This window comes from Girardinichthys multiradiatus, chromosome 2, assembly GCF_021462225.1.
Source record: "Girardinichthys multiradiatus isolate DD_20200921_A chromosome 2, DD_fGirMul_XY1, whole genome shotgun sequence".
In the NCBI taxonomy this organism is placed as follows: domain Eukaryota; kingdom Metazoa; phylum Chordata; class Actinopteri; order Cyprinodontiformes; family Goodeidae; genus Girardinichthys; species Girardinichthys multiradiatus.
Genome location: NC_061795.1, coordinates 3,075,632 through 3,147,720, shown reverse-complemented (window position 1 = coordinate 3,147,720; position 72,089 = coordinate 3,075,632). Strand labels below are relative to the sequence as shown.

The 72,089-nt window shown below is 40.0% G+C and overlaps 2 protein-coding genes across 2 annotated transcripts; one reads left to right on the top strand and one right to left on the bottom strand.

The window, feature by feature from the left end:
- Window positions 1–35,535: 35,535 nt before the first annotated feature.
- Window positions 35,536–42,941, bottom strand: nts (neurotensin). Its single transcript, XM_047349882.1, has 4 exons — window positions 42,666–42,941; window positions 41,181–41,242; window positions 37,948–38,151; window positions 35,536–35,963 (listed from the first exon to the last, which is right to left on the bottom strand). The coding sequence occupies exons 1-4, from the start codon at window positions 42,724–42,726 to the stop codon at window positions 35,820–35,822; spliced, it is 471 nt and encodes a 156-aa protein (XP_047205838.1). The 5' UTR covers window positions 42,727–42,941; the 3' UTR covers window positions 35,536–35,819.
- A 2,960-nt stretch (window positions 42,942–45,901) lies between these two features.
- Window positions 45,902–63,565, top strand: rassf9 (Ras association domain family member 9). The gene is made up of 2 exons (XM_047381531.1): window positions 45,902–46,058; window positions 59,436–63,565. Exons 1-2 carry the CDS (start codon window positions 46,012–46,014, stop codon window positions 60,694–60,696), a joined length of 1,308 nt encoding a protein of 435 aa, XP_047237487.1. The 5' UTR covers window positions 45,902–46,011; the 3' UTR covers window positions 60,697–63,565.
- The last annotated feature ends 8,524 nt before the right edge of the window (window positions 63,566–72,089 follow it).

The window sequence follows — 72,089 nt, the reverse complement described above, 5'->3', positions numbered from 1 at the left end:
TTCTAATTGCCATCCCTTTCTTTGTGAGTCTTTTCAGACTGAATTGCAAGTTAACCATTTATTTAGAACTTTTGTTTTGGGTCATTGTGCCAGAATTATCCAATGTAACCCTACTCCAAGTTTCTCTGCAGGCTGCCTGAGAATTCTGCTGTGGTCTTCTATTTTTATAATGCCATTTACTTTTTTTAAGTTGCGTATCCTTCTGAATGAAAAACACCTCCAAAGTATTATGTTCCCACTATCATACTTGGCTGTGAGAATGGTGTTCTTGGGTTTGAATTCTTGTTCTTTATTACACCAAGCAATTCAATCTTTGTTTAATCTGACTGCTAAAAAGAAGATCAGTCTTCAGTCTACTCAATCTCCAGATGAGATCTTGAAAAAGGCCAAGCAGGCTTTGATTACCTTACCTGGAGAAGAGGCTTCCTTCTTAGTCTACATCCATGCAATCGAGCAGTGTGCAGTGTCTGTTGGAAGGTTAATTTTGAGATGTTGCTTATGGCCCACATTCTTCTGGCTGTGTCAAGATTTGGGGGTGTTTGGGTCTTTGTTTGGGTTCTAATTATTCTTACTTCCAGTTTACGTTTTGGATCTTGTTTCTGTTTATTATTTTCCTGGCTATGCTTTAGTTTCTTGTGTTCTAGTTCACGTTCTGTACGTTATGTTTTCCCGATTAGTTTGTAACCTTGAATTTCTGTTTTGCTCCAGCCACGTTGTGTTCTCTCCAGTCTGTTTGCAATTAGCTTCATTTGGTCCACCTGTACCATGTTAATCAGTTTTGTTTTTCACCTGTGCCATGCTCCATTTATACACCTTCATTCTGTTCTTTCCTTGCGGAAACATTTCGGATCAGTTCCCTCTGTCACCTGCTCACGTTTGCCTGCCTCCACCTGAGAGTGAGTTTTTGTTCCGATCAAAATAAAACCTTTTACTCACAATTAAGGTGTCTAGCCGGCAGCATTCTGGGGTCTGGACTTTTTACTTTCTACCAGGTCAGCTGATAATTTCCACAATTTGGACCATTGGGTAGATTTTGAGCAATACTTCCTACTCTGATCAATCGAACCTAAAGCCGTTTAGATATGGAATAGTTTCCAGTGGCAGTTTTTGCCTGAATAGGGCACTCCTCCTTCTGCTGCCCCTTCACCAAATGAGTTTCTGGGGCGGGACAAAATGCATTGCAGTACAGTAAAAAACACTTTACCCAACCTATCTGTCCTCAGAAGCAAGCAGGGGTCACCTTCTCAACATATGGGCATGCCAACTCCCCAGTGTACATGGGAGAGGGAGAAAATATTTTGGCTTGATGAAACCAGACTTAAACATTTGGACGTCCAAAATGTATGTTTGGAACAAAGCAACACCTCACTTTACTGAAAGAACACTATATCCACAGTGAAACATGGTGTTGGCACCATGTATTGTTATTTCAATTCAATTCAGTTCTATTTATATAGTGCCAATTCACAACACATATCATCTCAAGGCACTTTACAAAGTCAATTCAATTGAATCGTACAGATTTTAAGTCAGGGACATACATTCCAATTAATCCTAACTATTACTTATACTAATACTTTAGTTTATTATTCAAATTGGTGAAGAATGTTTCTGACCAAGGAAACCCAGCAGATTGCATCACGTCAATGACTTGCAGCATTCACTCCACCTGGATGAGCATGTAGAGACAGTGGAAAGTCACTTGTATTGACTTTTCAGCAGTCCCTCATACTGAGCATGCATGTAGCGACAGTGGAGAGGAAAAACTCCCTTGTAACAGGAAGAAACCTCCAGTAGAACCAGGCTCAGTGTGAGCGGCCATCAGCCATGACTGACTGGGGGTTTGAGAGAACAGAGCAGAGACACAAAAAGAACACAGAAGCACTGATCCAGGAGTACTTTCTATAGGAAAGAAAAGTGAAACATTAATGGTTATAGCTCCTTTAGTGGCATAATCTAAGAGAGAAAGACAACTAAGCAGATGAACTCTGAGCCAGTTTTCAAGTCAAGAGGATGAAAGAGAGCACATACAGTTAGTCACAGTAGAAGCTCAGCCAGTAGCTATATCTAGGAGAAACAGCGTTAAACACTGAAAGACAGGGCCAAATGGATCATTTGTATAAGGAGAGCATTAAGTTGTTGGCAGCAGCTCAACCAATGTCCCCCTCCAGGAAGGTGCCACAGCTAAACACAGAGCCAGGTCAAATGTAGCTTCTAGGAAGAGAAAAAAACAGCGAGACAACATAGAGTTAAAAGCTGAAACAACAATAAATGATGCAAAATTGGAAAGTAGTATGAGAAGGTAGCAGAGAGTGAAAGTTGTCATTATATAGAATTAATAGTTCCAAATACCAATAATATTTACTCTACAACCTTCAGGTGTCTGCTAAGAAGCTGAAAAAGTCCAAGCAGGTGTTAAAATCACAAAAGAATTACTTCATGTTTGGAAAATGGAGTTTAAACAAAAATTCAGAATGAAAGACTCACCCTCGCCATCTCCACCGTCCAATGACTTCCCTGTGCGTCTCCCGGCCTTCCCATCAGCATCCTGTCCACCTGATTCATCATCCAATCACCTTCCGACGCCTGGTTTTTAAAGGACCTTTGGCTGTGTTCATCCTCGCTTGTCAGCTGAGCTCATTCCTCCTCCACCCCACGTCCACCATCTTCCTTCACATCTACTCCTGTCTTCCTCGCTCCCTTGCCGCCAATCCACCACCAGTGTCGGATCGGGGGGAAGACATCTCTAAATCTACGCCTTACAAATGTTCATCCTAGCTCATATCATTCACAGCATTCATGTCTTCCTCCCAGGTCCAAGTGCCATAGATATAATTATGTAATTTCACATCAATCAAACTTTTCTTATTGCCAACCCTCTCTTTGTGAGTCTTTTCAGTTTGAAATTAAAGTTCAGAATGATCTAGCCAGAGCCAGGGCCCACTAAAGAGGGCTGTAAACAAGAGATGTCCTCACAATCTGATAGTTTTAACTTTAGCAAGATAGTTTTTGCAAATATTGTTTAAAGATGTGGGATGCTGACAGTCTTCCTCCAAAGAAGACTAAATCTTAAATTTGACTCAAAAGCTGCTTCATCAAAGTATTAGTTTGAGCATGGACATACTGCTGAAAACAGATTTGTTTACATTTCATTTGAAATAAACAGGATAAAGTTACACTGAAGGTGGAAAACGTTTTGGAATGATTTATCAGGGTTTCATATTTTACATTTATAAAAAAAATAAACTAGCATTTTAATAGGGGTGTGTAGTTGCTGCAGCAGTGAAGCGCAACCACTGACTGCAGTGTGATGCAGACAACTTCAGAGATTCCTTTTATTTTCTTGCAGTGTTGAACACTATGTGTCTCTTTACCATATCCCTGTGGCATTTCCAGGATCTTCCTAAGGAAGCAGGATAAAGGAATGGAGCTACAAGAAGAGTTGAAGCTGTCTTTAGTCTCCTGTAGTGAATAGCCCCTACAGCGAATGAGTTTAATAGCTCCCAATTGTTTTGCTTCACAAAGGTATGACCCCTTCATTTCCTCCCGAGTCTTTTCCACCACCGTCCCGTCTGTGTCTCACTGCTGCCAGCAGGCAAAATTCGCCACTGGGAGAAGCGCTCCTACTTTTGCTCCATCTTTTCTTCCTCAATCCCCTAAAAGCCCTCACTTTCATATTTGTAATGCTTTTATCCAACTGGGAGCAGTGGAAGAAGTAATCAAAATAATTACCTAAGTCTCATTTCGTTTAACCGGAGACTTGTCTGTTTTCATGTGAGTCTTCAACCAGACAGAAGCAGGTTGCGTCTCGGGGACATTTTGTGGAACATCACACAGGCAGCAGCTGTCAAAACACGGGTGAAGCTGGAAAGCGCAGCGTTTGCCAGCAGGTTTATCACTTGGATTCTTAGATGAAAAATATGCAGCCACTTACCGAAACAAAAGCTTAAGAGACAAGGAATTATTTATTTTAATGTAGCATGGAGTTATTTTCACACATCAGGAGCTTTTACAGCAACATATACTCTGCCAACATTTTCTCTGGGTCGGGTTTGATATTGAGCTTCTTTAGCATATTATAACCACAAACGTCAATATATTGTAATGGTGTTTTATGCAGTAAACCAATAATCACATACTTGTAAAGTGGTAAGAAAATGAGTGGTTTTCAGGTTTTTGCAAATATAAATCTAAAAAGTTTGGCATGCATTTCTATTCAGCCCTCCAGAGCCAAGCTACAGTTCCCTGAGTCATTGAGATATGTCTCTGGCATCCTTGCACATCTACAGACTGACACTTTTGCCCATTTTATGTTGCAAATAATCTCAACCTCTGTCAAACTGGATGGACAGTGTCTGTGAAGAGCAGTTTGCATGTCTTACGTCAGATTCTGAATTTGATTTAGGTCTAGACTTTGATTGGGCCACTCTACAATTAAAATATGGCTTGCTTTAACTTTCATTTTAAATAAAGTTTATTTATATTGCACCACCTCACAACAAATCTTATCTGAAGGCAGTATATAAGAAAACTAATTTATTTTTTTTCCATTTATACTGAAATGTACAATACATAAGCTACATATAAGTACAAAACAATCTTACGGACTTTGTAGATTGATGACACATTGTCTGATTAGATTTTAAACGTAATACAAGTCAGTCTAATTTCAATTTTAGTGCCAATTAGTCAAATGTATTCTACATGTAAGCCCAGAATTATTCAGAACCCTGCAGATTTAAATGTAAAATTGGTTTAATTCAATTGAAAAGTTAATTTGTGACAAGAAATGTGACATGGTTATCTCACAAGATTTTAAAACAATGTAAAAGCAATATGTATTTAGATAAATCTGAGTTTTTACAGTTTCTTAAAAAAATGGCATGTCGAAAATGATGTAAATCCTCCATGATCAGTAGAAAAATCTTTATTGGCATTAGAGTATTCAAAAAAATTTTTATGATTGATGATCATCTTTTTGCATGTTTCCAATGGTAGTGTAAATTCTTTGAGGTTAGTAGGCCCTCTGTGTCATCACTCTAACCTTTAGTTCCCTCCAAAGAATCTCTATCACATCCAAGTTGGGACTCTGAGCCACACCAAAGCATTTATGTTACATCCAGTCAGATGAAAGATTTTGGTAAAATTAATAGATTACTTTAAACCTAAATATGCGAAGGGTGTGAATATTTCTGGGATTAGTTCCATTCTGTAGGTCAAAAAGTCAAAATATGCTCACATCTGACCAGAGCATCTTCTTCCACGTTTCCTGGATCTCTTAGACGGCTGAGGGGGGAAAGGAAAAGCAGGAAATCTTATGGTTTTCTTTTACTACTTCTTGCCACCTTTCCATAAAGACCAAATGTGTGGAGTGCACAACTAACAGTTCTGCCAACAGATTCTGTCACCTAAACGGTGGATCTGTGCAGCTCCTCCAGAGTTACCACAGGTCTTCTGGCTGCTTCTCCGAGCTTTCTTTAAAGGCCTGTCAATTTATGTGTTTGCATTTGTGTCATACCTTTTTCCAGATTTGGGTGGTAGACTGAACAGAGATATATATTTAAATCTTAGGATATTCTGTGTTTCTTGGTCTTTGTGATGCTGTTTGTTCACCAATGTTCCTTTCAGCTGCATTTAAACTGTGATTAAATTAAACAAATGTGTACTGTGTTTACTAAAAAGACTTCTGAAAGTAACTGGCTTATCTGCACAATATTTAGGATAGCCAAAATAAAGGAGTCTGAATACAAATGGTTGTTGGACTTTTCAGGTTTTCATTTGCAAAAAAATCTAAATATATATACGTTCTATTTTCTTCACAGTTTTGCTCTATTTTTTGTTTGTGTATTCCATAAAATCCCCCAGAAATTGGAGAAATAATGTGCATAGATGGAAGGAGTATGAATATGTTGCAAGTCACTGCAGCTGTCCATCCTTTTTGGATTTCTTTTGAAAAATCTGTTTTCAGTTATTGTTTACCTCACCTGTGTTGTGTTTATTTCCCGTTTACTCTTTGTTCAGCTCTTTATTTGTGTAATCAGACTCTTGGCATAATAATAGGGCTTTGACAAAATGAGCTCAACAGAAGATAGCCCGGCCCGCTCCAGTGCTAACCATGGATATCTGTCCCCCGCAGTGACTCTCACAGTGTCAGGCACATTGTCCAAAATTGTAAAAGCTTTAATTAAAGATTAATGTCAGTGTTTCTCACACACGGCACTTAGATAACTCATCTCCCAGAACGCCTTTCTGATAAAACCACCAAGGCTGGATTCCAGATTTTTTCTGTTTTCAGTACAAAAGCACTCAGCTCTGCGACCAAGATGACATGTTCAGCTTGTGGGATGAGGCTCAGTCATAATCACGTTTAAGAAAAGTGACACAATCAGGCATTGGAAGGCCCTTTGCAACAACTCCCCGTCCCACCGCCCCTAACAACAATTACTGATGCTTGTTCTGCTTTCCGCAGCCTGTGTGCTGTGTCGGGGCATGCCACACAGTGCAGCGATCAGCCTGTGTAAATGAGCCTTGTATTAGAAGCCTCCCAAAGCCAAAGAGACAGAGATGAGTGGCATGTATTTACAGGCACAGTCATTCAGTTCTGCGAACAGATGCATGCGCCTGCAAACACATGTTTTAGCAATTTCCACTAGATATAGATGAGTTCTGTCCGTCCAGCGTCAATGGACTGCCACAGCACTGTTGCGGTGTTTAAAAAGAGATCCTTCCTCCATCATCTCAGTTCAATTCAATTCAGTTCAAAAATACTTTATTAATCCCAAAGGGAAATTAAATGTTGTTGTAGCTCATTATGAAGGTTTCTTCAAAGAGCCGTTGTAGATGCTGATGGCTGTGGGCAGGAAGGATCTCCTGTAGCGCTCCGTCTTACAGCAGATCTGAAGAAGCCTCTGACTGAAGACACTCTGTTGTTGTAGGACAGTCTCATGAAGAGGATGCTCAGGGTTCTCTATAATGTTCTTCATTTTATGAAGAATCCGTCTTTCCACAATGATCTCCAGAGGTTCCAGAGGAGTCCCCAGAACAGAGCCAGCCTTCCTTATCAGCTTGTTGAGCTTTTTTAAGTGCCTTGTTCTGATGCTGCTTCCCCAGCAGATGATGGCAGAAGAGATCAGACTCTCCACAACAGACTTATAGAAGATATGCAGCATCTTGCTGCAAACACCAAAGGACCTAAGCTTCCTCAAGAAGTACAGTCTGCTCTGTCCCTTCTTGTAGATGGCTTCACAGTTGCATCTCCACTCTAGTCTGTTGTCTTGGTGAAGACCGAGGTATTTATACTCCTCCACCACCTCCACCTCTTCTCCCATGATGGAAATATTGTTCGACCTCTTCCTGTTTCTCTTAAAATCTACAATCTTCTCCTTTGTATTAGTCACGTTCAAAACGAGATGATTGTTTCCACACCATGCCACAAAGCGGTCCACCACCTTCCTGTACTCAGCTTCTTGTCCATCTCTGATCCACCCCACGACTGCAGAATCATCCGAGTATTTCTGCAGATGACAGGAGTCTGTCTTGTACTGGAGGTCTGAGGTGTACAGAGTGAAAAGGAATGGTGACAGTACAGTCCCCTGTGGTGCTCTTGTGCTGCTGACTACCTGGTTAGACTCACAACCCTTCAGTCTCACAAACTCTGGTCTGTTTGTCAGGTAGTCTTTGATCCAGGAGATTGTTGAGGCCTCCACCTGAGTCTTCTGGAGTTTCTGACAAAGCAAATCAGGTTGGATTGTATTAAATGCACTGGAGAAATCAAAGAACATGATCCTCACAGTGCTGCTGGCTTTGTCCAGATGACAGTGGGTTTGTTGAAGCAGGTGTATGATGGCATCTTCAACTCCAACTCCACAGACCTTCATGTCATTGAGGACTGATGGGTGAGTTTTCTTTGGTACCGGAACAAGACAGGAGGTCTTCCACAACACCGGAACCTTCTTCTGGGCCAGGCTAAGGTTGAAGTGGTGCTGCAGAATCCCACAGAGCTGCTCTGCACAGACCTTCAAGACTCTATGGCTGACACCATCTGGACCTGCAGCCTTATTCCAGTTCAGTCTTTCCAATTGTCTCTTCACCTTACTTCTTGAGACACACAGGTGGAAGGGGGTGTGGCAAAGGAAGCATCAGCATCTTCTGATATGGTTGTGTTCGTTTATCACATAAAATCCTAATAAAATCCACTGAAGTTTGGGCTCTAATGGGACAAATAGTAAAAATGTTTAGTAGTTAATTACAGGAGTTTGCCCTCTAGGGTGGTGACTTAAAGTATGTGTCAGATATGGTTGAAGGCAAACATGTAGAAGCAGAAGGGTCTAGGGCTGAGGTGGAAGATAAAACATTTGAGGTGTTACTGGACAGCTGTGGGTCAAAGGAGAGTGGGATGTCTGTTTGGCTGTGACCTGGAGAGGAGGATGCTGAGCTTGTTTCTGAACTGAACCTATTGAAGAATGTGTTCAGTTCATTGGTTCTGTCCAGACCTCCATCGGTCTGATCATCCTTCTGCTTGAAGCCTGTGATCTTCTTCATCCCTGACCACACATCTCTGATATTGTTTTGCTGGAGCTTGCTCTCCAGCTTCTTCTTGTACACCTCCTTGCTGTCTCTTATCTTGACTTTAAGTTGCTTCTGTATACCCCTAAATAATTCTCTGTCTCCCTCTCTGAAGGCTCTTTTTTTCTTGTTGAGCAGGTCCTTCAGGTCACTGGTGATCCAAGGTTTGTTGTTGGGGAAGCATCTCACGGTTCTGGTGGGGATGATGTTATCCACACAGAAGTTTATATAGTCGGTTACACACTCAATCATGGCATTGATGTCCTCTCCATGTGGGTGGCAAAGTGCGTCCCAGTCTGTGGCCTCAAAGCAACATTGCAGAGCTTCTTCAGCTTCCTGTGACCATTTTCTCACAGTCCTCTTTATTACAGGTTGTCTCTGAACAAGGGGCTTATATTTCGAGCAGAGAAAAACAAGATTGTGATCTGATTTGCTAGAGGAGGTCTTGCTGTAGAGATGTATGAGTCCTTGACATTTGGATAAAAGAAATTCAACGTTTTGTTTTCTCTGGTAGAGCAGCTGACAAACTGTTGAAACGTTGGAAGTGTAGCAGAGAGTGAAGCATGGTTAAAATCACCAGAAATTGCCACAAAAGCATTGGGGTTTTGTGTCTGTAGCTTAGCAACAACTGAGCTGATGGCATTACATGCAGTGTCGGCAACAGCTAAAGGTGGAACATATACTGTTGCCAAAATAACACTGGTGAACTCTCTGGGTAAATAATATGGACAAAACCTTACTGCCAACAGTTCAATATCTGGACTGCAGAGATGACACTTCACAGTAACATGTCCTGGATTACACCATCTGTTCACAAATACTGCCAGTCCACCTCCTTTACATTTGCCGCTCCTCTTTAAATCTCTGTCTGCTCAAGGTTGTTTCTCTGTGGCAGACAGAGGTGGGTATCTTCCTGTTGACAATAGATATATAAAGGCTTGTGGATATCCTAACGAAGGATCCTTTGATGGTGTGAATCCACAAAATGCTTCTTTTTTCTGCAGCTTCACTGTGGTATTTTCTAAATAACTCTTCATATAACAAATCTTAAAGAGCCTCGCACAGATGAAAAGAAGAAAGTCCAACAACATCCAGCAAGCTGTGCAATCCAGGGGATAAAACATACAAGGATGTTTATACAGAATAGAAGCTCCAAAGCAGATGGGATTGGATTATTTCCTTATTCACTCAAAGTCAGACTGAGTCACCACCTCAGCAAAGGCCAACTTTAAATCCAAGACTTCAGAATTAATGTTAGTTTAGCCTTTAATTTGGTTGCCTTTTTGTCACAATTTCTTTTAAAATTATTTACATTCCTTGAACTTTTACTCGCACTGGAACAGCAAACCTCAAGAGATGCTGTTTTTTTTTTTTTTTTGACAGACCAACACAAAGTCTTGTATAATTGTTTTATTGATTGAAAATGATGAATTTATTTATTTTACAAATAAAAATCGGAAAAGTGTGATATACATTTGGATTCAGCTTCCCTGTGTTCCTCTGTCTTGATGATGCTGTTTGTTTTTCATTACTGTTCTCTGACAAACTTCAGACATACCACACTTTTCAAATTTTAATTAAAAACTATTGAAAACTGAATTATTTTCCATCCCCATCACAATTCAGCACTACTTTGTATTCGTTTATCACATAAAATCCTAATAAAATTCAGTGAAGTTTGGGCTTTAATGGGACAAATAGTAAAAAAGTTTAGTAGTTAATTACAGGAGTTTGCCCTCTAGGGTTGGTACTTAAAGTATTTGTCAGATAATTATAATGCTAAGCCTCGTATAGATTGCATTTCCTCGGGCAGAGAATGACTGTCAAAGTCTATAGATGAACATTGTGCTTGCTGTGGGAGTAACAAAGCTTGACAAGATGCTTTGCTGTTTGAAAGGAACAGACGAGGTGGCGTCAATGAGGTCCATCGCTTTCCTTTATGCCTTAGAGCACATTATTGCTGTTTCAACATTGGCAATCACTGAGCAAATAAACGGTAGGCTTTCTTTAATTAACTCAACAGAAAGCACAAAGAGAAGTTATTGAAAGCTGTTCCTGATTGACAAAGGCATTGTTATTCTTATATCTAAAGCTTGGTGACTATTCCAGTGGGACAAACGTTGGCACCACAACCTTAAAACTCCAATTCTGCTTTTTGACTTTTGGTTCATGTTCCTTTGAACTGATATTTTCTTCAGAAAATAGAAGGTACAACATATCCAGAAAATTCTCTGGTTATCTGACTCAACTACGCTCTATGATTAAAATTCTCTCACATTTCTTCTGTGACACTGCCTATCAACTTGTAAATTAGGTTTTTATCATTGGGCTCTCAGTCACGGTAAGAAGTAAGTACATTCACTTTCTGTTCTAGACTTGGCCATTATAAAAAATCTTCTGGTCTTTATTAGGTTCATTCAAATCAGTTAAACAGTCTCCACCATTTAACCCTTCTAACTTCTAAAGGATTTAAAAGGGAAAGAAGCAGTAACTGATGATCAGCAAGCCTGGCCGCTTCCATTAAACCAGGAGTTTTGGTTTTCTGCTCTGGTCTGTGTATTAAAACAAAAACAGTAGAGAAGACATCAGCAAGGGCCTTAGAGAAGCAACTGTTTGTGTCCATCAGTCTGGAAAGGTTTATAAAACAATTCAGAAACAGTTGTCTGTAAGCCTTAATGAACAGGAGCAGTATAATACAGAGTTACCAAAATTCCTCCACAGCAATGTGACAGACTTGTAAAATCAGGTGGTCTAAAGGCTCTTTTCTCTTGCTCTCGGTGGAAGACACTCATTTTATCTCCCTCCCTCCCTGCTGATCCCTGCTTCTGCTTTCGTCTGTATTTTTCTCAGAGCCTCGCTTTGCATATCCTCCAAACTTGTAAATTATGGATTTGGTCAGCTGGACCCTCAACGTAATTGGTCAAATTTTTTTCTTTTCAACGGGAAGACAGGGTAAAGGAGACCCTCTTCTCCAGGCGGGACATTCTTCTCTGGAAACACAATGGATTCTTGTCAGCAGTGGAAGATTGTGTGCCTGACTACAATGTTGGTCACGGACGTAGAAAATGTGTACATATTTGATGACAGGATTTCTGCTTTTTGGAGTTGGTGGTTACCTGGCTTATCGAGTGATTCGCAAAACGTGGGCGGCTGTTCAAAGCATTCCAAAGCTGCCTGCGATGTTGGATGGAGTCTGTAGGGCGATCAACACTCAGACTGAAATGTGAAGAGAGCAGAATCGCAAGCTGGACACGATTCTTGAACAGAATCGCAGCCTGGCAGCGGTTCGACTCAGAGGTTAAAGGATATAATCTTGTCAAAGGTTGTAGGCTCCAGATCTGCGGAAAGTACCAGACATTTGGCTATTTGGATTCGCAATTGAAACATACCAGTAAAACTCTTAAGGTAGTTGGAAATTCACAACTGCCTGAACCACATTTATTGTTTTTCTAAATCTGGCGCCCCAATGTGGCCTTGGCAACTTCTGCTAACTGGCTATCGATAAAATATCTCCTGGATGTTATATAAACACGAAGCTCTTCCCCAGCACTCCCCTACCAGCTGTGTGCTGATAGGACTATGCGGCCGATTGATAAAACTTCCACCTCTCTTCTCAAGGACAATGGTGCTTCTATCAGTGTTGACAGTCTAATTCTTGCAAACACACTCAGACTTATATATATTCGCATCCTCAAGATTCCACCGTACCCTTGCTGAATCTTTACTTATGTGTGTGTTGCTTACCCCTGCTGAGGTTTTTTGTACTGTTTCAGACTATTCTGCTAAAAATAGAGTCTGAAATATGATTTTTTTTCCTCCTCCTATCTTACTTTACCTAAATGTGTGATTTCATGACTTTTCATAGATTTTACCAGCAAAAACCAAACATTATTAGTAACTTGGACTTTAGCTGCTCTTACACCAATGACCCAGCTTTCTTAATTAGATTACTTAGTTCAACTTCAGCACCAGTAAAAGCAATATATTATTAGCACCTGAAAATGTGGATTAAAGCTGTTTTGTACCAGTGACTCAGCTTCACTAGTTATTATTCAGTGGAATGATGAGACTTCTTAGCACAAGATGCTTTCCCCTACATAGAGGACTTAATGATATAATTACCTCTTTAGAAAGATTGGTTTAGAACCAGCTCTTACCAGTAAAACCCAAAGGATTATTAATGTTATCTGTATCATTGTAATATTGACCAGAGATTTTTAGATTTCTCAGAAGGATTCATAGGTTTTTAGATTTCTTAGCATTTGATTTGTTTTTCTGTGTTCTTTGTGATTGTATTGTAATTATGTACAGCGCTTTGAGTGTCTCGTTACTGAAAAGCGCTATATAAATAAACTTACCTTACCTACCTTACCTAAAGGTGATTTTACAAGGGGATAAAGCATAGGATGGACTCTGTTTTTCCAACACAGTGTTGTGCCCCCAGTCATTGATAAAAAAAAGATGGATGAAACATGGACTGAACTGTACAACAAAGTAGCTGGTAGAACCCTCTCTGCATCTTTAAATCACGCTAACAACTTCTAGCTCATCCCAGGAAGGAGGTGTCACAACTGAAATCCCACTTTATTGGCAACATGTGCCAACAAAGTGTTGGCAACATGTCAGCTTCACTGAGATCCTGGCCAGAGGGGCAGCAGCTCTCTATGAGATATACCACCAGAGACAGTGGAGAGGAGAAAGAGCAGGCGCGATGATGAAGCTCCAACAGCCAGGGCCACGCACACTTTTGCCTTCAAGCCATCTGGCAAATGTGCGTTCCCTGGCCAACAAGATGAACGAACTGCTTCTTCCCACCTGTAAAAACTCAGACCTCTGCAGATCTGCCGCCCTCTGCTTTACCGAAACCTGGCTGAAAGAGGACACCCCGGATTGTCCACATTTGATACCAGGCTTTCAGCTGTTTAGAGCGAAATTTAACACAGACTGATTGGGGGAAAAGTGAGCAGGCAGAATCTGATTTAATATAAATGAAGGTTGGTGCAGAGATACCAAAGTGTTGAAGAAGACATGTATTACTGACCCGGAGTCATTCTCATAAACTGTAAACTGTTTTATAGTTCTCCTCATTTGTACTGGTTGGTGCTTACATACCACCTCATGGCTTTACTTCAGCGGCTGAAAAACAACTGGCTGAGCTGATAACAGATGTGGGAAAAAATACATGCAGACTCCCCCATCATTGTTTTTGGGAATTTTAAGAGTGCAAACTTCTCCATTGAACGTCCCAAACACAGACAGCACATTAAGTGTCTCACCAGGGATGAAAACACTCTGGACCACTGCTATAAAACTTTAAAGGATGCATATCATGCTGTCACCATGGCTGCTTTGGGACTTTCTGACCACTCTCTGGTCCATCTCATCCCAACCTGCTTCCAAACCTGTGGTACAGACTGTTAAGAAGTGGACTGATGAGTCACAGATGATGTTATAGGCCTGCTTTGAATGCACATATTGAACTGTTTTTAAAACTTCAGCCACTGATTTAAACCAACTCACTGAGGTGGTAACATTATACATTAATTTCTGTGTGCAAACCAAGACTTTCTGCACACACAACAATAAACCTTGCTTCACTTCTCATCTAAGGTAGCTGTGCAGGGATGAGGAAGAGGTTCACAGCAGAGGGGATCGGGCCCTGTAGAAACAGGCCAGGAACAAACTAACCAAGGAGATCAACGCAGTGAAGAGAAGCAAGAAGTTAAATAAAAGTTTTTAACATGGAGATGCTTCTGCTGTTTGGAATGGTTTGAAAAACCTGACTGCCTACAGGAGACCCTTCCCCAACCCTTAGCAGAATCCTCACCCTGGCAAATCAGTTGAATGGCTTCTACTGCAGGTATGAAAAGCAGCAGTTTACACCTCAACCCAACTCCGTCACATCCCATTCCGACAAAAATGCTTGCCATACACCAACCACCCACCCCCCCCCCCCCCCCCCCCCCCCCCCCCTATCGTTAGACCCCCTGCCTACACTAAAGATCTCAAAGGAAGATGTTAATAGGCTCTTCCAGTGCCTGAAAACAAAGAAGGCCTCAGGACCTGGTAATGTCTCTCCATCATGCCTGAGAGCCTGCACTAGCCAGCTAACCCCCATCTTCACTGAGATCTTCAGCAAGTCACTGGAGCTATGTGAGGTTCCCTCCAGCTTTAAACGCTCCACCATCATCCCAGTACCCAAGAAACCCCCCCATCACAGGGGTTAATGACTACAGGCCTGTCGCACTGATGTCTGTGGTAATGAAATCATTTGAACGACTGGTGTTGAAGCAGCTGAATAACATCACTGGCCCCCTACTGGACCCCTGCAGGTTGCTTACCGGGCAAACAGATCGGCAGATGATGCAGTCAACCTGGGACTCCACTTCCTCCTGCAACACCTCGACCACCCAGGGATGTATGACAGGATCCTATTTGTTCACATCTTCCATCAGAAGCTCACCCAGCTCAAAGTCCCGGCCTCCACCTGTCAGTGGATCACCAACTTCCTGAAGGACTGGCACGAGCAGGTGAGGCTGGGGAGCATCTTCTCCCGCAGAACAACCATCAGCCTTCAGGTCGGCACTACAGAGTGTTGTCAGCCGCCACAGAGACAATTTCTTCCCACGGGCTGTTTCTCTGATGAACACTGACAGTCAGAGTTCCAGAACAACACAATGTATACTTGGACTGATCCACATTATCTTCTCTTGTAAAGTCACTTGTGTATATATGTACTTTTAAAATAAAATATATTTTTTTATTTCCATTTATTATGTTCAAAATAAAAAGAAAAAGACTGAGAGCAAACTGTACCAGAGTCAAATTCCTGGTTTGTGTGCACGAACTTGGCAATAAAGCTGATTCTTATTCCGATTCTGATGTCCTCCTCTTCCACATGACTCTCAACTGAGAGCTGGTCAGGATGAAGCAACGCGTGTGAATGTCTTTTTGCTGGCAATGAGGACTAACTCATCAAACCTGGATCCAGAGTGACTATAATTTGACAGTCGAATACCCTCTGATTGAAAGACACAACAAAGTTAAGTATGATCTGCTGCTCAAATAATGAAGTGTTCATACTGTTCAGCTAATGTAAACGTACCTTTCAGTCTTGAGGCTAGTTATTTGTTCTGCGTCTAGAAAATAATGTTTCCTTAAATTTTATTTTACTAAATGTGATAGCTAATTAAACACCATTAAGAATAATTTATTCAGAAAGGTTGTTGATTCTCATTCCAGATAATATATCCATAAATATAATTTTACTAAATAAAGAACAATTACAAAATGTTGAGAGTTAATTACCCAAAAGCCCCCCAGGGATGTGTTCTCTCCCCACTCCTCTTCTCTCTGTACACAAATGACTGCACCTCAGTAGATCATTCTGTGAAACACCTGAAATTTGCAGTGTACAAGTGTGACAAGGGAACTGATCCGACCTCACAATTGACTGGTCCACTGGTCCACTGGTGTGGTCAGAAGCACCTGACAGTGGAGATGACAGTGGACTTCAAGAAAACACCCCCCACTCTGCTGCTTCTCCTCACCATCCTTAACAAAACTGTCTATTGTGGATCACTTCCAATTCCACCCTTTTTCGTGGCCTGAGATTGTCCTCACACATAGACATTCTTTGGAAGAAGGCCCAACGGACACTGTACTTCCTGCAGCGACTCAAAAGGTACAACCTTCAACAAGAGCTGCTGGTCACCTTCTACTTTTTCAGCTTGGCTTCTTTATATCCATCACTGTGTGGTTTGGCTTATTCACAAAACAGGACAGGTCCAAACTACAATGAACAATTAGGTCTGCAGAGAGGATCATCTGGGCTGACCTTCCCTAAATCTAGGACTTGTACAGGTTTAGGGTCAGATAAAGGGAAGCCAAAATCTTTGCAGACTCCATAGATCCTGGACACAAATTGTTTCCTACAGGTTGGTGCCATAGGGCTTTATTTTACAAAGAACAGCTGCCACAGAGACAGTTTCTTTTCCCAGGCAATGGTCAGAGTGCCCAGATCAATAGATATATTTGCACTAATTCAACTTTGTCTTCCTCTTTTGTAAAAACACTGTATGTATACATATTTACAAAAAGATATATTACTATTTCCCATATTATATATTTATATTTTCGTTGTCCGATGTGCTAACCCCTCCTTCCTACTTCCCCATGTCTAAAGGGATTGCTCAATCCAACTCTCCATCCAACAGGTCCAGACTTCCCTAAACCTGAAGATCTTACTAAGCAGGTTTACTGAAAGTTCTGTTTAAGTTGGTGTCGGGAAAAGACTCGCCTAACCTCTAATAGCCTGCATCTAGAAGTCTTGCCCTTCTTCAACTGGTGGTCTGGACGACTGAGTAGCCCACCGCAGTCATTCACACTTCAACAGTCACTTTTGTTAACGGCTGCTCATTCCCTGATTTACAACTGGCTCTTGGTTTATGGGCTAGGTTAATTTTAGTGGCTCAGCACGAGCCCCAAGGGCGCTGTTTTAACAAACTTGGCTAAGGCAACCTATAAAACCTCCTAAAATATCTTGGAACCAGGCAACAAGACTTTTTACCACCAACAAAAAACAAAAAAGAAGGTGACTTACATAATTGAATGTCCACGATTTAACCAGAATTCTATCTGCTTTCTTTAATTAGTAATGCTTTTGCAGGGGTCAGTAACAGCTTAAATTCGGCAACACAAAATAATTTTTATAATAGAAATGAATCAATCAACTCAACCTGTCTTACCCTGATGCTAAAACTAAAGAGTTTGGAGAGGCTTTGAAGACGGAGGTTCATCCATGCACCCGATGAGGATGTTTCTTCTGGTAACGAGTGATTTCTTGAAGGGAATACGACTTAATCTTCAGTTTTCTTCCTCTAAGTGGCAGGCACTGATGCTCCAGGTGTCGATGGTTAAACAGGATCTTTGTTGTCATATGTCTTAGAAGACAGTAGTTTCCAGAGGCTGAAGAGTTGAAGGAAACCCCGCAGACATAAATGAGGTTGATTCAGGACTTCCAGAAGCCTGAAACTCAGAGCAATCAGCCGTTCACTGATCAAGTTCACTTCTGTTGTCTGGATAAAAAGGCTTTAGATGAAATCAGATTCTCAATTTTGAGGCACAGTCCTTCCAGGGCATATGGGTTGATCCTCTTTTTAATGCAGTCAATCAGCTGGGCTGTCTCTGGTTCTCTGCTTCATGTGTAGCGTCTCCAATCTTGTTCGCTGGTCTGCTGCAACGAAACAACCAACTAGTTCCTCTGTTCTTGCCCATTTTATAGAGCATTTCCACCAAACTCTTTGTGCTCATTGGCCAGTGGTTGTTGCCATAGCTGTTTTATGGATTTAACTGTGATCAGTTAATGAATGTTGCATGGATTACATGGAAAGATCTCACCTTATTTTGACAATATTTAAAAAGAGGAACCAAAGTTAAATTCCTTGTTTGTGTCACAAACCTGGCAAATAAAGCTGATTCTGATTCTGAGCATTACTGACTAGCAATCCGTCTCTTTGTTCTTCATGATGTTGATCGCGAAAACATGAGGAAAGACTTGCTCATATTTCAGTTAAGGTTATGATCAAAATAACAATGAAAATTTATATTTTACATACTAGATTTCTGTTGGTGGCGTTGATATTAAAACCAAAATAGAAGATGGCCACCCTTTCAGAATCTGGCACCGCTCACATCCTTTACTTGGTTTAAATGCCAGGTCAAATGTTTTTTGGCTATGTAACACTTTTTTCTCATTTATACGTCATGATAGGCTATATGCAGGCATGGCATGTTTCTTGTGTGCTAGTGTTACTCGTATATTAACCACCACTCATTATAGCATCAACAGGTCAGCTCATTTGTGACCTCAAGCTAATTTGCACAGGTTTCGGTAGATTACTTTGGTCATTACAGAAATGAGCTGCCTCTGTCTGCACTCATAAATCAAAGCAGTCTTAGAAGTACTAAGACAGCCAACCTTTTCCATCAGTTCTTTGTAAATATACTGCTGCACTGTTTTGCCGTGTTTGTTGGCAAATGTAGAAACAAATTTTTAAATGGATCAGAAGAAATGATGCACATTTAGTAAAACGTAAAAAGTCTTATTTTTTATGTGATGCATGGCGTATTACCATTACATGCAGTGGTCTCCAAAACTGGTACACATCCTGTTAAATGTCAGGTTTTGTGACTGAAAAAAATTAGAACATTATAAACTGCATATTATATAACATTTGTCCTGTATAATTCAACTAAGAACAAATCTGTTAGAGCAAATGTGAAAACATTAAAAAGGTTCTATAACTTGATTAAATATCTTCATGTAATGACAATTTCAACAATACGTGGGCAAAAAAATCTAGACTGGCCATAAACCTAAACTGACTTTGCCAGACTAGGGGAGCAATTGTCAGAGAATCAGTGAAGAAACCAATGGTAACTCTGGAGGAGCGACAGAGATATACAGCTCAAGTGGGAGATTATTTTACTGAAATCTATTAGTTGTGCCATCAACAAATACTGCCTTTGTGGAAAAGTGAAAAGAAGAACGTTTTTTTTTTATGAAAGTCTCAAGAAGGGCAATTAACACCACACTATAAGTTACTTCTCTTCAAATGGAGCAACATATTATTTGTATAAATGATACAGTGATTGTGTCCCACATAACTCACTCACTGGAGGTGATGAGGGTACTGTAGAATCTCCATCTCTATTTTCTGACAGCAACAGATATTCTGTTTCTGCTAGGCAAACCCTTTCATATTTCTTCTTTGTTTTGATACGACTTGTCGAAAATTTGGTTCATAAAATATTTTTGTGTTGTTCCAGTTAATCGTGTGCAGAAACATATTCCATAACACTTATGGAAAACACTTGTAGAAAAGCCTGATTTGTTGGGTCAATCATTTACAAGGCATGGAATACAGTTTTGCATGATTTGAGCATAAAAATAGGTCACATGTAGGTGACATGAAATCACAGACAACAACAGGGATCACAAGTTGAGTATAGGTAGGGACTCTAATATTGATCATTTGAAAATGGTTCAATATGGACATTCCTACTTCTATTCATCTCCTCCTGGGTCAATTCACCTTTCAAATGGAAAGAATACATCTAAAACTCTCCTTCGTGATGTACGTTGTTTCTGTCTTAAGGCTAACTGAGCAGGGACTATTATTCTGAACTTGCATTGACAGCCTGTGACAGTAAATGGCTTCGACGTGGCTTTCCCCTTTACTGGCTTTCCCTCAGTAATGCCGCCCATATGTGAGACCTAATTATCTTTGGAGCAGCCCCCCTGCAACAAGGTCGGACTGCTGATGCCACCTTCCCATTCACACCTTCAGGTGTCACACATCGAGAGCTAATGTCATTCCTTCACAAGCCATTATCTTGATCAGACCGGCTTTTACACAATTTGCCACGCTGTCCAGATGAGAGAATGACTTTTCTTTAGTAGGAGTGAATGTGCTCATCAGCATCCCACTGAGAAGCTTCAAACTGTCAGCCAACATGCACGAACTCCAAATTGGAGTTAAATTGAAGAGGCGTCCGGCTGGAGAAAGGCCAAGACAACCAGGCCCGAGCACTGCGTCAGTGGCAGATGTCGATGAGGGTTTTTAATGGACTTGAATTAATTCACATAGGGTGTAATTTGTCCTGTGGATGTGGGAGGCGTACCAAGCCTGAACTTTTTCATGGTCACGGGAGTCGTTGCATTGATCGACATCTGCTGGAGAGGCCAGCAAATTTGCAAAAACTGACAGATCTGTTCCGACGTTGGAATAAAGATAAATTACTTTCCTCTTATGTGAGCCTGGTTGTAAAGCCAGATCAGAGCCCTCACATATGTTTGGCCATTTAATTGCCTCCTCAACCAAATAACTGCTGATTTATTCATCTTTATTTCCAACCCACAATCTGTAAAGTAATTTGAAGTCTATCTGCTGGATGTTGCAGAGGGTTTGGAGAATTCAAGTTTTACAGTTGAGACTTATAACAGAATTTAAATAATTTAACACTTTATTTTGTAGAAAACCATACCATAAAAACCATAAATCAGTATGTGGCTTGCCATACTTTTAAATTCTTTGAAAACCGGATCACTTTGTTTCTGTATACTGATATTCATCACATCTACATGGTTTTAGGAGCCTTAAAGAACCTTTAACAGTTGACATTGAGATCTAGCTCTCTGTGGGCCTTATCTGCTGCGGGGTTTCTTCTTCTTTAGGTAACAGATAAATCCCTTTCTGTTTGTTCTTCATTTGAGGTTGTTTTCCTTGTTGCAGCTGTTTTGTAGTGCCTGCAAACATTCATACCCCTTGGACATTTTAACATTTTGTCACATTACATCCACAAATTATAATGTGGTTTTTTGCATATTTTATGTGATAGTTCTACACAAATGGGAAATTATGATGAAAATAATGCGGAAAGACCCCCAGCCAAGAGTTGATACCAGGACCTACTTGCTGCAAGGCAACAGTTCTACCAACTGCACCACTGTGCAGCCCTGAATGAAATCATATTGTCATTTACATTTTAACAATTTAAAAGCCTGAAATGTTTTTGCATATAATTCTACTTACCTCCCTATATTTTGATAAGCTTGGATAAGAAGTTACGCTGTATAGCTGGGGACACACTACTCAACTTTCACAGTTGTCACAGATTTTGCAAGGACCAATTATTCAAACTAACAGACTGGTTTCATGACTGAAAGACTGTGGATCACACACTTAACAACTGAGCCTGCTGATTGATCACAGACTACATGATTTTTCAGACCGTCTAAAGCCAACTGAGCACATCAATCTCTCCCAAGGATGACAATTTGAAATAACAAACATACCAGTAGGTGGCGGTAATAGAAGATATTCTCCGAATTCAGAAGGCTTATTCAAAAATGTCAGTTCATTAAATTAAGTCAATTCAATTCAGTTTATTTATATAGCGCTAATTCACAACAAACATCTCAAGGCACTTTACAAAGTCAATTCAATCGAATCATACAGATTTCAAGTCAGGTACATAGATTCCAATTGATCCTCACTATCGAACAGTGCAGTCAGATTCAGTTAATTATTCAAACTGGTCAAAAAGTTTTCTATCTAAGGAAACCCAGAAGATTGCATTGAGTCAGTGACTTGCAGCATTCCCTCCTCCTGGGTGAGCATGTAGAGACAGTGGACAGTCAATGGCATTGACTTTGCTGCAATCCCTCATACTGAGCATGCATGTAGCGCCAGTGGAGAGGAAAAACTCCCTTTTAACAGGAAGAAACCTCCAGCAGAACCAGAACCAGGCTCAGTGTGAGCGGCCATTTGCCACGACCAACTGGGGGTTTGAAAGAACACCAGAGAGAAGAGCAGAGGCACAATGTTCCGAAGGTGAAAGAAGAAAATCCTAGAAACCTGTTTAATATAGGATTTAAATTACATGTCCTGGTCAAAAATAACACCAAGTTTTTTTACTTTTTTACCGGAGGTCAATGATAATCCCGTCCACATTAGTTGATTGACTAAGTAGTTTATTTTTCAAAGACTCCGGTCCATAGACGACAACATTTGTCTTGTCTGAATTTAGAAGTAGATAATTTAAAGTCATCCCATGCTTGCAGTCAATCTAACTGGTTGGGCTCATCAGGGTTTGTGGATAAGTAAAGCTGAGTATCATCAGCATAATACCAAAGTGCAGACAGGAACATGGGATGAATGGGCAGTGTAATAGACAGATAACGAGAGAATCCATCATGAAACAATGAAAAACCAGGAGCTTAAATACTGAAGCACGGGTGGAAAATGACAAAAAACCAGAGGAACTAATCAGAAATGTGGAACAGGTGTGACAGAATGAAAGCAGGGAAGCTAAGAGAGGGAGACTAGTTAACACAAGCAGGAGCTGAACTAAAACACAGAGAAATAACTAACCAAGGGGAACAGACTAATGCTGATCTAAGAGAAATAAATCCAAATGCACAAAGAACAGAACACAAGAATAAACTAAGAAACTAAACACAAAGGAATGAACCAATGTGGAAATACTTTACTAACAATAATGAACACAGAGAAATGAACTGAATATGGCAAATCTATAAAACATAAATAAACAAAAAGGAAATGGTCAAAACCAAAGGATTGTAACATGTTTGGTTTATGTCCATAAGACCCTACATAATTTACTGAATTTTAGTCTTAACTATCCGAGCATCTATCTGTATTTTTAAATTTGTTCATTATCTCTACCTGATTGTAATTAGTTAGGTGCTAGTTTGTATTATGCCCAGTGTTGTTGTGCATTTCTGTTCATAATGTTGTATAGTTACAAATAAAGCTTACAACACTGAGCTAACAGCTACTGCCATGTCCTAGCCCTGTTTTCATTGATTGTCAGCAACATGCATTTGCCATAGGGTCTGTGATCAGTTGAAACTGCCTGACTGCGTCCAGATCCATTTAAAAAAACTGTTTGACTGTGACTGAGGTCAGGTCAGTTCCCCTGTCACACTTGTACACTGCAGTCTTCAGCCCATCTCACACTAACAGATTTTTGTGTCAGTCGGCTCATCCTGTCAACAACTAGCACAGACTTTCCCTGACTGGTAATCGGGGGTACATTCTGGCAAAAGATTGGGTAGCTTGTCGCCAACTTAATTTAATAAAATTTGTCTGTGTTCATCACTGATTTTTTTAGAGAACACTAGTGAACAAGTAGAATCCTAAAGACACAGAGAACATAGTAGATAAGCCAGGGACAGAGTTGTGGAGACATTTAAAGTAGGAGTAGGTTTTAAAACAACCCAAGATGTAAACAGCTCACAGAGCACTGCTCAATTCATCATCTGAAAGCAAAATAAAAAAAATGACACAAATGCTAACCTACCAAGACATGGGCATCCACCTACATTGACTGACCAGACAAGGGGAGCTTTAACCAGAGAAACAGCCAGGAGGGTAATGGTAACACTGGAAAAGCTGCAGAGATCCACAGCTCAGGTGGGAGAAGCTGTATAATTGCTAGTCATGCATTCCTCAAATCTGACTATTCTTGAAAGAAGTTTTGTTTGCAGTTCACCACAAGCCATGTAGGAGACACAGCAAACATGCAGAAGAAGGTGCTCCGGTCAGTTAAGACAAAACAGCAAGAAAGAAAGACCCATGTAGAGTGCTTAGTTAAAGGCTTTACAAGAGTCATCCATCCATCTATCCATCCATCCATCTATCTATCTCCACTTGTCTTTGCAAGATCACGGGGGTCGGGGGGCTGATGCGTATCACCAGCAGTCCTTGGGCAAGGCAGGGTAAAGCCTCTCACTTAATGGGTCTCTTTATTTTCATGACTATTTAAATTGTAGATTCTCACCAAAGGCAACAAAACTGTGAATGAACACACATAGAATTATGTAGTAAAAGGTGTGAAGTAACTTTCTTCCAAATAGCCACCATGTGCTTTGATTGCTGCTTTGCTCTCATTCTCTCCATGAGCTTCATGAGGTGGTCACCTGAAATGGTTTTCCAAAGAACCTTGAAAGAACTTCCCAGAGGTTTGGTGAGAGACAGTCAGTGGTTAATATTTCAGTCATCACAGCAAAGAGCAGCTACTAATATAAAACATATTTAAAGTTATTTTCCAATTTTTGTTTGCTACATAATTCCATATGTGTTCATTCACCATTTTGATGTCTTCATTGAGAATCTACATGTAATGTAAATAGGCATGATAATAAAGAAAACCATTAAAGGAGAAAGTGAAAACTTTTACCGGTAGTGTACGTACTTGGAAAAATTATGTCCAGCCAATGGTTCGACAACAAGGCACAGTTACTTAAGTGGTCCTTTGAGCAAAACAATTTCCCATCCCCATTCTAGTAAGACAACAACCCTAAAAGTACAAAGGAATAATTTAGACAAAAGCATATTTGTGTGTTAGAATGGCCCAGTCAAAGCCCAGACCTGAATGTTGTTGTGAATTTGTGGCAAGACTTGAAAATTGCTCTTCACTGATGATCTACCTCCAGTCTTGCTCATAGAATGGGCAAGCATTTCAGTCTGTTGATATTTAAAGCCAGTAGAGACATACTCAAAAGACTTGCAGAAGGGCAGTTCTGTAAAAGGGGCTGAATACAAATTTACACCACAGTTTTCAATCTTAATTTGTGAAAATTGTTGAAAACCATACATAATTTTCCTTTCACAATTATGCACTACTTTCTGTTGGTCTTTGAAATAAAATTTGCTACAAAGATGCCAAATGACCAATGTACAGGTCCTTCTCAAAAAAGTAGCATATTGTGATAAAGTTCATTATTTTCCATAATGTCATGATGAAAATTTAACATTCATATATTTTAGATTCATTGCACACTAACTGAAATATTTCAGGTCTTTTATTGTCTTAATACGGATGATTGTAACATACAACTCATGAAAACCCAAAATTCCTATCTCACAAAATTAGCATATTTCATCCGACCAATAAAAGAAAAGAGTTTTTAATACAAAAAACGTCAACCTTCAAATAATCATGTACAGTTATGCACTCAATACTTGGTCGGGAATCCTTTTGCAGAAATGACTGCTTCAATGCGGCGTGGCATGGATCAATCAGCCTGTGGCACTGCTGAGGTCTTATGGAGGCCCAGGATGCTTCGATAGCGGCCTTTAGCTCATCCAGAGTGTTGGGTCTTGAGTCTCTCAACGTTCTCTTCACAATATCCCACAGATTCTCTATGGGGTTCAGGTCAGGAGAGTTGGCAGGCCAATTGAGCACAGTGATACCATGGTCAGTAAACCATTTACCAGTGGTTTTGGCACTGTGAGCAGGTGCCAGGTCGTGCTGAAAAATGAAATTTTCATCTCCATAAAGCTTTTCAGCAGATGGAAGCATGAAGTGCTCCAAAATCTCCTGATAGCTAGCTGCATTGACCCTGCCCTTGATAAAACACAGTGGACCAACACCAGCAGCTGACACGGCACCCCAGACCATCACTGACTGTGGGTACTTGACACTGGACTTCTGGCATTTTGGCATTTCCTTCTCCCCAGTCTTCCTCCAGACTCTGGCACCTTGATTTCCGAATGACATGCAGAATTTGCTTTCATCCGAAAAAAGTACTTTGGACCACTGAGCAACAGTCCAGTGCTGCTTCTCTGTAGCCCAGGTCAGGCGCTTCTGCCGCTGTTTCTGGTTCAAAAGTGGCTTGACCTGGGGAATGTGGCACTTGTAGCCCATTTCCTGCACACGCCTGTGCACGGTGGCTCTGGATGTTTCTACTCCAGACTCAGTCCACTGCTTCCACAGGTCCCCCAAGGTCTGGAATCGGCCCTTCTCCACAATCTTCTTCAGGGTCCGGTCACCTCTTCTCGTTGTGCAGCGTTTTCTGCCACACTTTTTCCTTCCCACAGACTTCCCACTGAGGTGCCTTGATACAGCACTCTGGGAACAGCCTATTCGTTCAGAAATTTCTTTCTGTGTCTTACCCTCTTGCTTGAGGGTGTCAATAGTGGCCTTCTGGACAGCAGTCAGGTCGGCAGTCTTATCCATGATTGGGGTTTTGAGTGATGAACCAGGCTGGGAGTTTTAAAGGCCTCAGGAATCTTTTGCAGGTGTTCAGAGTTAACTCGTTGATTCAGATGATTAGGTTCATAGCTCGTTTAGAGACCCTTTTAATGATATGCTAATTTTGTGAGATAGGAATTTTGGGTTTTCATGAGCTGTATGCCAAAATCATCCGTATTAAGACAATAAAAGACCTGAAATATTTCAGTTAGTGTGCAATGAATCTAAAATATATGAATGTTACATTTTCATCATGACATTATGGAAAATAATGAACTTTATCACAATATGCTAATTTTCTGAGAAGGACCTGTATGATGTAATGTTGCTTTTAAATTTTTTATTAAAATGTGTGCTGAATGTCTAACTTATGTGGCTACATCGGGCCAGTATCATGGGGCAAAACTCTCATCTTGATTTTCAGTGTTGATTCAAACGGTTGCCTGAAGTCAGTAAGAATTATCTTATAAAAACTTGCTCATTTGTCTTGCCCTTGTGCTTTATCATCTTCTGGTTCTGCTTTGTCTTCTTCTCTGCTGGCTTTCTCACATACAACCACATCCCCATTCTTAATCCCACCTACAAAGCGCAGATTAGTTTGACATTTATTTAGCTGTGAGAAACTGGTAGTGACTCAGTGGTGTGAGGACCAGAAACATTGTGTTTTCATTGAAATTTCAGTCTTTTCTAGAAATAAGAGAGATTGTTGAGTTTTCTTTTATGTGCACTCAAGAACTGAATAGTTTACAGATGCCTGGAGACAACAAGGCTCTTGGTCATTTAAAGCCTTATATGTTTGTGGCATATGTGCTACTTAAGTATGTCTCCAGGGCTCATCTACTTGTAAATAACATTCGCTGTTCAAGTGGAGTTCTGCATCATCCAAACCTGAACCATGACTACAGCACTGGAAGATTGACTCTTCTGTCACTTCTAGTTTAAGGCTGACTTCAGGTACATTTTATTGTTGCCGGTATAGGCATTATATGCTTGCTGATGCAATGAATGTGTGTGCGGAGCACCATTTATGCACTATGTGGTTGTGTCAGTTTTTTCTAATCAAACTACAATCTTATTTAAGGTTAAAAAAAACTTGAGAATTTGAAAATATTTTTAATTAAAACCAGGACTGATTCTTGAAAGAATTGCAGATTATTTCTTCTCTTCTGCTCTTAATTTGATTTTGGGATGTGCTGCCACCTGCTGGTGTTGACAGCACATGTAAACATTTAACTAATCATGACTCTTGGTCATTTCTCTTTTCAGTAATTTACATTTATTTAAAAAGGATTTAAGTAAGGTCAATTTTAATTATGATAAAATACCGAGAACTCTTTATTCCTTTAATATTCTAAAGGAATTTGTCTCAAACAAAGGAAAACTGGATCCCTGTACAATAAAAGAATGTCATATTTCCAAACAAAATACAAAAAACCCCTACACATTCAGAAACTAAAATTTCAAGTCACTACACATACTTCTGAACACAGCATTGGCTCAGATTTTAGTTCTCAAAACCTCTGTTGTTCATATTAGACACAGAAATTCTAGCAGTTTTAAAGCTTCAGAGAATCCTTTCTTTTCATTATTTTACCTTTACACAATTAGAGATTGTGTTGTGTTTTCTTCATTTTAATCTAGTTAAAATACCTGATTTCTCTAAATACTTACTGTATGCATAGTGAAACTTATCAAATGATATATACTGCATATATAGATAATATAATATAATGATATATACATATATAGATTTATTTGCACATGATGTTACTAGGTAACAAAATGTGTCACAAAAAGAAAAAAGAAAAAAAACGGACTTTTAGCCATTTGTGTAGATTGAAATGAAATTCTGGCTTATTTTTTATCAAATTGAGCAATATTCACAATCATGTGACTATTTACCTAGACTAACTATATGTTGATCCCTACATTTTTGATTTTTCCCTTCAGTAAAAGTTTGATTTATGATATAATACCAAAAAGCTGACTGCAATGCTAAACACACTTTTCTCTTCAAATCAATTTCAGGTATAGGATGCTGAAAGCAAAGACTAGATTTCCAAATACTGCACCACTCTCTGCAAAAACACAGCTATTTTGAGACTTTTATTTGTACTTTTGTATCTACTTCTGTTTCTCTGCTTGCTGCTTTCAGTCTGTAATACTATAAATCAGTCCATCAGACAGGTTAAGCAACACTGCCATCCGCTGCCCATGACAGGCATATGCAATGCTGGGGGACTGATGTGAAAAGGAATAAAAAAGGCTCCCTGTAATTACAGCATAGTCTTTATTTAAAACGTTTTTGTTCCAGGGTGAAAGATTTATAATTCAATTCAATTCAGTTTATTTATATAGCGCCAATTCACAACACATGTTGTCTCAAGGCACTTCACAACAGTCAGGTTCATACATTCCAATTAATCCTAACAATTGAACAGTGCAGTCGGAGTTAGTTATTTATTCAAATTGGATAAAAAGTTTTTCTGTCTAAGGAAACCCAGCAGATTGGATTGAGCCAGAGACTTGCAGCATTCACTTCTCCTGGATGAGCATGTAGAGACAGTGGACAGTCACTGGCGTTGACTTTGCAGCAATCCCTCATACTGAGCATGCATGTAGCGACAGCGGAGAGGAAAAACTCCCTTTTAACAGGAAGAAACCTCCAGCAGAACCAGAACCAGGCTCAGTGTGAGCGGCCATCTGCCACGACCGACTGGGGGTTAGAGAGAACAGAGCAGAGACACAAAGAGAACAAAGAAGCACTGATCCAGGAGTACGTTCTATGGGAAGGTACACCGTACAACAAGAATCAAATTGTAAGAATCAATTTGTCACCCTTAACTGGAAGGAAATTAGGTTAGTTAGGCTGTTGAAGAACCCAAGAAGGTTCAGTCCTGGACACAGCGGGAAAACCGTTGGTACTGTTCACAGTGAAGCCAGTTTCACATCATCACAGACTAAGAGAGTGCTGACCAAAACGTATCGAAAAATCAACACTTACAAGCTTGACTTAAATTTGCAGCGGCCCACAAGAAAAAGCCAAACGTTCTCTCAAGAAAAGTGTGTGACTAAGATTGAGCTTTAACCACCAAGACAAGAACAATGTTTGCAGGATTCATGGTGGGGTATATCAACTTTCAGGTATGGTGATGTCTATTTTTTTCTGCTAGTGGTACTGTTGCATTGGATAAAGTGGATAAAATAATTGCAGAAGGACTCAGAGTCAGCAGCTAGATGATTAAAACGTGGCATCAGCTGTGTCCCAACAGGACTTTAAGCCTAAAGACGCATCAAACTGACTTTGGAACAGATGAAGCATTAACATTAACTTTCTGGAATTGCCTTCCCAAAGCCCTGGTTGTGCCTAACCAACAGAAACTATTTCTACCAACTCAGGTGTTGTTAGTAGAGTTGGAGTGGTCAAATAGGAACCCATAGTTATGCTTGGACCTTCATCATGGCTACAAAAACCATGTGGTCATGTGGGAGAGGGTGTATGTATATTTATCAGCCTCTATATATAATTCTGACTTTGTTTGTATTATAATAAATTCAGAATAAGAATACATTTAAACTTGTGAAGCTATTTCTTGTTTTAATCCATTGAAGTTATCTGTTGTACAATCAGTCAATAACGGAAAAGGAACAGTTTAATAAATAACGTCCACAACTAACATGGCATTCATACCCATGATGAGTAGTTGTCTGTATAACCTTTTTTCTCTACAGTGAGAATCTTCTGGTAAAGCAGAATAAGGCTGTTCAAAATGCTCCTTTGTGTGTGTGCTGCCCTGTGGCTGTCAGGATGAAGAACCGAGCCCCAAAGAGTCTTTGATTCAGAGATGAAACTGACATTTATCAAGGCCAGAACTCTCAGCTGTGAAAGTAAAGTTCTGTTGTAACTGCTGAAACCTGGTGCTCTTTTGAAGTCAGCACAGAAAAAGCACAGGAACAAAGCGTGTTCTTAATGTTAAAGGAACTACGCTACATACCAGTTTTTACCTTGGGTGATCATTATTGATGATTTAATTGTAAGCAATAAAAGAAAGAAAAACCCAAGCACGACATGTAATGGTAACAGGTGTCAAAACAATATTCAAGATAAAGTAAAAAAGATGGCCCCCTAGAGATAAACTGTGAGTGAATAATTCAGGCAGCTGAAGCCCAATTCAGAAAATAAGGAAAATGAAGCCCCTGCACAGCAGGTAACCCAGGAACATTAAGGAAAAGGTTGATATCATCATATTAAACAGGAAGAAAGTACTCGTACTCGTACTCGTCATCTTCCGCTTATCCGGGACCGGGTCGTGGAGGCAGCAGACTCAGCAGAGACGCCCAGACGTCCCTCTCTCCAGACACCTCCTCCAGTTCCTCCAGGGGTAGCCCAAGGCGTTCCCAGGCCAGCCGAGAGACATAGTCCCTCCAGCGTGTCCTGGGCCGTCCCCTGGGCCTCCTCCCGGTGGGACGTGCCTGGAACACCTCCCGAGGAAGGCGCCCAGGAGGCATCCGGTATAGATGCCTGAGCAACCTCAACTGGCTCCTCTCAATGTGGAGGAGCAGCGGCTCTACTCCGAGCCCCTCCCGGATGGCCGAGCTCCTCACCCTATCTCTAAGGGAGTGCCCGGCCACCCTACGGAGGAAGCTCATTTCAGCCGCTTGTATCCGGGATCTCGTTCTTTCGGTCATGATCCAAAGTTCATGGCCATAGGTGAGGGTAGGAACATTGACCGACCAGTAAATCGAGAGCTTCGCTTTTCGGATCAGCTCTCTCTTCACCACAACGGACCGGCACAGCGCCCCCATTACTGTGGCAGCCGCAACGATCTGTCTGTCGATCTCCCGCTCCATTCTTCCCTCACTCGTGAACAAGACCCCGAGATACTTAAACTCCTCCACTTGAGGCAGGAACTCCCCTCCAACCTGAAGAGGACAAGCCACCCTGTTCCGGTCGAGTACCATGGCCTCGGACTTGGAGGAGCTGATCCTCATCCCAGCCGCTTCACACTCAGCTGCGAACCGCCACAGTGCATGCTGTAGGTCTTGGCTAGAGGGGGCCACAGGACCACATCATCTGCAAAAAGAAGAGACGAAATCCACTGGTCCCCAAACCAGACCCCCTCGGGCCCCTGGCTGCGTCTAGAAATCCTGTCCATAAAAGTTATGAACAGAACCGGTGACAAAGGGAAGCCCTGCCGGAGTCCAACATGCACTGGGAACAGGTCCGACTTAGTGCCGGCAATTCGGACCAAACTCCTGCTCCGCTCGTACAGGGACCGGATGGCCCCTAGTAAAGGGCCCCCGATTCCATACTCCTGGAGCACCCCCCACAGGGCATCATGAGGGACACAGTCGAATGCCTCCTCCAGGTCCACAAAACACATGTGAACCGGTTGGGCAAACTCCCATGAACCCTCGAGCACCCTGTAGAGGGTATAGAGCTGGTCCAGTGTTCCACGGCCGGGACGAAAACCACACTGCTCCTCCTGAAGCCGAGGTTTGACTATCGGTCAGACTCTCCTCTCCAATACCCTGGCGTAGGCCTTACCAGGGAGGCTGAGGAGTGTGATCCCCTGTAGTTGGAACACACCCTCCGGTCCCCCTTCTTATGAAGGGGGACCACCACCCCAGTCGGCCAGTCCAGAGGCACTGTCCCCGACCGCCACGCAATGTTGAAGAGGCGTGTCAACCATGACAGCCCTATAACATCTTGATGTACTCACGGCGGATTTCATCCACCCCCGAAGCCTTGCCACCGCGGAGCTTTTTAACCACCTCGGTGACTTCAGCCTGGGTGATGAAAGAGTCCAACCCCGAGTCCCCAGCCTCTGTTTCCACCACGGAATGCGTAATGGCAGGATTGAGGAGATCTTCGAAGTACTCCTTCCACCGCCCGATAATGTCCTCAGTCGAGGTCAGCAGTCTCCCGCCCCCACTATAAACAGTGTTGGCAAAGCACTGCTTCCCCCTCCTGAGGCGCCAGACAGTTTTCCAGAATCACTTCGAGGCCAACCGGTAGTCCTTCTCCATGGCCTCACCGCACTCCTCCCAGGCCCGAGCTTTTGCCTCCGCCACAGCCCGGGCCGCAGCACGCTTGGCCTCACTGTACCCGTCAGCCGCCTCAGGAGTCCCACAAGCCAACCACAGCCGATAGGACTCCTTCTTCAGCTTAACAGCATCCCTTACTGCCGGTGTCCACCACCGGGTTCTGGGATTGCCGCCGCGACAGGCACCGCAGACCTTACGGCCGCAGCTACGGACAGCAGCATCGACAATAGATGCGGAGAACATGGTCCACTCGGACTCTATGTCTCCAACATCCCCCGGGATCTGGTCGAAGCTCTCCCGGAGGTGGGAGTTGAATACATCCCTGGCCGAGGGCTCCGCCAGGCGTTCCCAGCAGACCCTCACTATGCGCTTGGGCCTGCCAAGTCTGTCCGGCTTTCTCCTCCAGCGGATCCAACTCACCACCAGGTGATGATCAGTGGACAGCTCAGCCCTTCTCTTCACCCGAGTGTCCAAAACATGCGGCCGAAGGTCTGATGATACGACAACAAATTCGATCATCGACCTCCTGCCTAGGGTGTCCTGGTTCCAAGTGCACTGATGGACACCCTTATGTTTGAACATGGTGTTCGTTATGGACAATCCGTGACTAGCACAGAAGTCCAATAACAAAACTCCACTCGGATTCAGATCAGGGAGGCCATTCCTCCCGATCACGCCTCTCCAGGTGTCACTGTCGTTCCCCACGTGGGCGTTGAATTCCCCCAGCAGAATGATGGAGTCCCCGGGAGGGGCACTATCCAGCACCCCCGACAGGGACGCCAAGAAGGCCGGGTTCTCTGCACTACCACTCGGCCCGTAGGCTGAAATGATAGTCAGAGACCTCTCCCCAACCCGAAGGCGCAGGGATACGACCCTCTCATCCACTGGGGTAAACCCCAACACGAGACGGCTGAGCTGGGGGGCAACAAGCAAACCCACACCAGCCCGCCGCCTCTCCCCGTGGGCCACTCCAGAGTAGAAGAGAGTCCAACCCCTCTCAAGGAGATGGGTTCCAGAGCCCACGTTGTGCGTGGAGGCGAGCCCGACTATTTCTAGTCGATATCTCTCGACCTCCCGCACAAGCTCAGGCTCCTTCCCCCCCAGCGAGGTAACATTCCACGTCCCTAGAGCCAACCTAAGCATCCGGGGATCGGGCCGCTGAGGTCTCCACCTTCGTCCGCCACCCAATCCTCTTTGCACTGGTCCCTCATGGTTCCCCTTGAAGGTGGTGGGCCCACTGGGGGATGGCCTCGCATCTCTTGTTCGGGCTTGGCCTGGCCGGGTCCCGCGAGGAGCAACCCGGCCACCAGGCGCTCTCCGACGAGTCCCGACCCCAGGCTTGGCTCCAGGGTGGGACCCCGGCTCCGCCGTACCGGGCGACGTCACGTGCCTCGATATTTTGTTATTCTTGAACCACTCTTTGTCTGACCCATCACCTAGAGCCTGTTTGCCAAGGGAGACCCTACCAGGGGCATTTAGGCCCCAGACAACATAGCCTCTAGGATCATTTGAGCACTCAAACCCCTCCACCACGTTAAGGTGGCGGTTCAAGGAGGGGCAGGTAGAAAGTTGGTTGCTAAAATACAGTACAGTCACACTTATGATATGCGATCATAGAAAAAACAAGAAAGGCTGAGATTTAAACCATTGTGCATTACTATAGGCTGTGCAAAGATGCAGCTGTTGTGAACAGTTAAGGCCTCAGTAATGCCGAGTTTCAGTTTGAAAGTATAAGTCCTAACTTCCATTGTCAGATGTTATAATAACCTTGTTCAAAAGTCTGTTTCTGTGCTCGGATTTAATGGCTTTTGTTTAAATACCTTCTGCACTGTTTGAATCCTGCACCTTATGCTTTAGGTTTAGGATTTTTTTCTCTTTGCTCACTGACTTTCTTTCCATTCATAAACCCTGTTTACCCCAATAATGAGGATGGGGGACCTACGTTCAGTGAGAGGCAGGAACACCCTGGACATCACAAGGAACCAAACCTGCTGACATACTGTACATCTTTGTAGACTGTGCGAGGAACCTGGAGTACCAGAGCACATTGGAGGTCTGGGCACTGGGCCATCAGCTGTGCCACTGTGCAGCTTATCAGGTAACAGTCACACCACCGTACTATTGGCTAGAACTGTGCCTATGTGAATGCTGCTCCTTATCCAATAGTATAACACCTGATACCTGATAGGCTGCACGATGGCGCAGAAGAGGAAGCTTGAGCATGAGAAGCAGGATTCCAACATGTGTAGAAGATATTTGTTTCAGGCATTAAATGCAACCTCAGAAACGTAGTCTTTAGAGGGAGCAAAGAACATATTTAGGCAAACGTTTTTTGAGGGTGAGAGCAGTACAACACCCAAAAATGACAAAAATGAATTTTGCTCTCAAACTGAAATCTCTGGCTAGACAAAATACTATTTACAGATGCTCTCCAGTCTGTTGTCCAGGTGAACCTTCTGTTCACCTGGACAACAGACCTGAGTGGAGATGCAACTGTGAAGCCATCTACAAGAAGGGACAGAGCAGAATGTACTTCTTGAGGAAGCGTAGGTCCTTCAGTGTTTGCAGCAAGATACTGCATATCATCTATAAGTCTGTTGTGGATAGTGTGATCTCTTCTGCCATCATCTGTTTGTTTAGCAGCATCAGAGCCAGGGACTTTAGAAAGCTCAATAAGATGATAAAGAAGGCTGCCTCTGTTCTGGGGACTCAACTGGAACCTCTGGAGATCATTGGGGAAAGACGGATTCTTCATAAAATGAAGAACGTTATGGTGAACCCTGAGCATCCTCTTCATCAGACTGTCCTACAACAACAGTGTCTTCAGTCAGAGGCTTCTTCAGATCTGCTGTAAGACGGAGCGCTACAGGAGATCCTTCCTGCCCACAGCCATCAGCATCTACAATGGCTCTTTAATGAAACCTGCTTAATATGAGCTACAAGAACATTTCATTTCCCTTTGGGATTAAAAAAGTATTTTTGAATTGATCTGAAATCAAGCTTAGCTTGAGCTATTCTGAAACGAAAAACATCAGTATGTAATGTGAAAAGCTAGTAGAGACATACTTCAAAAGATTTGCATTTGTATTTTCACCACTGGCACTGCCTATATATTTGCTTTCACTAAACGTCTTGAAAGAATAAAAGCCAGAATCTTTTAATACTTTTGTATCTGTACAGCTTGCAGTATTCTTACAAGAATCAACTAACAGAAATCTGTAGGGTTTTCATTTTCTGCAATGATGAAACAAGCCTTACACAAACAGACTGAGACAACTAGAGACTGTGTTCATTTTTGCCGTGGACTGCCGTCATAACAGCAGCAGCTAAACAAGAGTACAAACTTTCAGATCAGAGTAGCTTTGTACAAGGATTCCTTTAATCGTACCCTGAAACAGAACAATCTTTTACATTGCAACAAAGAAATATATAAATACAGCTCCTCAGAGAAAACACAATGTGTACAGTGCTTCACTTTTTATTGTCAGTAGCAGAATAATGAATGGCCTCAGTGCTGGACATACAATCCTAGGTTCTCACTGGAGAAAAACAACAGGAAAAAATAAACTCTGCAGCCACACAAAGACAGAAAACATATATTATCACTGGGTGGTCCTCTTGTCTTGTCCGAGCGATGGCTGTCAGTAAGCTTCGCTTCGCTTTAAGATATAAGGCCTCCGCGACTTGGTGTTGTGCACAGCTTGCCTCTTCAGGATGTACGGGGATTTTCGTTTCAGGGGAGCGTCACTGTTCTCCTCAGAATATTCCACAGAGTCTCGGAGTAACTGTGAGGAGTAGAGAAAGAGAGAGGAGAGCGTTACATATTCTGTGGGTGTGCTGGGGGGGCAGGGGGTTCTGAGAGGAAACATATGTTTTGTTGCTCAGAGGAAGTGTAATGGGTGGCTGAGCTGGCGTAACTGTGATTAAAGGAGTGCACTTGCTCTGCACATTCATGCATGGTGAAACAGGTGCTAATCTGCAGGCGCTGTGTTAACATTTAAAGAAAAAAAAGGAGGAAAGCCTCCTTGAAAGGAAGATGAAACAGTGAGGGGAGACCTTAAAGAGGAACGTTTACCACAAGAGAGATGAAACGTGGGCTAATATGTGGCTGTTTTCATATCAGTTGTCATATCAGCTATGACAAGCTAATATTGGCTTAGCTGGATTATTTTTATTTTGTCGGTGATTTGTCTGCAATATCTCAGCTGTGGCTGTTAATTCATAGTGTTTACACAAAAACAGATCAAGATCTAATTGCGTTTATTTAAAAAAGAAAAGCAACAATTAATCCTACTTCCTGAAATATATTATATAACAAATAGTTATGATAGTATTATCTATAACATTTTTTTATTTTTATTCTGATTACATGGACAAAACAAAAAATAGTAAACACCTGCTGAATTTCATTGTTGTTGTCAAAGGATTATTGTGCAGAATAACATTACCTTTTGGCATTATTTGCTTTATAGAGACTTAAAGGTATAGGAGACTGATATAAACTGATTAACTAACTGGAATAACTCATGTAGCAAGCCTGTGATATTTTAAATAGAGTTTGAGCTAAAGTTGAGACCAGAAACAATAGCCAAAAGTGCATTTCTTGGATGCAAGGGAAAAGTGTCATAGCTTTCTTTCAGCCACTTTCTGTGCACTGTCAGCTAACTTACAGTGCACAGAAACATATTGAGAACTCCCATCAAACACTAATTAGAGAAACATTTTACAAGCTATCAGTAACATGCATCTGTTATACAGCTGACTGTAGGTTGACTATCCAAGCACATAGCTTGTTAGACCTATGTTATTTTATAAAGAGCAGAATGCACTAAGGCAGTGAAGACTGCTACTACACATAGCAGGTGTTTATCTATATGTAAATAATTATTATAGACAACATTGTCCATACTTAATAATCAGAGTCAGATGTATCGGCCGAGATTGTGAGCACAAACAAGATGGCAAGTTAGTGCCAAATAAGCTATTTTGTTTCACAACAGAGTTGCTGACTACTCAGACTGTGAGGTGTTCACTGTGTTCATCAGAGGACAGCCTGGGGGACAAAACTGTCTCTGTGGCAGATGGTTTTTACAAATAGTTTTCTGTAGCACTGACTTGAAGGTTAAAGACTAAACAGTTTGTGTCCAGGATGTGTGGGGCCTGCAGAGCTGTGTCCCTTTTCCTGACCATAAAGCTGTACAAATCCTGTCCTGTTTTTTGGCTGAGCCAAACCACAGCGATGGGTGAACATAAGAAAAACTAAATATTGACAGTGTATTGACCAACATTATTTTTGTTTGAATAATGGTTCCTTTTTGTTTAAATAAAAGCAATAAGACCATGTTTTACATTTTTGTTATAAAGTTTTATGTGAATATCTTGTGATCTTGCAAAACCTTTGCATTTTTACTCAATACTGTGAGAATACCCTTCCAGCTCATGTCTAATAAGATGGCATCAAATAGCCTATACTGTATATGACTGGTGGAATAAAAAACACCTGAATTTTCCTATGCTTTTTGCTTTTGGTGTGGCATTCTAACATTATTAGCAGTCCCCATATGACAACCCCTTTAATAAACCTTAGACACCCCCTGCACAGCTCTCAAAATTGAGAACTGACCTAGTTACAAGGAAAACAATGCAGTTCATCTTGAGTAATACATTAAAGTGCAAAGCAAATGGCAGAAAGAATCCGTTAAAATGTTAGCAGTTCTTCAAAGATCTGGCTGTTTATGAGGAATGTGTGCGTCCCTGTGTGGCTCTCACCCTCTCCTCCCGGCTCCTCAGCGCTCTGCAGATGTGTTGGAGGCTGTACAGCTCCTCCAACAGCTGGAGGCTCCCTTCCCTCAGCTCGGAAACGTCCTCCCCCTCCTCTCCGCTCCACGCCTCCTGCCGCAGGCTGCCCACCAACCTACACAGGTTGGTCAACGTTACGTGCCAGTAGGGGGCACTCTGCCTATTGTGTTTCATCTGCAACAGAAAGAGATGCATGGGGGCGGTCAGCTGGAACCGGGATCAGGCTCTAAATTGAATTTTGGATGTGAAAGTGAGAACCAAGATCCTGGTTTGGAGAGAAGAATTTAAGAGTGAAGTCTGAGTTGAGCTGAAGAAAAAATCAAATAAAAAAGCTGATGGATTTACTTTGAGTTGTCTTCAGTCAAAGTTTTAAATGTTAGATTCAAGTAAAAATAGCTCAAACTCAGCCTAATGCAGTGTAATCCAATGTTCTTATTAGAATTTAAAATGTTTTGCCTCTTGTTACCCTAACCATTGCTAGAGAGTTAAAACAAATCATACTATAGTGTAAGCTTTATTGACTATTATATGTCCAGTCCACAAACTGGCTCTTAATGTCAATAAAAATATTGATTCCCTTTCTGGTGAAGACTGAGCTCTTAACTCTCATCAGTTTTAACAACCTCTTTCAGACTCATCCCACCTCCTGTTTGACGTTTTTAAAATATTCTTCATGCTATCAGGTGAGCAGTGTGAGCAACCAAATTCATTATAGATGTCCTCTGAGAATCGGTTGACCTGCATCGAGTGGGAGAGTAAAGCATGATGCTAAGAGACTAAACAAATATGCATTGTAGAAGGAGTTTTGGAGAATAATAAACATTAGTATTAAAAATAATTGTATTTTATTCAAGCAAATTAATTAGTAAATGTAATCTTTAGTAAAAGTTCAATTTTAACATCATGTGTCATTTGTGATTCCCATTTGTCATGTGAAGCAGAACAGTAAGGCTGGTGAACATTTCCGTTGATATGTTTGTAGATATTAAACTGAGTAAAAGCTAGGACTCTTCATACAAAGTTTCTTTGTTGGAGCAAGAAATAGTTCGTATCCAGTTTTAGCTAGGTTAGTGAAAGCTAAAGTCAAACGTGCTAGCAAGCTAAGCTTTTCTTAAAACCAGAATTATATGAAGGCCACATAGAATAATTTTGACTTCATGGCTGTAAAATTAGCAGAAAAACTTTGTGCTCCGTCCCATTTTTTTAAAGACAACTTAAACTTTCAGTAGTTATGAGGCGGTTTTCAGGTGTTACTGTTTGTTTTTTGATAGGGACAAAAAAACATGCCAAATCCCGTCTGCGCCCACAGGATGGCCGTAAGAGGCTAATCTGATGCAGTCACTGCTAATCTTAGATGGGGTTGTTAGGTAAAAGGTTTACAAACCACCTTGGTACACTAGATTTAAAAGTTTTACTTAAGTTTTAAATCATTACTATTTCAGTAACATTTAACTAACAGTAACTGTTAAACTTTATCCTTAAGCTTGGATGTTAGTTTGAAGGATTTAAATATATATTTAGGTAGATAATTCTAGACTGAAAAAATGTTATATGCATGCCGATATCATGTCCATTAACTACTGTGTAGATGTTTCATACTTTGATTTATTTAACATGAATATGTTTTGCCTGTTGTGTCCAAAACAATTTGGTCAAATAAAAACACATTTTTTTGGGTAATTAAATGAAGCGCTTTGAGTAAAATGATCTTGGAAATTAGTATTTAGTGTATTTTAGCTGTTAAGCTACAGAGAAATACTCATTAAAATTTAATGCAAATTGTATTGGTTAGAGACTAATAGTTTGTAATATTAGTGTGAGGTTCTTCTGTTTGCCATGTTAGAGATAAAGAACTGTCAAAGAAACAATAAGCCGCCGACATTTGGAAATCAATCTTGGATCACAGACTAAAACAGCTTCAGTTTAGCTGTAAATACACTGACTGATTGGGGCCTTTTCAGGTCATGGTTGTGTTTTTAAAACAATTCAATGTTGTTCTCTCTGTCCTCATAGTAGCATCCATACAAGGGCAGCTACAACCAAAGCTTCACTATTTCAACACTGTAAACTGTGAACAGAGGTCAGCGGTAAACAACTCAGTTTAACAGCTAAATGCTTTCTGTATTATTTTTACAAGTTCAGATAAGAGACTACCTCTTGTATCTCATCAGACGAGATACGAGGCCCAGCAGGTCATTCAATCTGAATGATCATGAATATTGTTGAAATGAAGAGTGACAGTAATCCTCTTTTTATAATAGTTCTCCCTCCAGTTTCTCGAACATTCTATCAGTCATCCGGCAACTTATAATCACGATCACCACCCCTGAGCGCGCGCTGAGCATCAGCAGCTATAAATCACATGGCTGATTTGTCACTGTCACATCCCTATGCGAGCTGCCCGGTTATTTTTCAGACTGAGAAAAGGAGGAGGATGTGCTGTCATTAGGGTGTTGTGAGGGCCATCTGAATCCCATTAGCCAGTCTCTGCATCCTTCTAGATCCTTTCATATAGACTTTATCTCTCAGGCATGCATGTCATTGATTAGACATGATCAACCGACGGACCCACCGGTGGGTCTAGCTAGGACACGCTGTTTTCTTCTTGCAGCAAACCCCCACGCAAAGGTTTAAAAAAAAGTTGGATTTTGTCTTTGTTTAATCAAAAAGAAATCTTACATTGTAAGAGTAGCAGTAGTGGTTCCACTGGAAAATTATTCTTTAATCTCTTACCATTTTACAGGTCCCAATAGTTTGCATTTAGACTTTTTAACTATGGAGCTATTCTTGATTTATTTCAGTTATGTAATTCCAGGTGGAAATTGCTTCTAAAACCCTTAGGGTCCTGTGACAAAAGTCCAAAAGCAACAAGTGACTCACTTTTCTCCTTTTCGTTTCGTTATCAGTATGTGCATTATCTTACTGGAAAGATCTCAAATGGATTAAACAAAAACATAATTTCCCTCAGTCAACCAAAATAACAGCTACATCAAGGAGTCTGAGTGCTCTCTTCCGTTTGATTATTTATCACCCGCTCAGCATTAACACAAGCAAGGCCTGAAGCTTCCAACAAGGGTTTTCATGAAAGGACACCTGGGCGGCCTGTGTGGGTAAAGGTGGAAATGGAAGGTCACTAAAACACCCGGTACAGGACAATTTTTGGAGACTGATTGTCTGATGTTACAGGAGCAAAAAGAATGTACCTTAGAGGCGAAGAGGCTGGTGAGGAGCTCCTCTGCGAGCCCTCGCTGCTCCTGGTCGACATCTGTCAGAGAAACATGAGGGTAAAACCATCAGCCCAGTGTGGAAATTTATGTTACAACTAGGGATAGTTTTAAATGTAGGATTTCTGAATGACTTATTTGCACCGCAAGTTTTAGATCCTGTTGAGGAAGTGTTTTTGGGGGTTAATGATTCAATTCATACCAATGAATTCTGATTTCAACTGAACATGAAATGTCCAAATTAATCCTTGCTTTTTAGGACCAATACATAAAAAGTTTAAGGAAACAGGGCATTAAGCTCATTTCTAGACCTTTAGGTTAAAACAAATAGGAACAAATGTTGAGAGTACACTATAAAAAAGAATTTTTGAGATTACGACAAATTTGCCATTAGAATGACCTTGATTCAGAATATTAGACTGTAAATTCAATGTTTAATAATGGCTGAAGAGCTTTATTTTGGTAACAAATCATATCTAAACATTTTGATGAGAATCTACATCAAGATGCTGTTTCGGTCGACTGTTATGTTTATTCGCTGCTGGGGCAAGAATTTGGCAGGAGCTTGCATCTAGTAGTTGGCAAGCTGGCATGTTTAACAGCTAGGGATGGTTTATTAATGTTTTGCTTCCAAAACAAAAAAGGTATTGCAAAGGTTTAAATGCAACATAGTTAAAATAATAATCCAAGCCTTTATGACTATTTCATTAACGTTTTATGCCTTAATCACAAATTATAAAAATGTTATTTTCTTTTTAACAAACCAGAAGACTTGTTTGCAACTGATTAATTTTAAATGCATGCTTTAATTTTTACCTGTTGATAGTGTACCAATATTTGAATAATAATAATATATATATCTATAAATATATATATATATATATATATGGAAAAATATCATGAGAAAATACATTCCATATAAAGCAGTACAATTAGAATCTAACCAAAATATTTGACAAATCTAATTAACTAATCTGAGTAAAATGATTTTAGGCATTAATTTTACAAGTCTAATTATTTTGTTGATTTTTTTATGAATTGGATTTATTTTGTTTGCCAGACTGGGGATATGTGATACTAAATAAACAATTTCAAAGGAATAATAAGATGCTGACGTTTGAAACTTGTCTTGAGATTAAACAACCATTTTTTCTATATTTGTTATGCAAATAAACGGTATGCATATTGTAAATTCATTTGTTTTATATGACTTTTTCCAAATATCCAACAACATTCACCAGAAAATAGCCACAATTCATCTTGGCAGTTTGAAACAGTTCGCATTAAAAATCTTACAATACCGAAACATCTGATGTTGCAGAAACTTTGTAAAACCATAACTGGTTGCAGTCTATAAATAATGTCAAACCAGGGAGAAAACACTGATTATTTTAGTACTTTTGGTCCAATAAATGAAATGTTAGAAAGAAACAAAGAAGCTGTTGAGTGAAGCCTGTTGCTTACCTGTACAAAGCGCTCCACATGTGAAACAGAGAAGAAGCATACATGCCAGCTGTGCCTGCATCTTGATGACAAAATGAGCAATGTGTGAAATAAAGGGCTGAGGATGAGTCTAGTCCATAAGGTTAAGGGTCAGAGTGCTACTGAAGAAACAGGGGAGGAATTTAGAATGTCGCTGCTGCTGTTTTTTCTTTTCCCTTTTCTTCTTTTTCTTCTCCTCAAGGTCTGAGATGGTACTCGCACCTTCCTGGTTGGATGTGAAGTGCAGTGGGCTCCATTCCCTCAGTATATAAGAGCCCATGTGATGTCAGAGCATCAGTCTCTTTACCCCAACTCCCACCCATCTCCTCTCCTTACCTTCCCACCCACTGATAAACCCCTCCCCCCCACCCTGTCACGATCTCCCCAGACATCACTTTGGCATCACGAAGCGACAAGGTTTTTGTTTTTTTTCGCGTCATGGTTTGACAGATTTGGTTTTACAAATACATGAATGCACTCCTCAGAAAGAGGTTGGCGGTAGACTTGTTTCTGAGTGGCGGAGGGTGACGTGGGAGGACGTCCAGATCACTGTTTCTGTCACCATTTGAAAAAAAAAAAAAACATTATTCATTGCTAATTACTGAATGAGTTTTCAAACAAGCTGAACAGGTAGCTGTCAGGAACGGAAAACTGAAAGTGTCCCTGAGTAATGCTTTGTACATTACTCACTGTCAGTTAAGGTGTAGGATTCTACATTATTAGAAAAATACGTACACTTTTTTCAGTGATTACATTTTCTGTATAAATATATAAAATTCAACAATACCCTTGCTGTGTTTTTAAAGTTATTTTAATTTAACATGAGAAATAATATGTGTGACATATTGTACAGTGTCATTTTTGTTTGCTTGTTTTACACAAAATGAAATTAAAAAGATTAAACCAAAATCCAGAATAACTGAAGAAAAATACATCCTTGCAGATCCTCTAAAGATTCAAAAGGTTTTGTGATATCAGGTCTACAACAGCAGATGTGTTACTGCTCTGGAGTCTTGGGGTGTGTGTTAACACAATACGGCAGTCATCAGTCTTGGAAGTAAAGGACTTCCCTAGCCATTTACACATCATAATTGTGTAGTTTAAAGATTATTAATAACTGCAAAACACTAATTATAGTACCCTGTCATAAAGAAATTAGCAAACAACAACAAAACAAAAATACATGAACTGCATCTCAAAGTGACACCTCGGTCAGTGGGTTACATATTAAAGTTCCTGAGAGGTACACCTTTTTTATAATGGGCTGAGGGAGGTAAAATACATATTTATCTAAATAGAACATGGCAGTACACATGTTTTGGCTCATTGACAAAACAAGCAAGAATGGTGAATATATGTGGTCAAAATACACAGTATGACTACAAGCAGCTAATGACAACTGTCAAGCACGGTGGTGGGTTCACTTTCAAGAAAACTAGAATAGCATTTTTATTTTTCTATAAACAATTGTATTTATTTTATTTACTCCCAGATCACAACAAAGGGCACACTTTAATCCTAATTTATTCTGTTGATTCTTATTCATTTAAAAAAAAAAAGAAGAAAAATCTGATTACAATTCAAGCCATTGTCGAGGAAAAAGTATAATTTTAAACCTTTCATGTAATTTGCTCTGTGTAATACATTTTGATTTAAGTATAAAGTGACTCAAGACAATCCAAACCAGTTGATTCTAAAACACCAGTGGGTAAAAAAAGTTGTTTGTCTTAGAAAGGATTTTGGTAAAATAATCATTAAAGAACACCAACGTGGTATTAACTGCTGTGGGGTGGGCATTGTTGCCATAAGTAATCAAAAACAAAAGCACAAACAGCACTTTAAAATAGAAATAAACAAACAAAATAACATGAAAACCCTTGACAGCACTGAGACTAATTCTGAGTTTCACATGATTGGATCTAAGACTTGATAAAACCAGTGAAGTGATTAAATCATTGAAAAGAAATGGTAAAAAACTGGTACATTTTTAAAAAGACATACACCTCAAAACATCTCTGTTTATTCTTGGCCAAACTTTTTGTTTTTCTCTGGCCACAAAGCTTTACTCTAGAACCCATTTGGCTTGTCCATGTTGGCCACTGTCAATTTCAGTTTTGCCTACATGTGTCAATTTTGAAGCAGGCCATTTTCTCTTGCTTGGCGTCCTCTTGGGTCACAGTGGTGTTAAACTCACTTTACTGAGGACAGTGAATCTGAGCTTCCAACATCTTTCAGTTTAGGCTTCAGGCTTGATAGCATGTTGAGACCATTAGCGAGAGCCTAGCTTTGCTGAGTGAAACAGAGCTTTTGTTTGGCTGTGCTGCTCTGTTGAAGGCTTTGGTCACTGTCTATCAGTTGTTAAAGCTAAACACTGTTCTGAAGTGGGAATTCTCCTGGATTATGAGGTTTTATGTTGGCCAGTAGTTAGGAGCCCACTCTCAATAAGTTGTTAAGGTTTGATATTCTTGCTGGTTACTGATGTCAGAAGGTTTTTATGTAACAACTTTAGAGCATATATTTTGTAAACATTGTGTTCTCTAGTTTCCAGTGATGCCACCTGGATTCATTGCATTTAAATGATTATTGGTCACCATTAGAAACTGTTTTACTTTCAAAGAGTGAATTTTTGCCAGCTTTTGTTAAATGTTTGTCAGGACGTTAATGATGCTGCATGGAAAAAACAGAATTGCTCGTAAAATGGAGTGAGCGCTTTTCAGCATAGAAATCTAGACTCTGGTTTGAATTGCAGTAAACTGCACACAAAGCTCAATCCGATCATTCCCACTAGAATAACCTCAAGGTTTATGACATCAACAGAGAGAAATAAAAAAAACTTGCTCTGATATTTGCATTCGGTTATGTTTAAATCCTGCAGGTTGAGCAACTAAGTGCAAGTAATTCAGCGCAAAAACACATCTTTCTTCGCTGTATTTTCAGATGAATCAGTTTGGCAAGATAATAAGGATCAGTTCACATAACTTCTGTTCTAAGGCCCTGCAGTCTCCTTCATTTTTTATGTGATTTTTCCTGAAGTTAAGAATCTAACTCAGAATGTCAGTTAGTTTTTATTTCACTCGCTTATCTGGATCAGCGTCTCCACCTGCGCCAGCTCTTACAGGTGAAAGGGGGCAGAGTTAGACCAGAGTTTCTCAGGAAACACCTCCCTCGGATGGGGGCGGACAGAGTTGCAGCCGGGACGCTTCTGAAAACTTTTTTGTTGTTGTTCTTTTTCCCACTGAAACATTCCAGCACAGCGTAGCGAGCGTCCTGCCATGCTGCTGGGACTGTAGCGCGTTTTCAGATCATCTGTCTTCTTTTTACCAGAGTCATGGCTCCATTTGGGAAGAACTTCCTGAAAGCTCGTCTGAAGAACAGGTAACCTGATGAGATGGTGGAGGGTTACTTGAAACCTGTTGGGTGCGTGTTTTCTGCGGCGAGAAGGCGCTCTTGAGAGAGGGGATGGATTACGCATGGCGCAGAGCAGCTCCGGGAACTAAGCGGGTTAAGCTGTTTCTGGCTGTAATTTAGGAAGTAATATAACAGAGAGAAACAATGTCTATAATCCCATTCATGACACATTATAAACCTCTGAGGATTAGAGTATAATGTTGATTGCTTTCAATTCAACACACTCATTTTTAAAGCGTTTTAAATGGATTTTAGCTTTTACTGTTTGTGTGTGGTCTTTTTAATGGAAATAACAGGAGAAACGTGGAAAGACATGAGTAATGACATACATAGGAAAGTATTGGAAGGGGGGAGAGCTTAGTTTTGCTCATTTATGTTGTCAGTACAGCATTAAAATATGAACTTCAGTGGTGACTCTCATCCCTCAGAAATTTCATAGTTCATGGTTTTACCTTTGACCTTCTCTCTCTGTAATTACAACAACCTTTCTTTCAAAACTGACTATATAAAATATGTTTCAGCTTTTGCAGTGGGTCAGAAAACATCCTTTTCAGAGTTTCAGATTCAGTTTGCTTTAGCAGTTTGAAAAATACTCATCTTGAGCTTTTCATCAATCTTGGATCTACATGACTATTTCTTACAGTATAAAAAAGAATTTGAAGGAGTATTAAATATTAGTCATTAAAATTGCTGAAAGTTTAATCAATCATATTAGATAGTAAATAAAAATTTCATCACTGCCTACATTCCAATAACATTAAAAGTAATTATCTTGGAAACTTATTTTACCCAAACATTTTGATTAGAATTTAACAGAATATGTTGGTTCAGTCAGCTTTAGTCGTGTGCAGTGTTGAGCAGAGAACTGCAAGGCTGATATGTTGTATTGTAGTTGAGAAACGTTTCTGTGTTGGAGCAAGAATTCAAGTTTGTATCCAGCTGTCCTAAGTTTGGCGATGGTACTAATTCTAAAATCTAATATGCTTTCAATCTGGGCTTCTTATACAGACGAAAACAAGCTGTTGCAGTTTAATCATTAAAACTGGTTTAATTTGCTTACATTTTATTTGGGATTTCATACGATTTTTCATGTCATTATTTAATAAAAATGGTATGGTGCAACATTAATAAACATGGTTTAAATCAGAAAATGTTCCATATTAAGCCATTAAGCTTGTTTCCATCTGAGAGCATAAAAAAAGAGGTACAATAAATAATACGCACGACCCTTATTCATAGGCTTCAGCCCTCGATGCAGCTGTCACGGGTTCAACTCCCAGCCCAGGCGACCTTTTCTGCATGTCTTCCCCTTGTCTCCACCCCTTTCCTGTCTGTTTACTGTCATAGCAATTGACAAAAATATCAATTGTGCTGCAAAAAACATAAAACAAATATATATTAGCATTTTAAATATTTCCTTATTGCCTTTGAGACGATACTTTGGCTAAGTGTGAACGCTGAGAATAAATACCACTTATATGTGCTAATTACTTAGCAGGTCATAAGCTAATGTTAGCTAACTAGTGTGAACTAAAGTCATTAACACGATCAACTGACATTCACATTATTGTACAGCATTGTTTTATCATTTTACCATTTCTCATGTAATCCTGTGAAAGAGGGTCCTCAAAGTCTGGTTGATGTATAATTCAAAATGGTGGTCCATGAAGAACTATGACTCCTCTTCCAGTCTCTTTGTGATCCCACTTACCTCGGTCACAATTTTTGACCCAATGTCCCAAAAGCAGAAACTCAGCATTTAGGCTAAAGAAATAATCCAGCAGATTTTCTGTGTGTGGGTCACGATCTAATGTCTTACAGGATCTGTTCTGGCAAGACCAGGATCAAGAGAGGAGTATTTTTTTTCCTTAGCTCTACTTATCAAAAATGTTATTTTCCCCCTGTCAGCATAAAAAAAAAGACTTGGTTTGATTTTAGATATAAACCAGGCTATTATGTTCAATTACTGTTAAACTCTTTGACAGTGGCTCCACCACCAGACTGGATTTGGGTTTATATCTCCTCAAGCTATGCACAATCTTTGATGACTTCAGACAGTTAGACTGAAGTCGTCTGTGGTCGTAGTCTTTTGTTGGTGTTTCTATCGCCTACCTGAGTGGGAGTGTGTGATTTGCTCAGTAATTACCATCGTAGCACCTATAATTATGTGAAGCGTGTAGATCTTTAGATATGTCAGATGGTTGATTACAGAGACTGGCTCAAACTCGCACTGAGATGCTGAGCTGAGCAGTGAAACACTGAAACCTGCCAGAGGATGAAATGCAGCATTCGGATGAGCTTGTCAGCTGACAGCGTTGGCTTAAATCCTTTCAGCATGCTAGTAGCTGATCGGAGAGTCTTTGGCGTTAAGTAGACAACTTCCTCGGAAATGGTTGCCAGACAGTAACATATGCATGAACTACACATTTTGATGTCCTCAAGGTTTTGAGAAGAGGTGTTTGCCACCCAATGTGGCCAAAAAGTACCCTTGACCCCTAACAGTTGCAGCTTCTCAGCACTGTGAACAAGGCCAATTAGCTGTTGAAATAGCTCAGTATTAACAAATTAGCTGACAGAAGCAAACAGATAAAAAGAAGGCATTTGCACTGGAAGGAACAAGAGAAGCCATTTATCTTTTGTGCAAGGAAAAACCTAATTTGGTGACTCACAGATGCGATGAGGGGGAGAGCAGTTTGCTCACAGAGGAAAGGAAGAGCAGCGGAGAAGGTTTGTGTTGTGTCTCTGCTCACAGATGCCTATCATAGAGGGACTCATCACAGAGATCGACACATCAAGATAGAGACGTGATGTTATTTCCTCAATGATCCGTCATTCTTTCTCAGATAAGAGCGGCAGGAAGTGCCTTCTGTCCAGCATTTGGTTGTTCCTCTCCTGTTTTTTGTCTCTGTTTTCTTTCATTATTCACATTAATTTAACAAACCCTAAATTACTTGATTCAGAAGTATACATACATTCACCTTTGGCACGAGTGTCATATAATTTTAGTTAAGTTTTGTTTTTTTTTCCATGGGGGAATGATGTAGTAAAGCTGTAGTAAAGTTTTAAAAAGCAAAACTTGGGTGCACTGTGTTTGTTTTCTCTCATCCACACAGGATCCATTGAATCCTAACAGGCTAAAAATAAACACACCTTAGTTCATTTTTGCTTGTATGTGCCTCACTCGAGGGAAAAAAAGCTTTAACCATATAGCTGTTGACTTTAAGGGCAATAGAAAAACTTGGAGGTAGTCCAGCTTTATTATTCCAATCCATTCTGGGTCTATTCTCCAGTTCCAATGACAGAGAAACAGATCCCCAGCATGATGCTACCACTACCATTCTTTGCAGTTGTTACAGTTTTATTGGATCTGAAAGTCTCATCGCATTGGCCCAGTCTTTGTCTCACCTGACCCTAAAACCTTTCTCCAGAAGGCATTTGACTCATCCATGTGCATAGCTGGAAATTTCAGTTGAGCTTAAAGCTATTGCTTTTGGTGCAGGGGCACCACAGATTGTGGTTAAATGTTTTTTTAATTATATGTTTTGTAATAGTCCAACAAGGGAAAATGGAATATATAAAATGAATCATTATAAGCCACAAACCTTAACAAGAATCTTGGTCAGGATGGTTTAATATCAACTTTTCACTTTTTACACATCTTTGCCAGGAAATAAGAGCTCTATTTTATAAGATCTGTGTGGTTCCTTTAAAGATATCCATTTTTGTTATGGAGGGACCACTAATGTTCCTCATTTAACCTTTCTACATAACTCAATAAAAAGAAGCAAACTGACCAATATGCTTTGATTGATTCAGGAAAGGCCAATGAAAGATTTTTGCTTTGGTTGTTTAATGGTCTAGTCTTCTTAACGTTTACTGTATGAAGATCAAGTTTCATAATGTTGTTCAGCAGGTCCCACATAAGACTTCCATAATTCCTTCAACTGATTACAGTAGTAAATACATTTATTAAAGTTGCCATTCTATTAACCTGATGGTTTAAATATTCAAACACCAAGGGGATAAATCACCTTTTTATTGAATCAAACACCCAGTCTATTGTCTATGTAGGATGACTGTTTACAAACTTAATGTTTCTTTGAGTTCTTCTCCTCTGATATAATGAAATTGGCATTTGTAGGTTTGAACAAACTGGCTCCTATTACAGGTTGACATTTGTAACAAACATTCACCTCCACCAAAGAAGGAAGTTCAATATCTTTATTGATCTTTTAGCTTTCTGTCCAGCACCATAATCAGCCGTTGGAAGCATAACATATGTTACTACTGACTTTTCAGATAACCCTAAAGATAATCTATATATCTGGCTATCACGGAAGATAATGATGTCTGCAACCACACAGCTTCAATGTCCGCAAAGATGTAGATCCACTATGAGGTAAATAAATGTACAGCCTCTGTACTCTTTAACAGTTGTTACCAAGAAGGACTTAATATACATTTTAGGTCTTGATTTACACATCTTTTAACAAAAATATGTTTTGGATTTCTATGTTCCAAACAGTAAACTGTTAAAAAGTGCTGACATAAATTTCAAACATGCTTAATTTGAATGTTTCTAACCACCCTTGGGTAATCTAAATGACACCAAAACATGTATTTTATATTAGGATAGTCATGTTTTAAGGAAATGGGATGTTACATGATACATTTGCCCATGTGCCTTTGAATATTATATATCTATCCATCTGTCCTCCCTTCATCTGATTTAGTGTTGCTAGCACACTGCAGGAAAGGTTTCCATATAGTAATTTGCAATTTTTGCCTATGGGCTGTCCTAGCTTGTTTCATGTGTTCAGAAACGGTGCAAAATACTAAATTGGCAATGTGCTAGTGTGAATTAAGAATGATTTAAGTAATTATGTTTATCTGCAGAGACTGGATGAACTAGGGAGGATAATAAGCTGAGTAGAGGTGATCAGTGGAACAAGACACAGGAGGGAGACTAAATAAGCAGAGTAAGAGCAGTTGAGTAAGACCAGCGTTGCTAACAGAACTGTTTTCAGCTAGCCTAAGAAGGAGATGTACTTTGTCTTATTTCAAAATAAGTGCCATAAACATAGATAAAGCTTAAAGTGCTTATACTCAATGTCTGGTTCTCATAACAGTAGTGTAGACTCTACCAGACACCAGAGTTTCATTGCCATTGCTGCATTATCTCATGTTTTCTAATCTAAGATGACGTGCAGAGAAAGTGGAAGGTTGTAAATTCTATCATTTGATATGATCTGTTAAAACCACCTGCATCTAGTCCTCTGTGCTAACTTGTAGTTTGCAAAAGGATGACATAACAAGGAATTACAGAGTTGTTATTATGAGTGTTATGATTGGCAGCACTATGCCACCACAGTGGAGCTGCAAGTTAATCCTTCCACACAACCTGGACCAGGAATTCCTATAATTTAGAAGTGGTTTCCTCCCACATGTTTGATGTCTACCTGTGTATCTGAGCTCCCAAGTTCAACCTGAGGTCAAGCTGGGCTTGAGTTTCTTGCCTTCACTCGAGTGTGAAATGTTGAGCTCTAACCTGTCCTGTGTCATCAACCAGTCACCATCTGTCCTTGTTGTAGATGGATGGGCAAATGGTAACGGAGTTTCTTACATCCTGCGGTCTAGTTCTACATACTATATATTTCCTTAGTTTGTTTCAACATTCCTGTGAGATTCTTCTTTTATCAAGCTGAAGTGTTAACCAATGAAGGCACCTTGACTCTCTGTATCTAGAACCGCATCCAAAATGGCACAAAAAGTGTGAGCCCTTATAGCATTATTCGTGATGCAATCAGCCCAATGATGCATTCCACTGCTTGTGTATATTCTGGCAAGGAGTGGTGAGGGTCTTTGCATTCCTAAAGACTCCTTACAGATTTATCAAAATGTTTGGTCTCATGCAACATTTTCTTTAAGAATAACTTTCATAATTTGGGGATGATTCATCCTAAGTCTTAAAGCACCAGTGCAATTGAATTTTAAATGTAATTGTTGGTTTTTTTTAACCAGGTCCTCAACAGCGTTCCAATATTTTCTACACTGCGCCAGCAGTGACAAAAAACAACTTTTTTCTGTGTTACTACATTAATCAAGTAAACAGCTCATGACAGACTTATGAGTGTTTAGATGAGAGTTTATGAGAGTTTATGAGTTGTAGCTTTGGAATATTCTTGCCTGTGGACCCTATCAGTCACAGTAGATGGCACTTTTCCTAAGGCAGAAGCCCCCCTGGCTATTTATGCAGGAAAAACGTGAATATGTAACAGAAACAACCTATCAACTCAGTTTAAAGAGTAACTTGTAACTGAACTAGTGTGTTACTGCACCACTAATTCCCATTTCGAATGTTGGGAATTTCTGTACTGAATACCTCTCACTTTAATAGTTTATCCTGAGATAATGCAGATGCTTCAAAACTTCGACAGCTCTCATGGCCTAACATGAGATTCTTACAGTATTCTTACAGTACCTGGCAAATGTCATGATTTAACTCAACTTGCACCAAATTTGAAAGAAACACAACCTAATTTATTTTATTTCAATCAATCCTGTGTGAACAAAGATAAAGATAAAGTTGTTCTCCTGCTTCGTAAACTTCGCCTCTTACTTTGAACATCATAAAATTAATGGCTAGAGTCATTACGCTAGACTCTGTGTGTAGCTCGGAGCAGCTCAGATGTCACATAACAGGCAGACAAGAAACTGCAGCAGCCAATACAGTCTCTCTTTTATCATATATGCCACTGTAAATGATGAAAAGTACTTAGACTATTAGGTAAAACTCAGATCCGTTACATCAGTAAATGATTATGCACGGCCTATAATTAACCTGGGCGGGTTAATGGTATTAAAGGTGTAAAACAGTTAGAGTTTTATCACTAAGAAAATCTTCTGCATACTTTGCATTACAATGCTGAAAAATTGCATACATGACTGGAGTTTTCCGCTCCTGTTGCTGCACATTGCCGGTCAGCTGGCAGAAAGAAGGCTATTAAAGTCTTCCCTCACTTAGACAATTTCAGCTGCTTGGAAATACAGTATATGCCAGTATGAAAAACCCAGTGTCATGCAGTGGAAAATAAAGGAGTGCTGCCCATTGTCCAAATATTTAACCAGCTAATATCTTTAAGTGTAGACGTTTCAGTGTTACTCTTACTAAAAGCAAAACAGCAAAAAGGTGTAGCGGTAGAAATAATTGTTGTTTTTCGGTTTTAAATAAAGCAAATATGTCATGCAATATCATTTTATTTAAATTTTTTGTGTAAACACTGATTCTGTAAAGCCCAGGTATTTTTATTCAAGGTTATCATACTGTAAGAGTCTCATATCAGCCCATGTCTAGACGATAACAGGGTTTTTTAAACCTTTCAATTGAAAACTGAATGGTTTAAATTCAATTTAAACAGTTTTTAGACTGTTACTTTTCAAAGTGCTGGTGCATCTTGAGGATGTTAACCGGCTAGCTCACACTCTGTGAGATTGGGTGAAGTCTGATAGCATTAGCAGTGCTTCTGTGTGCTACTTTTGTTCATAATCATCAGGAATGTTTTGATACTTGTGGTATTTTACACATTAGATATTTCTTCCTATTTGCACATCAAAATGCCATTTGATGTGACACATTGGTTTCTGAAAAGCTGCATTTTATCCAAAGTAGAACCACAGCAACTACAGTTGCTGATAACTCATATTTGGTAACACTTTCCTTACATCAGACTGCTGAAAACAGGCCGGCAGTGACCGATATGAAATCTATTATTCCTTTTCCTCCTTCTGTCGTTAAACTGCAGCAGCAGGAAGTTGCCTGAGAGTCAGTGATTGTGGCCCAGGACAAACACAGGTGTTTCCCTGCTTTGCTGTACCCTCTTCCTGCACATCTGAGGCCTTGTCTCACCCACACTAAAATACACAATGTTCTGTACAGTGTATGTATTTCACTTTTCTGTTCAGTGGCTGAAGCAACATCTTTATCACATGTTTAGCTCTGTAAAAAGCATTTGTGTCTCGGTTTATTTGTGGATGTCGGGTAAAGCTGCTGGATTATTTGCCTTGTGCTTCTCTTCACCTCCAAATCCTTTTGAAAGGCTGATTCCTTCATGTTATTTTTGAATTTCAAACAAATGTTTTGTACTCCAAGAAGCACAAACACATTACTAATTGCAGACCTGTTGTATTTATTAGATTGTGTTATGCCACACAGGTGTGGCTGTTTGCTTGCAACCACTGCTTCCTTAATTTTGCAGCAGTAGCAGTTTGTGGAGAATACAAACAGTGGGTGCATTTGTCATGCAAGATGTGTGGAAATGCCAGAGGTGGGATAGGTTTGTGTGTCCTCAGGTATTTTATCTCTGTTTTTCTTCGAAGGTCTATGTAAGCATTACCTAGGCCCTAATTATGAGTGTGCCACAGTCCAGAGACATGATTCAGTAGGAGTTTACACAGCAATCCAAGTATGTTTTCATGTTGTGCTGCAACTAAAACACTGGTATCAAATGTGAGATAGCATGTAGGCCCCTACCTTCTAAAATTACTTTTTTACCTCTGTTGAGGTATGCTGCAATAGATATCTGTTTTATCTTTATCTTCTTCTACTGTGTATTCGTTAACATAAGATCAGGTAAAGCAAGATTAGCCAGGAAGATAAACGCAGAAGAGCTATAGAGCTTTGCAAAAGTATTCATAAGCACTGAATTTCTTCACATTTTCCCATTTAGCAATCACAAACGTCAGGGTATTTTTTTGGAAAATGACTGAAAGGAAAGTTCTAAAAAGAAAAAGAGAATCATAAATGTTGCGCGTATCTGTGTACGACTAAATCTCAGTATAAATCCAGCTGTTCTGCTAGAGAGGCTTTGGTCAGATTGGACCATAACTGAACTTTTTGGCTCAAATGTAAAAGGCTGTGTGTGGTGGAACACTAACACTGTATGTTGACCCTAATTACACCATTTCCACTGTAAAACATGGTGGTGGCAGGAACATGATGTGGTTGTGTTCTTTAGAAGGGACAGGGATGCTGGTCAGAGTTGTTGGGAAGATGGTTGCTGAACCATAGTGGGAGAAAACTGGTTAAAGGTTGGGTAAAAATTTTAGTCCCTTGATGTGTAATACTGATAGAGACGTACTGTGAAAACTGAAATTTCAGCAAAAGGGTTTCTACCACGTACAGGAGTACTGAACACAAATGTATTACTCACATTTCAGATTTTCCTTCCACTTTACAGCAATCACCCAGATAAGGTAATATTCCAATTTAGCGCATTTAGTGTATGCAAAGGACACATACAGTATGTCATTTGACTGTCAACCTGAAGCCTATTCAATGTAATTTTTCAAAATGTAAATAAGCTTTTTTTCTCCAAACTAAATGTTATAAAAATGTTATATGTCAGTTTGCCAAACTACAACACAGTATTTCTTCACACTGCAGGATCAGCCATAGGTTCAGTATAGGAGTTCATATTATTCAGATTATCTTTCTTTGGTTTCATTGAGACTGCTATTAAATAATTATTATGAATCATTTATTATTTTGCTTTCAGGGGCATTTGCTTAAAAAGTATTCCAGAGACAGGAACTTGGCAGTTGATTACAGACTTAAAACAATAAATCACATCAATTTCAGAACATGATTCATCTTTCTTTATCTTAAAATCAGATTGAATGTTTGGCTATGGTTATCTACTGATTACTTGTGACTGTCTGCATATCATTTAATGAGTGGATATTAGGTCTGGGATATTACCGGTGCTCCATTAGGCTTGTAAGAAATGAACATCATCAGCCCATCAATGGTAAATTTTTGAACAAGTTTTATGGTGCAGACAAAAAAATCTAATGATAGCCTTGAGGTTAAATAGCTCAGAACCAAAGCATTAAATGATCATCTCTGATGAGTAAGACGATGAGTAACAGGCTAATAGAATCAAGCAAGGGAGCACAAAATGACTGAATCTAGTTTTATGCTCACTGGCCCAATGAACCAGCATCAAAGTAGGATCTAGTCAAGGGGGTGAAATGGTCAGGTATTTGTATGTCACTCACAGTTACATTATTTTTACACAGCTTTAGGAAACTCATGCATTTTTTTAGACAAGGGTTTTTATGTAATGTAGTGTACTGTTCTTGCTGTGAAATACTGCTTTGCTGTATAAACTGTGGGTATAACAATACATTCAGCTTACAAGAAGAACATGACATTAGGTTAGCAAAAAGCTAAGTTTACACTATATGTCCATCCATCCATTGTATGTACCTGCTTATACATGCGTGGTTTTGGGGGTGTGCCTTTCTCCAGTAGTGACCAGGCAATAGGCAGGGTATACCCTGGACAGGTCACCAGTTCATTACAGGGCAACACAGAGACATATAAGTGACCCATGCACGCACAGGCTCATACCTAATTTAAAGAGATCAATTAACCTAACAGTCTGCATTGGAATGCAGGAGGAAGCTAGTGTACCTGGTGGGAACCGTGTATGCACAGGGAGAACATGCAAACTCAATATAGAAAGACCCCAGGCAGAGATTAGAACCTGGTACCTTTTTGCTGTAAGGCAACTGTGCCACTTAGCATCCTACATTGCAAGTCTTAAGGCTTTTTTTTATTTTCTTGCTTAGAATCAGTACCTTTGCCCGGTTGTGCATATAATAATTTCAATGCAGTGGTCTTTAGAATCCACTGTGAACAGTCTACAGCTCTGAATTGACCTGCATGCTCTGAAGACATTATGTCACACTTGGCACACTGTGTTCCAGGAAGCAAATATAGATGGAATACATGTCAGCATGTGTGTCATTTCTGGTAAAATTGTGGCCATTTCCATTAATGCTCTTGTGGCAAGATTTGTATTTTAAAAGAGACAGACTTTGCTTTGAAAATTGCCGGATACATTTCCAATTCAGCCTAGGTCACAAATGAAAATGACCTATGTCTGATTTTTTTTTTTAAACTTGGTTCGTCATTTTTTGTTTTTCTATGTCTATTTCTATTCAGAAAAGGAGATATGCATGACAAGTTGGCAAATAGTGTGCAGTGTAAACAGAGCCCCAAAATCCCCACATCAGGGATGTAGAATTTTTCAGTCCAGGTTGGACTTGTGCCTATATTGTAGTTTTTATGCTTATCTCATTTAAAGTTTTTGTGTTTTCAAAAGTAGAATATCGTTTAATGTAAAATTACCAATGCCCTGACCCAATACTCGCACTTCCACCCTTGTGACCCTGAATTGCGCGTTCCTGTTGATGGGTTCGAGTGCGTAGTGTGTCCCAATTCTCCAGAGTGGTCCTTAGCCCCGCCCCCTTTGTGTCCTCAATCCGCACTTCGGCGAAGCCCGCATCTATTACCCACAATTCACTGCTGCAGATGACGTTCTGAGCAAAAACCAATCAAAACCGTCAATGTAATCAACCATCAAATCAGAATAATAAGAACTGTGTAAACTTTAGACAGCAAGCCGAAAAATAATTTTTTTTACTGGTTTTCCAGGCTCAACATTGTAAGAAACCACTGGGTTCAGAGTGAGTCTGGGCAGTCATTAGGCCACTGAAGTTACCTTTCAAACAAACACTGGCGCGGTGAGAGTCTGGTGTATAAGCCTCCTTCGCTTCCTGCACTTTCTTCTCCTCAAAACAATTGCTTGTTGCAGTTTTAAATAGTTTTTTTTAGCAGCAAGTCTGTGAAAACAGCGCTGGTTCCTGCCCTTTTTGGTGTTGCAGTTACGGTGCAGAGGTGCAAGTCGATGACGTAACCCCTACTGTCCGAATTCTCCAATTTTGCAGGTTGTAACCTGTGTACTTCAACAAAGTACAAGTGCATGCAAAGACACTTCATAGAGGGGCGTAGGCTGTAGTGTGGGTATAGGGACAGGGCCCAAGTCCAGGTCTGACCAGTCAATGTATGTTAGATTTTGAAAAGGAGATTATCAATAGCAATACAGACTCATTAAAAACTTTAAAATACCCTTTTAGTTTATCACAGATAGAAAGTTCTGAAGCAGATGCAGACATTGGTGTTGTTAGCAGCTAACCATGCTAACAGTTGGCTAGCCTGACAAGAATTCTTTATTTATTGACTACTTTAGCACATTACAAATCAAGTTCTACTTCCTTTTTAACTTCAAAATAAGACACTTAGAAATCAATTTCACTTTGATGAGAAATATAGTGTTTTAATGTCATGAGATGTTGAGTCACGTTGAGTCACGTATTCTCAATACAACTCTGAGCACTTGTTCCTCTCAGTGTCTGCTTTTAGTATCATGTCATGTTTCGAAGATTTGTTTCACCTAACTGCTTTCTGAATCTGCCTTGGAAGATCTTTTTTACAACTTGAAATGTGTGTCTCTGAGTGTCTAAATTTGAAAACTGGGAGTGCACCCTTTAGCCTGACTGTATGTTGGGGTCATGTTAGATTTCTAGAGGCATAAACCCTTGAAAAATTAATGAAAAAGAATATTTATATTAAAATAATTTTACTATTTGATAACAAGGATTTTAATTGTTTATTTACCTACTGACCTCAGTGCCTTGCTCATTTTGGGAGGTTAGTGATGGGGATTTCTTGTAATGATCACACTGAAGCTTACAAAAAATGTTATGACTTAACTCTCTGTCCAGTGGACTAATAGAAATAAATCTTGTGGGTGGGAATTACCTGTTGGCAGGTTTGCAATGCATGCATCTTTCTGCTAATGGTTCTTTCTGGTATGCATTTTGGCATATTTTATTGGTAATTTTGTTGTTGTGATGATAAAATAATGCTTGTTCAAGACATATATTGTCCATTTTGTACATCTGAATCCCTTAGACACACTGGATGATTGCAGAGCAAACATAGTCATGTGAAAAACAACAAAGCATGAAAACCCTGCAGTATCCAACCATTAACTTGAAATCCATGGATTGTAACAGAGGGCTTATGTACCAGAGGAAATACATTTTTATAAATATTGATAACAAATGACTCCCCTATATAATAGACAAATGTCTTTGCATTTTAACCTCTTACCAAGCCTGGCAACACAATGGGTCTTTCAGTGTGTACACAGGTCTTGCAGTGAGAATAATTTAGAACCGCATTTTCAAATAGGTTCAACTTATATAAACAATTTTGAAAGGACTTTATGAATGCTCGACACAGTGGAGTCTGATATTTGTATAAATGTCATGCAAAAGTAGATAACAAAGACTATTGTTAAACGCTGCTACAAAAGAAGGATTTAGCAAGAACTACACCAGGCGAGAGTGGATGCAAAGAACTAAGACTTCCAAATCCACAATTGTAAACGTTGTTTCTCTCTCTCTCTCTCTCTCTCTCTCTCTCTCATTCAGGACAAAACATGCTGATCCTGTGGTTGGGAAGGAGATTCAAATTACCGTCTGCAATGAAGAGAAGGTCGTCTGTGGAGTAACCAAGCACACAACATGTACAGATATGGTTCAGGCATTACTGGAGGACCACAAGTCTCTTCCAGAGAGCAAAAGGCTGCTGGATGGGGAACCCAAAGACTTCTGTCTCGTCGAGCGCTGGAGAGGGTTTGAACGGGCCTTGCCACCTCTCACCAGAATCCTAAGACTTTGGTATGCTTGGGGTGATGAAAGACCCTTTATCCAGTTTCTTTTAGTGAAAACATGTGATTTTGTGCCCCAGACAGCTAAGAAGGGGGGAAAGTGTAAGGGAGCCAGGCCAAAACGATGGGACCTTGGTTGCCCTCAGTATGCTCAGCCTCTGCCGGTAGACAAGCAAAAGCGCATGGTGAGAAAAGCTTTCCGGAAGCTTGAGCAACTTCACAAGGAAAACAAGAGCTCCCCTGGCACTGAAGAGATCGAACGGATGGTGCAGCTTATTCTAAATCAGGACCTCACAATCAGAGAACAGATACATCGGACGAGGGAGCTAGATTTGGAGATTGAGCAGTTTCAGAACCAAGCACAGCGGGAAGATGACTCTGAAAGTTTACTGGATCAGGCTTGTGGCTTGGGTTTGGCAGCAAACAGTGAGGAGCAGCTGCAGAAATACATTTACACTTGCAACGGCATCAAGCAACTGGAAATGCAGGTTCAGCGGCATGAGGATTTCATAATCCAGCTTTCCCAGGAAATTGACGCTGAGTTGAGGAAGTTCAGCAACCCTTCGGTTCCAGAAGAGGAACACAAAGAGAAAGGAGCCGCTGCTCAGTCCTCCTACGAAACTGACGAATCCTTCTACAAAGCAGAACTTGAGAGGCTACAAGGTGAACTGAACCACAGCCTCTTCAGTGGAGTGAATCTGCAGAACCAAGTTGCAGACATAGACAAGCAGCTAATGTATATGGACAGTTCGCTCATGGCCAAGGACCAGGAATGTTGGCAGTTGGCTGCTCAGCTTAACTCTCTCCAAATAATGGACAGCATGGAGGAAAAGAAGCCCAGCCTTGTCCTTTTAATAAACGAGGCTCAGAACAGCCCGACCCGGACAGTAAAACTCAAACCCAGCCTGTCCCCTGCAGACGTTACAGACACAGACTCAGACACTGGGATTAGCTCCACGCACAGTCAGGACTCGCTGTCACCGTGTCTCGACTTCCCTCCCCCACTTGATACAGATGTGTAAGGAAATTATAAAACGCTTCAGTTTATTATTCCACACACACCAGTCGCAGGTTATGCTTCTCACATATTATCTATGGGTTTGAACATTTAAGCTGTGTAGATTTATCTTAAACAACAGAAAAACTTGCTTTTCTTGAGAAATTTGTATTGATTTTTCTGTACATGACAATTCTACACATCCTTGTTATGTCAGTTATTGTCATTTAAGAACTTTTTCCAACTTTAATGTGACACATTCTGTAATATTTAACAAAAAAAAGCAATTTTTCATTTAGTTCCAGCATTCAGTCTACTGTGGAACCCACCTGCTATCAATTATAGAGAATTTGATCAACAATAAAGAAATAGCTCCGGGGAGGTTACAACTCATCCAAATAATAAACAAGGTATCAGTCAGGAGAAGGATGCAAAAAAGAAATCGACATCATTGTGTGTGTGACACTAGTAACTGAAGGAAAAAGAAATAAAACAACAAAAGTTTGTGTAGGAATGCGTTTTGGTCTGATGATGTGACATGCTGGTAGACTCCTACTGAAGAAAACTGAATTTAAATCAAAAGGTTGTTATTTTTCGAAATTACAGATTTGTTTGTTTTCTGCTGGATTGCACAGATATGTTGCAGCATTTTGAAATCATTCATCACAGTCTCATATTGTTTCACATCACACAAGAATGGTGTGTAGACTTTTATATCTGCTGTGATGAGAACAACATGATTAATTCTTTTGTAAATTTTCCAGTTTTCTGCAAACACACACATATACTTCAGGTTGAGGTTTAAAAGTTAAATAATTCATGCAAGACAGAACTTGGCAACACAAGAACCCTGCTGGAGGCAGGATGGCAGACCACAAATGTTTACTTCCTGTAAAATGTTTCAACCTTCTGCCACACATGGACCACCCACAGTTTACCTAAAAATAAATCATAACACTGCTTTTACCCCATTTGTCCATGATCTCGCCTGCTGCCATGTGGCTCTTAACGTGCATGGAAACTGGAAGAAAGGTGTCACAGGGACCCACTGCATCCCACCAGTCTAGGTCTGAACCATTGTATCTTTGTTTTGGCCATTCTAAAGGCCTACTCTAAATCTGAATCAAAAGTAAATCACAGGAATAAAAGTAATAAAGACATAAGTTGAAATCTAGAACAGCTTGTACTCTGTTGTAAATATGAGTGGCTGGATTTTGTTTTTTGCATTATTACCCATTCATCTAACAGCCAGCAAATAAACTCCAGCTACATAAACCTACCATTGGAAACCATACTATGCACACTTTTAAACACTTTGTTGTTGCTGATGCACAGTGCCTTGCAAGAGTATTCATACCCTTGAATCTAATCAATAAGAAGGAAAAAAAACCATCTGTGTTTAATTTATAAATCCAGCTGTTCTGATATAGCTTCAGAAGTTTGTTAAAGAACGTTAGAGAACAAACAGCTTCATGAAGACCAAGGACCACAGCAGACAGGTCACGGGGAACGCTATGGAGAAGTTTAAAATGGGTTAGATTATAAACAATTTCCCTAGCATTGAAAATCTCAGACGGAACTGCATCAATCAAAGTGCAAAGAGTACCAACAAACCTATAACGATCCAGCCATCCACCTGTACTGACAAGCCGAGTAAGGAGAGCAGCCACAAGGCCCACGGAAACTCTGGGGTACCTGCAGAGATCCATAACTCAGGTGGTAGAATCTATTTATAGGACAACCATTATTTGTGCAAACTCAGCAAATCTGGTCCCATAGCAAGAAGAAAGACATTGAAAGAAAAGCGTAGGAGGTCCAGTTTGTAGTTTGCCACAAGCCGTGCAGAGGACACAGCAAAGAAGAAAGTGCTCTGGTCTGCTGCAGTGAAAAATAACATTCCAATTGACAACAAACTTCAGGTTGCAGCATCATGTAGTGGGGCTGCTTCTTTAACAGGGAGGGTGGTTAGAGCTGATGGAAAAATGTGTGGAGTAACACACAGGACAACCCCAGAAGACGAAACCTGTTAGAGGCTGCAAAGGACTTGAGACTGGAGCCAGAGTTAAACATCCAGGCCTGAATCCAAACAAGAATCTTAGACAAAACATAAAAATACCCATTCAAGACTGGTAGAGACAAACTCCAAAAGACAGCAGTAATTTCAGTGAAAGGTGGTTCTACAATCTATAGACTTAGGAGGCGGTGGGGGTAGTTAATACAAATGCACACCACATTTTACAGATGTCTATTTGTGACATGACAAAATGTGGAACCGTCCAGGGTTAGGTACATTTTTGCAGGGCACTGTCAGCTTTACTTTGTTCATCAGAGTAAGATAAGATATGCAGGCAGGTCACTTCTGCAATAAATCTGCAACCTTCCCAAAGTATTTCTAACAAGGCAGGCTGTTCATGGTGAGAACAGCAATCTAAAAGTTTAGTTTCCAACAATTAAGAAAATGTCACAGCACCAGTATTTATTTTAATTAAAAGAGATTTTTCCTCATCACAGTGTTTTCCCTTTTAGGTTTTCAGTGTATTTGCAAAGCAGCCCATCTTTTTATTGGCCAAAATATATGGATGATGTTTTATATTAAAACAAGCACCTAATTGTTTGGATATAGAGCAAATATTGAAAAAATGACCAGTCCTTATGACAAGGTCTTAAATAAACATGCTGTAACTGCTGTAAATACAAAATTGTTTTAAAAACTCATTTGATGAAACTAATGAAAAAGCTATTTATTTATCTGTAGTTTTTACTGTTGAGTCGTCTCAAATTTTAAAACAACCTTTTAACATTACTTCTTTTGTCTTTTCAAATACTCACCATGTAAAGTAATAATGCATATTTTCTACTTTTCAAATAAAGGCTACTTCTGCAAATCTGTAAAACATTGTTGTGGAGTCAGTTGATGCAATGATGATGAGAGCAACATAAACAGGGTCAGACTGCTGCCAAATACTGCTGATTTAGATGACGTTAACGTGAAAAACTCTGCTAAAGCAGGCTGAAATTTATAGATTCCACAGGCTCTGAGTCACCAGTGAGAAATGGCACAGCTCCCTAAGAGCTCCCTTTCAGCCACTGCAGCATATAATCAAATGAAACGGTCGCCAGGGAAGCAGTGAAAACAGCGAGCGATCTCTTCAAGTGAAGGTACTGCTGACAGACTAACACTTTGTGCTCAGGGCAGAGCAGAGAAGCCGGGGATATCTGTTTCACAGAGTAATTGCTCAACCCCTCTCCGCTTTCTCCTTCTCAAGCTACTAAGTAAGCAAGCATGAAAGGCCAGAGAGCTTACAATGTGAACAATCTAGCACTGGTGCCTCACATCTGTTGATGGAGAGGTGGATTTGAACTGTTTTGCTCTTATAATCTCTCCCGCTTACATGCATTCAGCAAGTTGGGGAAAAGTAATCTTAGAATTTGTATTATAATGCTAATGAGACTTGCATTGAGTTGGTGAGAAGAATGTCAATAGTTTAAATATTTTATTCTCCCAGGAGCCAAACAGATACAGGAGTCACCTAATGGGTTAAAGTTTGCAGATTGACACTGAGCTGCTCTCACTCTCTGTCTTATCCTGTCTCAAATGTTGGTGAATGTAAAACATATTTTAGATTTTTACATTCACCAACAAATGTAACCCTGATTGTTGTTACATTCACCAACGAACAACCCTGATCATTGTCCAAAGGTCGCCCTGGGGGCCATTTATGGCCATCGGAATGATTTTGTGCAGCTCCAGACCACTGTTGAAGAATGAAACTAATTTATTCAATATTATTTTGATACAGAACTGTATCAATTTTATAGACTGTATACACTGTACACTGGGCCCACCCTGGACTCCTAGTAAATTTGGTCTAGAACCGCTACTGCTCCTACACAGTTTGGAAAAATATGGAGTTTGATTATAGAAAAAATATGATATAATATAATAATTTGCCATTTTTCCTTATATTATGGGTGGAAAGTTTGAACCATCCATCCATCCAAACATCTGAAAAAGTATGGACTTTTGACATGAAAAATGTGTAGAACCCTGAGGCATTAATCCACAGGTACTTGGCTTTAAGAGAGGAGCTGCAGCTGTGCAGAGAGCCAATGACTGCTTACTGTCAAGTCTCAGCTGTCACTTTTTCTCCCTTTTCTTTACAACCACTGGAGCAATTCCCAAAACTTGGGTTGCATAATTCTCCTCAGGAGCCCGTCCCCATAACTCACTGACTGTTTGTGTGGTTCCAGCAGAAAGGGACAAAACAGAAAGAAAGAAAAACACCCACAGTGAGCCCTCAGGGTGTGTTGGAAAAGGAACAGCCAGGCCCGGAGGAACAGCTAGCTTCAGCTCAGTATTCTACATTTAGACATGTTGAAGCCCTTTTTGCTCTCAGAAGGTGTTAAATAATAAAATGAATACATTTTCACTCTGTGCTTCACAGCATCAAGAGCTTCCTTGTACTTTTCTCGTGATACCTGTTGCAGAGAAGTTCAACAAAGCAAAGGAATTAAAGAATATTTGGTACAGAAACATTTGCTTACATTACAGATATCAGACATTTCCTGTAGTTCTTAACTAGGTTTGTACACACTGCAGCAGGGATTTTGACCCACTCCTCCATACTTCTCCAGATCTTCCAGGTTTCTTAGCTGTTGCTGGGCAACACAGCATGTTAGTTCTATCCAAAATGTTTTTTTTGGGTTCAAGTCTAGAGACTGGCTAGGCCAATCCAGGACCTTAAAATGCTTTTTACAGAAGCACTCCTCAGTTGCCCTGGTTGTGTGTTTCAGATCATTGTCATACTGGAAGACCCAGTCACAACCCATCTTTAATGCCCTTACTGAGGGAAGGAGGTTGTTGCCCAAAATCAGGCAACACACAGCCCCATCCATCCTCTGCTCAACATGGTCCAGTTGTCCTGTCCCCTTTGCAGAAAAGCATCTCCTCTCTGGCCACCCCTTCAAAAGCCCTCTGGAGGAACCCCTGAAAGTCATGACTGATTTAATGGAGTGGACTCATCATGGTCTTTGCTAAAATGAAAAATATATTTGAGAACTGCTTTGTGAGTAACCTTGCTAGGTCCCTAGACCTTTTGCTTTCTTTAAGTTTTTTTTTATTTTACTTTTTGCATACTTTTGGCTGCAAATGGTCAAACATTTATTCTAGGGTGGAGTTTGAGTTTGCCTTTTCTTTTTGTCATTTATGTGCCTATTAAATTGAACAGAGCCCTTCTTGTAATTTTTTATGCTATTGACTCCTATTCAGAACGCACATTTTGAATATACTACAATTGCAATGACATTTCTTTTCATCTATTGTTTATATTCCTTGGCCTTGAAACTGCTTCAGAATGTCATGTTTTACTGCTGTCCATTTGATGAAGACATTTCACATGTCTGTTAATTCACCATTTATCTACATTTATTAGAATTATTGTTGCCACCGATTTGTGTCTCTCCCAATCAGGGTTAATGACATTTATGAAACATTTTGAAAAAAATGTTGATCAATAATATTCCTAAAAACCTTGAAAGAGCATTTTTCTGTGCAAAGGACACAAAACGTAGGGAACCCCAGGGGTTAAGGAATAAAATGTTACAGAAAAAGTGAAAAACCTTTAAAATCTTTTTAACAAGATGATGTAAACCTTTTCCTCAAAGCTAAGGTGTATTTTTTCATTGGTAACGGCTGCCATAGGGTGAAGAAGCTCATCTTGATGTTTCTAAATTGGCATGCATGCTGGCCAGATTAACTATAGCATGTTGAGATTGCTGAATTAGTTAAAGCTGGATATAAAACTAAATTGCTGCTCCCAAAATAGAAACATACTTAGTAAGTTTACATATCCATTCATAGCAGAAGGCAAACATAGCCTTATTGCTCGAGTTTTATTTTATATTCTATTCAAAATGTCAGACAGTCTGTCATTTTCTGTACCGCTTCTTCCATAGTGGGTCGCAGGGAAGCTGGTGCTTATCTCCAACAGTCTATGGGCGAGAGGTGGGGTACACCCTGGACATGTCGCAGGCATATTCAAAATGTTTTGGTGGAATTTGTTACCAAATCAAAGCAGTTGATTTGATATTGATATTGTATTTAACCATTACTGATGACTACATTCACAGGCTAATATGCTTGTACACAATTTAGAGAATTGTATTGGCTAAAATGTAACACCCAGCAAAATTCATTTTTACAGTGTATTTTTGCTATAACATTTCTCAAAATGAATAAAACATTCAAACTTTAATAAAAAAATATTTTTCCTTTTCTCTCCTAACAAAAGCAGTAACCGTGGACTACGATCCTTATCCTGCTGCAGAGTTTATTGCAGCTGTAAGTAACATTTATTTATCTTCTAACTTGCAGATCAGCAACTCAAAGACTTACAACCTCAAACCCACATTTCAAAAAACAATAATTAGACCCACCAAAATTACAATTAGGTCGACTGGAAGCCACTCCTCCCAGTTACAGCAACGGGGCAGCTTGGGTAGACTATAATCTGTCACCGTCAGGCTCAGGCATTGAAGACTGAAATTTTCACCTTACAGTAGAGGTCCCTTACAAAGAAATCTATTTTATTTACAGAAACAACAGCCTAATTAAGAATACAGGATGTGCAAACCTTTTTCTCTGACTCTGTTGTGAATATGATACGTTTTATCTGTGAACAGCTTTTATCATTTGTTAGCTTGCAATTAATCCCTTTCAGTGACATTTAGTTCACAGCATGGACTACAAGCATATAAATGTAGATAAATGGTGAATTAACAGACATGTGAAATGTCTTCATCAAATGGACAGCAGTAAAACAGAAAATATTTATTTGACTGTCGACAAGCTTATGCTTGTAGTCCATGTTTCATAAATGTCAAAGAAATATTTTCTCTTCCTCTAAGTAAGTTTTATCTTCATACAAACTAATTTACTAATTCTTATACGGGCTGCTCATAATCTCGAGACTTCGAGATTCTGTTAAAGACCCACTACTATCCACTACTTTTTACATTCTTTTATTTCTTTTTAAACTGATGAATTATTTTATTGTGTATTTATTTTGTGTTTTTTTTTTTTCACCACATATGAATTTTTTTAGTATTCTTGCTGTGCAGAACTTGTAAGGTGCTATATAATAAAGTAGACATCAACAATATATAAACATTTCCTTTTAGAGGTAAAAATCTGCCATCCCTGATGCTCTATTTTCTGTTGTATAATTCTCCGCACACATACAGAAACAATCAATGAGCAATTTGCATAAGTGTTATACACTTTTTTTTTTACCTTTTGTCTCAGTACAGAAAAAACTTCAGTGTATTGTTTGGGGAAATTATTTGATAGACAAACAAAAACTAGGGCATAATTATGGAGTAAAAGGAAGATGATTCAAGGTTTTCAAAAATGTTTATATACAGTAATAATAATGATGATGATGATTAGGCAGCTTAGAGACTACCTACAGACACCAGGGTTTGACTGGAGAACTATTTACTCCAGGTTGGGTTGAGCATCACTGGCAGAGTCCAACAGATATTATTGTATAACCGAATCCTAATGGGGGCCTGTATATGAACACATGCTATGTAGATTTCCAATTGGTAAAACTTTTTAAAACCATCTAAAAAAGCAATTTGCTGACAGATAAGTGATGAGTGCAGAAAGAGGGGCTGTTTGATGCAAACTGTTGCCCTAAAACTGTTTCCTCCATTTATACCACAGCAACACTTCAAATGAAACACGTCTTGGACGCAGACAAACATGCTCTCACGTTGCAGAGAATGAAAGGAGACTGGAAAGTTTAGTCAGCTCACCTTCTGAGTGCTAAAAGACTCACAGAACACTGACATAATTTTGTGAAGTGTGCAAACATTTATCTTTATTTGTAGTCATATAACTTGTTTATCAGGATCAAACTCAGCTTGTGCTTGTGCCAACATCACACTACGCTCAGTGGCGTTCCCATAAACACACCTGATAGCACACTCAGTTTCAGATTCTGTTGAAAAATGTCCACTGTTCTGCTTGTTGGCAACACATAGCGTAACTTCTGCTTCCCGCACTGTGCCTCCTTCAGAATAGGACAGGTTTTTGGGACAGTAACCAAAATCCATGGAAACAGTCCACACTATCAGAGTAAATGGTGGCAGAACATTTAATCCCACTGCCTCTGGTTTCAAATGCTTTCAAGTTGGGACTTGTCAAAGTAGTTCAAGAGCCTTGGGCTTAATTGCTTCAATCAAAGCACTTTTGGAGTGGCACCCCATCCAAGAATCATGAATCATCTGAAAAAAGGATCACAGAGCAACAAAACTGTCACTGCACTGCTGCCAGGTAGTTGGATGAGAGAAAACAGGGTGACAGTGGTTGCGCCATTTTCGTGTGTGTGTGTGTGTGTGTGTGTGTGTGTGTGTTTGTCTGTATGTGAATTTAGTGCCTGCTGCAGTTTGAGAAATTTGATGCAAATCATGTGCCTGCTTATTGCAGAAAATGTAATGTGTTTACAGTTCAAATTAAGGTCGGCATGAACATTGGGTCTTTTCATGCAATCACACACCTCAAACGCTGGCTCAGTAAGCCTCCCACCTCACATAAAAACATTATATTTTGGCATGGCTGTTAATTATCACCCCTTTAAAAGAGTGGCTGTCCAGGAGGTGGCTGTTTTCTTTTCTACAGGTGCTCTCTGATGCTGCCCGCTTCTCCAGCTCCTCCTGCTCCGCAGCCTTTCATTATGACAAAGTGGAGACACTCGTTGCTGCTCAGACAGTCAGGTGGAGGCTACAAAGATGGGTTCAGTTTTTATTTTTTGTTTTTCTGGCACAGAGAATCCAGGGAACGGATCAGAGGTTGTATACTTCTAGCAACCATTGTGTGAAGTACATTAAAATGTAAACACTTTGAGACCTGAGTCTAAATAAGTCAGAAAGCTCATTACTGTCAAATAAGTTATGAAAACATATTAGATGGTACGTTTGAAAAAAGGATCGTAGTTCTGATTAATTCTTCTGTAATTACCTAAAGCAGTTTCACAGAGCAGATGCTAATAAATTAACACTAAAAATGTTATTTAAGTCAAAAATAATTAATTAGTTATACCTAATTCACTTATATCTAATTTAGATTGCCTATTAGAACATTAACATATATGTCAAATATTCTGACAGTAAAGACTCATTCAATATATTAGAATATTATTAAAAAGTTCATATATTTCAGTAACTTAATTCACTAAGTGCGTCAGGACTTGCGAAATGGAGGACCCCAGAATGCAGACGTGCAGGCAGCATGACGGTAAGTGAAGAAATGATTTAATAAACAAAAAATTCACTCAAAAGAAGAGGCAGGAACCAAAACCATAAACGGGCAGGCAAGGCAGGCTTGACATGAACAACAGGACACACATGACATGATCTGAAATGTTTCCGCGATGAATATCGGAACAGGTGTGTATATATGGAGTGTGAACCAGTCGGAGCAGGGAGACAGAGTAGCTTGGAGCAGGTGAACCGAATAAAGATAATTGACATATAGAACAAAACGTGGCTGGAGCAAAACAGAGACTCTTGAATACAAACTAACAGAAACTAGAAAAACATGAAACTAAAGCATAACCAGATCCAAAAACCAAACTTGACAAAACATGAGCTAGAAGACAAAAACTAAAGCATGACCAGGAAAATAATAAACTGTGAGAAACATATAAGAAAAAACCAGAAACCAAACATTAAATCTCTTTCACTTACCGTCATGCTGCCTGCTCATCTGCATTCTGGGGTCCTACGCTGCACAAGTCCTAACAGATTGCCACTGGGATCCTCTTGCAGTCCTCCATGATCTCATCACAAAGCTGGTGGATAGGGTTTAGGTCTGGAGACATGCTTGGCCAGTCCAGCACCTTTACCCAGTTTCTGACAAACGAGCCTCTTCGGCAGGCATATTCTAATATATAGTATATATCACTATTAACTCATCTGCTGTTACACACATTTGGACTTGTGCAGCGTCCCCTGCTTAATTTATGGGGCCCTATATGTTGTAAAATAATACTTTCCACATGTTTAGGAGTATGTTTATCAAAATGTTTAACCATTCTTCCAGTGGCCTATTTGTAAAGTCAGACAGTGATGTTCAACAAGAAGGTCTGGCTCGCAGTCTCTGTTCTAATTTATCACATTGGGCATGCACCAAGCCAAAGCCCAGTGTATTATACTTGCCTTAATGAACCTTGTTTTTTGCACTGCGGTGCAGTTATATTGGAACAGGAAGGTGTCATGATTTGTGGTGGAAGTAGACCCAGGGAAAGCGGCAGCCTCATGTTGATGGTGAAGATGTATTCGAGAAAAGATAAACAGCAAGAAACTGGCAGAAGAAAACAGCAAAGCAAATGGAACACAGGGAAGCCTGCATAAGAGACAAAAACAATGGAGAACCTGAACCTGCAGGAAGGTGACTAATAAACAGAAAAATGAACTAAGAGAGGGCTAAATAAGACACCTAGAAAACAAACTGAACCAAAATCTAAAGACTAAAATAAGAACCTAAACAAATACACAGAAGGCAGAACAGTTTTATTCACTGGAATTAAAGGGCAAACACCTGACAGCCCAATACCATACTCCCCTCTCTGCTTGACCAAGTCTAGTTAGGCAAGTGCAGTTCTGCTAGCCACTGTCAAACCTAGAACTGTACATTAGACTGCCAGACAGAGAGAAATGTTTTTTCCCTCCAGAGATCACACCTCTACTAGTTTGCATTGCACTTAGTGATGTAAGGCATGGATGCAGCTATACACGAAAACCCATTCCCTAAACCATTCTCTATACTGTTCTGGAGCTAATCTGAAGCCCACACGAAGCTTTGAGCTTGTTAGCTACTGACTCTGCTCCTTCTGAGCTTCACGCTGTATTTCACTGAGCTCTTGAAACCTGTGGGTTAAGGTGAGCAATCAAAGAATTAAATCGTAAAAGAAAGCAATAATCAGATACCTTGTAAAAGAATTGGGGATATGTTTTATTAGAGCTTTTGCTTTGAGCTAAATTGAACTTAACTGCAGGACTATTTTATGACTAAATTCAAAGTACACACCCAGGAATGTCATCAGGTTGGTTCATGCAGCCAACTATTGAAAATGAACCTAAGAGTGATTAGGAAGGCCTAATCTGACTCCACAATGTATATAATAGACATAATAATACTATAACATAATACCATAAAAACCATAAATATCAACATATTTGTTGGGATTGTATGCAGTAGTTAAACACAAAGTAGTGCATAATTGTAAATCCATACTAGTATAAAGTCTTTTATGTCCACTTACAGTTTTACGTTCAGGATTGCCTTGTATTTAGCTCTACCCATCTTCCCATCAACTTTCACCAGCTTCTCTGTCCCTGTTGAAGAAAAAGGAT

Bases quoted from the DNA above. Each gene is read 5' to 3' on its own strand.
- nts (XM_047349882.1), bottom strand. From the start codon at position 42,726: ATGCAGGCACAGCTGGCATGTATGCTTCTTCTCTGTTTCACATGTGGA. The intron at 38,152-41,180 runs GTACATTCTTTT...TTTCTGTTGCAG, and splicing joins CCAGCCTCTTCGCCTCTAAG to ATGAAACACAATAGGCAGAG. The intron at 35,964-37,947 runs GTGAGAGCCACA...TACTCCTCACAG, and splicing joins TGAGGAGCCGGGAGGAGAGG to TTACTCCGAGACTCTGTGGA.
- rassf9 (XM_047381531.1), top strand. From the start codon at position 46,012: ATGGCTCCATTTGGGAAGAACTTCCTGAAAGCTCGTCTGAAGAACAG. The intron at 46,059-59,435 runs GTAACCTGATGA...TCTCTCATTCAG, and splicing joins AAAGCTCGTCTGAAGAACAG to GACAAAACATGCTGATCCTG.